This window comes from Amyelois transitella, chromosome 12 (assembly GCF_032362555.1).
Source record: "Amyelois transitella isolate CPQ chromosome 12, ilAmyTran1.1, whole genome shotgun sequence".
NCBI classification, from domain to species: Eukaryota; Metazoa; Arthropoda; class Insecta; order Lepidoptera; family Pyralidae; genus Amyelois; species Amyelois transitella.
The window spans coordinates 6,740,978-6,813,066 of record NC_083515.1 but is presented as its reverse complement, the minus strand read 5'-3'; the positions used below and the strand labels follow the sequence as shown (position 1 = coordinate 6,813,066).

The 72,089-nt window shown below is 33.4% G+C and overlaps 1 protein-coding gene across 1 annotated transcript; it reads right to left on the bottom strand.

Annotated features, from left to right (window-relative positions):
- Positions 1-21,841: 21,841 nt before the first annotated feature.
- LOC106141574 (uncharacterized) lies at positions 21,842-56,063 on the bottom strand. Its single transcript, XM_060947022.1, has 6 exons — positions 55,960-56,063; positions 32,629-32,795; positions 31,421-31,604; positions 30,590-30,729; positions 22,580-22,802; positions 21,842-22,073 (listed from the first exon to the last, which is right to left on the bottom strand). The coding sequence occupies exons 1-6, from the start codon at positions 55,988-55,990 to the stop codon at positions 21,991-21,993; spliced, it is 828 nt and encodes a 275-aa protein (XP_060803005.1). The 5' UTR covers positions 55,991-56,063; the 3' UTR covers positions 21,842-21,990.
- Positions 56,064-72,089: the final 16,026 nt, after the last annotated feature.

Sequence of the window (72,089 nt, the reverse complement as noted above, 5' to 3'; positions counted from 1 at the left end):
TGAAAATATTAATCAACAAATTCCATCGAGCGATGTCCTCGTACGTTACGGCTTTTTTTATTACACAAACGATAACCTCACCCTTGGGCGTACGGAGTTATTCACTAACGTTGATAATTAATGTTTTAATTTTCTTTCTCTCTTTCTATCCCTGAAAGAATAAGGAAGAAGAGAAGTCGAATGCGTTGTAAACGTTTGAGGACTCGCTAGTTTAATAGAAAGAACATAATTAATGCCTTCCTACAATGTATTCTTTGACATTGATTAAAAAAGATCAGATGTAGGAGCGTCACTCACGAAAATGCTCCATTTTGCAAAGAAAAAAAATGTATAAGGAGTCCTCTGTCTCTAAAGACAGGGTTGAAATTCCTGTACTATTTGATTTCAGCATATACTCGTAATGTGGTTATCGCTTTTCAAATAGATACCTAACTCACTTACTACTCACCTGCCTGTTGCCAAATGGATGAAATTTTATAGTGGAGTAGCTATTTATAAAATAGGGGGTTACTATAAAACGGTTTGATGATGTCTTTTTAGATATTGGTTTAACCTCTCCGATGTTGGTTTATGTTTCAACTACTATTACTACAGAAGATTTCTGTAAGTAGTGGTAGTGTGATACCTACTCGTATATGTTTGCACTCTTTCGCGAGTAGGTATCAACAAGAATCCATCTTAATCGATAACTACTCAACATAAGTAAATCACGTATATTTATCTTAAGAAGTAGAGATAACGAATAGTCACTAGATAGCTTAATGATGAAATTGAGATTCATAGAGTGACAACCGATTGGCTTACAGACAATATCTTAGTTTTCAGATAAATTTTAGATACTCGTACATAAATTTATTCTTCGTTTATTCTAACATAGTCATGTTTATATCTCTTGTGAGGTAGACAAAATCAACAGTATTGAAAATACTGAAAAGCCACCTTCAGCTTTATACTTATTTTTAGCTGAATCAAGAAGCAAAGTACATACCTATATTTAAGAAAATTTAATTACAAATAGGTAAGTTTATTCACTCTATTGACACATTTAAGAGGAAAATACAGCAATCTTGTTACAGTACTAATATTTCTTATTGGCAATCAGAAAAACTTGGCATCTGCCTCCGGGAGATTAATGAAAGAACAAAAAAGATTGTTTTATTACTTTTCAAAGTATTGTTTTACCAATTTCAGTGAGTAAAAAAGTTAATTTTTGTTTTTTCCACCGTTCATGGCAATCATTCTTGTGACATTCATTACGTTACACTTGATTAGATTAAACTTCTTAAGGTTTTTTACTACGCTTTTATTAGCTTGGGTTGTATGTATGTATGTATGTATGTATGTATGTATGTATGTATGTAACGGAATCTTTGAGCTTAATTTTCACTGATTTCTAAACGTCTGATCAACTTGAAACTTTGCACACGTATCAAGGACCGATGACAATGCAATATTTTGATAAGAGTTTCTCATTATCCTTATTAACGTAGTAAAAACTGCCAGGATTAATAAATTCATTTTTAGATCCTTCGTATGAGAGTAAGAGAGACAGAGATAGCACCAGTGCCAGTAATCTCCATACAAGAAACCAAGAAGTTCTGACGTATAAGGAGTCCAAAAAGAGATGTAATATATTTCCATATAATGTTACTATTAACCTGAGGTTTTTTTATTTCATCGCATCGCTCCATTTAGAATTACCATTAGAAACAATAGTAGAATTAGTAGAATATTTTAAAACAATAAAAAATATATAAGTAATAAAACAAAAGTAATAAATGAAAATTGAACAACTAAATTTACAACAATACAAGAATAAAGTTACTACCTACAGAACTTTGCGATATTTAATACGTATTTAACATATTAATGCGATTCTTGAATTAACATTATGTAACTTTTGCATATTTATAATAGCAACACTGTAATACTCGCTTGGAAAATGAGTGACAGTTTGTTTATTTATGTAAAATAAGTTTTGCAGTAAGTTTTGAATTCGATTCTAACACCTGTAAACTTTCTTTCTGTTTTTTTACCGGTGCCTGTGTATTTACCTATTTGCACTTTGTTTTGTGCTGATAACTTGTCGTTATTTAGAGTTTGGAATCTTCCGTTGAGTCGAGCTTTGTTCTTCCGGATATTCGTGTGATTTTATCATCTGAGATTGGACTCTGACTGTGTTCACTGTGTTGTGCAGATATTTTGAGATAGGACTCCTGTAAAAAGTACCTGATTATTTGAGATAGGAGTCCCAAGTTTGTGTTTGTTTTTGTGAAAGACAGATTTTACTACAAAAGTGCCACGATGTCTTCAGATAAACATTGTTGCGTTCCTGGTTGTAAAGGCAGTGGAGGTATGTTTGAAATATTTTTGTTCCTGTATCAATCTGCCTCTTAATCTTGTGGTTTGATTCCTGGCAAGGCCACAATCGAAAATTGTTATGTTTGCTGGATAGTCAAAAATATTATTAACAGTGATTTATCACTATAAAATTCTTTTCAACTGGGTTTAACAATCATCATACATACATGCATACATATAATCACGTCTATATCCCTTGCGGGGTAGACAGAGCCAACAGTCTTGTAAAGACTGATAGGCCACCTTCAGCTATTGGGCTTTAAGATAGAATTGAGATTCAAATAGTGACAGGTTGCTAGCCCATCGCCTAAAAAAGAATCATGATGATGAGAATATTATGAGATTTAATCCAATCAGGCCACATATAACTTTAAGAAAGTTAGTTGTGAAAACCTCCGGTGATGGGCGCATGGTTGCGAAAGTCATTTCTAGTAAGATAGTTATACAGCGTAGTAGAAGTAGTAGGAAGTTAACAATTCTACCAAAAAATAATTGTATAAAAAAACTAAAAAACTAGGCGTTTTATTGCTAATCAAACTAAAAAATAGAAAATAAATAATAGTTTAAAAAAAACTAAAAAACTACGCTTTATTGCTAATCAAACTAAAAAATAGAAAATAAAATTTAAAGACAAAGGAATTATAAAACAGTAGTAGCAAGTCGAACAATCGGTTATAGTCAATTACCTCCGATTAAAATTATAACAAAATTAAATTTATAAACAAAACAATTTAAATCAGAGTAAAAAGCGTGGGGTGCATTTTACTTCATTTTCATAACTCTCTTGTCATAAATATATGCTAATAGAATGATTTTAATATTTACTACATCAGGCACCCCACGCTTTTTACTCAGATTTCAATTGTTTTGTTTATAAATTTAATTTTGTTATAATTTTAATCGGAGGTAATTGACTATAACCGATTGTTCGACTTGCTACTACTGTTTTATAATTCCTTTGTCTTTAAATTTTATTTTCTATTTTTTAGTTTGATTAGCAATAAAGCGTAGTTTTTTAGTTTTTACTTGTATTTAATGCGCATAAGTTATTTCAGGTGATGCTGATGTGACCACTATGCGCACCGTTGGATGATTGTTTGACCATTAATATAACACAGTTTTTGAAAACTTTTACGTAAGAATTATGTGTTCTCCTTACCTTAATATAAGTTATTCTTCTGCTAAGCTCTTGCATCACACGGAAAATGTAATTTAGAGTGCTCCTAGCTCTTAAAACCTAGCCTTAATAAAGGATGACGTGGCAGGTATTAAATGTCTAGTGCTAATTAAAAAACTAGATTCCATTGATATAAAACGAAAAATTTAAAACGAATATCTCAAAGATTTTCGTAAATTTTGTCTCGCATACACAAACATTCAATCTAAGTTACTAGATTGGAGCTGATTCTGTTATACTGTCTGTTATTAGTGTAAGTTGTCTGTTAATTAGTATTACTGTCTTAACATACTCACTTTACACAGTTCATAATATGCTTAAGATGCAATGTGCTACGCATGTTTGTTCATTAATATTTAACAATATTAGTCATAAATATTTTATAGCATGATATGGGCGAGGCCTCAAGAATTTGATTTTATGAATAAATAAAAGGTACGTACATAGCAAATTTCTAATCAGTTTAGAAACATTTCTTAGATATATCCACAAGAGAAAAGCCAATAGCTAAAGCTTAAGTATACAACAATTTTCGTATGAAATTGAAAATTATGTACAAAATAAATATTATTGAATATCTTTAGCAATTACTCCTTCAGTAAAACCAACAACGACGGAGCATCGTTCCCAAACACAATCCCAATTTATGATAAACACTGTTCGCAATTAATTAAACTGGAACCCTATTTACTTGCACGTAATTAAGGCAGACTCATAACCACAATATCCATGGAAATAAACAATTATTTATTATAGCTATATAGATAGATATATTAAAAATGTGATATATGTTATGTCTGATATTATTTTTTACAAACCTCTATCGCGAAAATTTCTATTTTTTTTAAACGACAATGATATTAGGACACAACTTTAAATTTAGTAATAAAATTAGGTAAATTGCTTGCTCGTATCTAGTGATAACTTTTAAGATTGGAGTACTCTGCACCAAATGAATAAAATTTAAAAAATATAATTTGCGCATTTCTTCATCCTCCTGATATTAGCTCCGATCACATCCTCGCCTCTCTGTAGAGGAGCCCAGGGTGCGCATGACCATGATCCTGGATCTACACATGTATACTGATGCACATTAATTGCATGATATTTGCTTTGCTCGTTGCCCAAACCGTATTTCAGTATGAGCCATAAGAAAACAGGCATTTACCATTTAAAGCGGATCAATTACATATACTTATATGTAAGCATTGCCAGATATCGTATCAATTTAAAATACAGTTATGAATGCATAATTATAAAATAACTAAAAATTAATTATCCAAATTCCAACAAATAAAAAACAAAAATTACATTTTTTGTTTAATTAAATCAAATACCTGGATTCCAGTTTACGGTTGTCGTATTGATATACGATTTTTGCCCATATAATATGAATCTGATCAAATGAATGAAGCCTGTAAATACAATATTTAACTGTAGAAAATATAATGATTCAAGTCAATATTTAATACAAAAGAGAAGAAAAATAATAAAAAATATTTGTAGATTTTAATTGTGTGGATGTTAAAATATCTAGTACATACTTACTTCTTAAAAACTTGTGGGCTTCGGGAGTACTCCATGAGTATATGGATATAATTCTTCATCTGTCATATCCGTAAATTGATTGATTCCCATTGTCCAACTGGAGTCTTTTGAATTGTGTTCGTTAAATTTTATCAAATTCTTAACAAATTGCAAATAATGAATGTTATTTTCATAGGCATTGTTATAATGCTTATTATATTGTATTTTGTACTGTTCGTAGAGATTTGAGGCATCAGAAATATCGTAAATCGGTCCTTTCAATGTCGAAGCAAAAGAAATGAACATTAGCGCGATAATTACTATTAAATTGAAGATATACATCTTAGAAATAAGCAATTTTTTATAAAAAAAATATTAAAATTACTTCCTATATATATGTAGTTTTGCTGTGTGAATTGTTAGAAAGAAAAGGGTAAGTTAAGGTAAGGTTGACCAATCATTTATGATTTATAAACATTAAAATGTGTGTGTGTCGAAACATAGTTGCTTTTATGTACCCCTTTTTCTTCAAATGCTGTTTTTGAAATTAATATATGAAGAAGTAAGGAACAGTCGTAAAATTTGAGTATCTAATAGACAAACTTTGATCACTCGATAGAAAGAAAAAAACAATATTGCCTCTATTAAAAATGGACTTTGAATGCTATGCATGCATAGTAATGAATTTATTGACGATATGATTTTCAAAAGATATGATTTGTCTAAAGGCTGTTATAAAAATAAGTTTTATGCCAGCCTTTTGATTTTGAAAATCGCTAAGCTTACTAAAGAAAGAAGACTATAAAGCTATAGGAAAGATATATTATCCCAACGGATTATATCGCTAAAATGAGAATTGGCGAGACAGATAACGCAGAACAGATGGTCGATGGAGTTATGACCACCACAGCCTGGTAGGCGTTGCAAGGAAAGCCGCCCATTTGGTGATTCAACTACCTTAGCAAAGTCGCAGGAAGGCAAGTGTGCGTTGACTATACGTGATTCTCACTTCTGAAATTCTGATTTTAAGGAATGATATACAAAGAGTGTGTGAACGGTAAAGTTGGAAGGGAAAGGCCTGGCGCAAAGTCAGGTCAAGGGTATCCTAAGCCGAAGAATTTGCACGAATGGAGGTAGTTCTCTGTAAATTATGGGTGATTTTAGGTTTACCTGTATCTTTTTAAACAAAAAAAATTTATGATCCATAGTTTTCTTGGAAATTCATATGGTGTTCTAACTCTCCCAGTGCTACTCAATTGATATATTGGTTTCAATTGATTTGTCATGCAAACATAATCGATATGGCATGATTTTAATATTCGATTATTCCGTACACGTTTCATTTTTTCTGATACGTGTACTTAATTGATTACGTGAAATTATATTATACTTGTTATGTATCTGAAAATGTAAAAGTAATAATAAATGAATTGATGCCGTATGGTTATCAGCACTTTAGAATAGGACCACTCCATCTCTTTCCAATGGATGTCATAAAAAGCAAGGGAATCACATTCATCTTGTAACGCTTTTACAATTGTTCAAAATGAAATAGGTTTTCCAGCAAAGGTTGCGGCAGCCAGAAGGGAGTCGCTTCGTGTAAAACCGAACTTACCCATTACAAAACGCGTATTCCAGTCTTCTCTCTGGAGAAGTGCCGATGTAAAGGCAGAAAGAAGAAGGAAAATAAACGAAACAATAATAATTATTTATTTATTTTCACATAGGTATAATTGAATACAACGTAGTTACACTTAATTTATTTATTCTATGTTCTATGTCATATTCATTCAGAGTCTGAAGGAGCACATAGGGTACCTTTCATCACGGTCAAAACAATAGTTCCCGTTGTATTTATTGTACCATACATACATACATATGGTCACGTCTATATCCGTTGCGGGGTAGACAGAGCCAACACTCTTGAAAAGACTGAATGGCCACGTTCAGCTATTTGGCTTAATGATAGAATTGAGATTCAAATAGTGACAGGTTGCTAGCCCATCGCCTAAAAAAGAATCCCAAGTTTGTAAGCCTATCCCTTAGTCGCCTTTTACGACATCCATGGGAAAGAGATGGAGTGGTCCTATTCTTTTTTGTATTGGTGCCGGGAACCACACGGCACAAGCTTGTAGATATTACTAGATTATCTAAGCACAATTCCCGGATGCGGTCACAGCTGTTCTCTTTGAAGGCGATAATTGGGAATTAACATACATATATACCTACTTAGATTTTTATAGGTATAGAATTTGATTATCAGGAACTGCTTTTGCCTACATCGCAACCCTCGGTAAACTAGCATTTTCGTTTTTATTGTAACCATAGCAATTGCCAATAAGTAGTCTATGTCACAGTTTAAACCTTTTAATGAAACCCGAAATCGACGAGCTTGCATGTCATGAATGTGGATGAAGTAAAAGAGAAGTATGCAGTCGTGGCAAGTGGAGAGATGTAATCTCGGTTACACGATTTTCCTAACCTAAGTGAGAAATTTCGGGGTTGTTATATTAATAATGGTTTATATGAACGAAATGTGAAATCATTATAATCACGTGTTTATAATTACTCTACAAAACGCAGCTTTGTTAATTTACTCTTTCGTTACAATTTCATAAATGTATTGTAGTAATAATTATATTATTTACAAATACGAGTAAATACAAACCCTTAAATAATAGTCTCAGTTATTTTTGCGAAGATCACGATTGAATCACAAAATATACCGACATTTTATTGCTCTTTTGGGATTATAGTCCCTTTCAGTACCTACTAATATCATAAAGATATAAAGTTTGTTTGTTTGTATATTTCGGAAAGATTGGAAAACACTCAAGGGAATGGATCCTTTTTTCACTGAGTTAGACATTACTATGTTTAAGTTTAAGTGGTTTTCAATTTTTGTATTTACTCTATAAGGCGAAAGCCAAATGTTAGTTGTAATAAAATTGATAAAAAAATATGACTGTATGAATTTTTACACACACATACATACTAGTGACTTCTTTATTCCATTGGGGGTATGGGTTCTATCTACTCTTTAAAATATTAATATATACTAAGGTTATGTTTTTTTTATATTTCGGAGTTCGTGATACACGTGTGCTGGTTGTAAGAAATGGCAGGGAAAATGTTCATTACATGTCATGTAACATACATTATGAACTTGAAGATTTCTCAACAGCCTCCAGCGTCACAACCGCATTTCTCTCAAAACTTCCCAAATATAACAAGACTGTATATGTACATAGGTAAGTATATCTCTCACACGGACGTTTTCACAATATTAACATTTCATACGTTCCCATTGAAATGGCGTCAGTGTGAGTACTAAAGCAATGTTTATTTAATCGTTTAACGCGTTAGGACGTGGTAGTTGTGGTTGGCGAATATAAAAGATATATTTCTTGGTAGGTTATACAAATATTCATATTATGAACGTTATTGTTTCTGATATGTGTATTTGTCTGCCGTTTGTTCTGGTTGTGTCATCACTGAGAGGAGCTTCTCTCCAGAGAAGGAGAATTAAATAAAAGTTCTGGAGTGGGTAAAGCATGTCTTCACGACACGACTCTCGAAGCCTTACCCATTATGGGATCATGGTTTCGAGATTTGTATGATCACAGAGCAACTCTTCTTCCTCCTGGCTTAATTCACTCTGAAGAGGAGCCCGGGATATGCCTTTAACCATAGATCCTGGATAGGGTTAGTCAGGTTTTTACAGGAAGTGACTTCCATCTGACCTACGCAACCGATGCAATCGATCAAGGTTATACATTCAGTTGCCTGAATGTGTAGGTTTGTTTGATTTCCTCACGATGTTTTCCCTCACTGTAAGAGCACCGGTTAGTTTTCAAACTAGCACAGAACAACTGAAACTTATACTAATAAAAATAGTAAAAACTTAATTTACATGCTCTAAAAAATACATTTTGATTTAGTCTAATTATGTCATTTTATCTTTTCAACTCCACTGTTTTAAGCATGTCGCGAGAATATATGTTTTTTCAAGTAAGTATTTTTACTTAGTTAAGTAAGCTATTTAGATTTTACTTAAGGTATGCACGATATGGAAATTACTATAAGATGAAGATACCATGGCTAATCACAATAATAACGCCCTTTTATCGACAATAACACGATGAAGAAATAAGTAAGAAGTTAGAGAGTCGTTCGCTTACTCTCGATAAGCGTTCACACCCCAAGAGCCCTTTGTTTGGAGAAGGAACATCTCCTTAGTGAAATCTAATTTTGCCGTCGAGGCTTCAGACGTGTGATATTTTCATTACATACACCTACCACCTTTGAGTAGTCTACTATCAAATCTTTAACTTTTATCTATTGATGTACTTATGTGTATGTATTAACTAAAGTGCCACCGTTATAAGTGAGAGTGCCTTATTATTATTATTATTCTTGGCAAAAATCATGAAATCATATCTTTAATATCTGCTTGATGTAGTTTTTGGTATTTTGCCATTTTAATAGGTAACTTGCTCCCCAAAGAATATATACTATAATATCTATTTTTTTTTTCATAAACGTCTTACGCTCCCCGCATTAATCGCGGAGAAAAAAAAATCAAGCAAAATTTAATCCAAATTAACGAAGCAATTTCCCAAAAAAATAAGTAAAAGTTAAATTTAAGTTGCCAAATATTTTTTTAATCCTCGATCCTGATTGAGTCATAAACCTGCGCATTTCCAATAAAGCTTAAAAGTGAAAACGTAAACAAAATTTAATCTAATTCCTTTCCAGTTCAGTTCTGCTTCACTTATTTTGATACGGCGCAGATTTACTTTCAACTGATTTTTGATCACCTTTATAAAGCAATGTTTCTGCTCATAACCCATTCTAACGGAGAAATAAGTTTTAGTGATACTACTTAAACTTATGTAATTTGGCCATTTCAAATATACTAAGCAAACACTATGGATCAAAATTAAAAAAAAAAACACAATGATACCCAACCCGATTATAATTAGAGGTCTTGCTTTCAAAATGACTCCTCCAACAAGTATCTTGGTTAAAAACCCTTGCCTGCATTCTCTAAAAACTCCAAACTGTGACACGTATAAAAAGTTTTCTCTATTTTTCTTCATTCTTATGTTCAGTAGAACCTTTTCAAAGTTGTCTAAGTTCGGTATTCGTGGGGACCGTTTCACAAGTTATGAGACTTCACTAGAGTAGGCAAGAGTACCTATTTTACGAGTATGACGTCAAATAAACTTCATGTTCACTAGAGCTGCGAACAATATGGAGGTTATATTGCTTAACTTTATGCATCACCTACTTATGCTTTCAATTAAGCAGCACTTCAGATAGAAGGTAATCAATCAACTAAACTTTTAAAATCTCAACAATGGTCTTCGAAATTTCAATTTTGCCTATACTAAACCATTATAATTGTTGATACATAAAAAAGAAATAGGTTGTCGTAATTTCAAAGTAAAAAAGTTATGTTACATAAGTGGTATTTTTCCTTTTCTTTAGATATTTTAAAGAAATGTCTAATATGTTTTTTTTTGAAATAGAACGATCAGTTTGAATTAATTCAAAGTAAAGAAATATTAATTTTATTAGAATATTTTAAAGGTTTAGGATTGGTTACAACAGGTGAAGACCGGGCATTAGTATGACTTTTATTACCTTTTTCATACGATAGGTATAAGCGTTTACGAAAATTTCAAATAAAAAACATATTGCTCTTAAAAGTTAGGTTTGTCTTGGTTCCGAATATAATCAAAAAAGTCTCAATATATGGAGTTTCATTTGAGAAACAAAAACAATATAAAATTAGCATCGTTGAGTTAGTACTACGAACGAACTTTCGAGGAGGCTTTGGGGTAAGTTCAATTTATATAATTTGCCTCGTATATACGTATTTATATTACGAATAATATTTTAATTAACAATTTGTATCTTAAACAGCAGTGTTTCAATGACCAGGCCTTTAATAAAGGTATAACAAACAAAACTGAACCTCGGCCCGAAATTGTCTGGAACCGGGATACAATGGCGGTATTAAAACATTTACATAGTGTATTCTGTCATTATTCCTGTTAAATTAATAATGCTGATGGCCACAATGAAACTAAAGTTAGAGATGTCTGTCTAGTCTATCGGTCCCTATTATGTATGGATATTATTTAGTTTCACGACAAGTTGTCAGGACAATATGGTATTATTTGGTATCTCAAAGAATACTTAATTAAATATATTATGAGGTATGTACTACAGGAATTTTAATTCGATTTATACATATTTTGTTTAAATAATTTTCTATGAAGATATGTAATTGAAATTTTATTTCTGTTAAAGACATATTAACGTCATTTAATATAGCTAGCTTTAACTATTCCAAACAATTTTTTTGTTATTATTTTTATATATTATACCAGAACCAAACTCATGAACTGACATATCCACGAACAACTCCACTGAATCTAGAGTTTTACCAAGTGTTCTATGTATTAAGAAATTCCTACGGCTCCGCTTGCTTGAAACGGCAAATCTCGTTATATTTTACGTTTTATGCGGGCGGAATTGTGGGTTTACCCTATTAAAATTATAAATTTCATTAGGTAATTCTTCACATTTGCTAGGGAGTTGAATATCAGTCAGTGTGTTCATCGCCAATTCAAGCTCAAAGCAAACTGTCGTACTTTCCATTACTGGAACCAAAAGTAAATGAAAATTGATGAGTGGTTTTTTACCTGAATGTAGGTTTGTGTAATTTCTTTATATTTTCTATTATTTTCAAATTCGACCTACTTTCATTTCAACCCAAATTTGCAATTAAACAGAATCAGATTCCGCCAGATTAAATCCTGTGTGATTGAAACAAAGTTTTGCCACTTCTGAAACTACACGAGCGTTGTATGTTGTGTTCGTCATTGTTAATTAGCAAGAAATATGTAACCGCCTCACTCGTGAGGCGAGACTCTACGAGAAACGTTCCATCTTTGTGGAGTTCCAACGAACTAATGTACAGTCGGCTAGGTAAAGAGATAAATAAATGACGTCACCCGCTTTAGCTTTTTCGATGCAAAGATAACATATTTTAATTGTTAATTCTTGCTTTGCTTGTAAAATTGTTTTGGTTGTAGACGTAAATATTTTGTATCCGATGTAGACAAAAGGTATGTGCCACTTTGCATATTGTGATATGTGGCTGATCGGTAGCAATATATTTTAATAACTTTCTTTCTCGACTTAATGTGATTCATAACTGTGTATCTTTAAATCCCTCCCAACTTGAAACTCATTTAAATAATGGCAGTTGAAAAAGTGTTCAATAAATTAAGAATAATTTGATGAAGTCACGAAGTAGATTATATCCAAATACCGAGAAGAGATGAATATGTTAAAAAAAACAGAAATCAAATGCATGACTTCATGACCCTGTGATAAGAGCATTTATTACTAAACCACATAAGCCCACAGGTAATTAGAATGTTTCATAATCCCACTCCAACTGTACATGTTCGCTTTTAATAGGCAAGAAACTTTCCACTTAAGAGGCCAAAGGAATAATTTAAACTTGTGTAGTTAGATCAGGCATGTTTGCTTTAATACAAAATTGTTAAACGTTCTTGTTTAGACACCATACAAGCTATTGTTAGTAGGAAACTTTTAATTGAGTTTTATCACTAATATCGGGTTTGTTTTGTTTGAGTTTCGGAAGATTATTTGGCATTACATAACCGCGGTACTTCCGCAGCAAGATTGCATTGCACCTTAACTGTTCGACCACCGACACCCATTTTTTAGTTTTTCTCATAATCGCTTGATATAAAAAATACAGTGGTTAATACTCTTCTCTTTTTTGAAGAAGGTTAAAACCGGAAACAAATGCATATTGTGCGAAATACAGCATTTAGATCGGGCAAGTCAACAAATAACTTTCATGTCAGATTTCATTTTGTATGCAAACAAAATTAACAGCTCAAAGGCTCTCATTTACCAGCGGGTCACCGCGAACCCTCAGCTCATTTTTTATGTAGATTGCGTCGAAGAAAAGTTTCACAATATCAGTCTGCGAGAGTCCTGCAACGCTCCTTCGGGACCCTTGCCGTATTAAATTTGGCTATGTCTACGACTGGCACTTCAGAAGACACTATACGAAGTGTTTTATGGAATATGGACGTCTTATTATGCGCACAAATAGAATTCGGGAATGTTTGGAATATTCCATTTGCTTTTTAATAAATGTTGAATGTAAACTATGTAAATAATAAATAGGATCAGTTACTTCATATTTTTTTTCAAGATTTTTCAATATATATATCTGGTTTTAAGTCAAATAAAGACAAAACTTGAGTTTATTCAGGAATTACCAGGAATTTTACTAAACCACATCTTTGTTTGCTGATGATTTGATGCGAATGATGAGTGCAAACAATTATTCGGCCAAAAGTCGCTGTTTTACAGCACAAAAATTTGTATACGTTTTTATTTTATGTTTAATTTATAATTAAGTACCAATTAAGTCCAAAATAAAAAAACTCTCTCTAACTCTTAAAAGTACAAATTGGCATATAAAAACAAATAGTGCTGTAGCTTTGATGTTTTAATTAAAAATAAACAAAACGTAAGAGCTGAAAGTTATATGCAAAGGAACATTTCATACAATGCTCAAGAATATAAACACAATATTACAGGTCGTTTTATTTTACGCAAAGCATTTCGACGCTAACAAATATAATCCTACTGAATGTAAACGTCTCATCATTTGACTAATTTTCCTGCAAAGCTGCGTTCTAGCGAATACGTTTGGCCATTAGCCCGGGCGGGCAGTATGCATTACTCCGCGGTAGGATTTTGCATTTCCATCTTATTGTTGCGTCTCGTTTGGATGCAAATATTTTATAGTTCAAGCCCGAGCAAGCCGTCCCGCATTTTAGTTTCTTTCGCTTCCTGTAATTTGCTTTCGCTGTTTTTTTTTTTATTTCTCGTTTCGCTTATTCTGATTTTAAATGAAACCTGCATGGAATCCGAGAGCATGCCGCATTTCCCCTGCAGTTATTGTTCGTTGCGACGACATTTACCGGGGATTTTTGATGTTTATTGAGGCAATGAGTATAGCTCTCAAGATTTTATTGTGAAACATATTGTTTCAATGTTTCATATTACGCAGTTAGAACAGGTACAAAGTAATATTAGAACGACGATTCATAAATCATAAATCGTACTTTAATTGCTTTGTGTCAATGTGTTTCACATTTTTGTCCAATATGTCTACCTATATTCTTAAATCCAATTTTCAATTAGTAAAATGCATTAAAAAGAGTTCGAAATAACCATGAATTAAATTTAAGAAAAATAAAAAAAAATTATGAATAAGAAACTACATACTGCAAGTTGCGGGCACAGCTAGTAATATATATGGATTTAGAATAAACATTAGTCTAAACTTTTTTACAGAGATAATAACATCTGAAACAAGACTAAATTCCTTCAAACACCTATCTTTATCTTTGTTAAAATTTCCCAAACAATTAAACAAAAAAATATTTTATAACCATTATGTCGAATATTAAATATATTCCAAAGCATTCTTACAATGATAAGGTATCTAGCTTACAGCATTATACCTTTGCATGATTGATATTAGCCGTACATAGTAACTCTTCAATAAAAAGTAAAACTAAACACAAACTACCTTTTTTCAGTCAAAATAAAAAACAATCCACTTCAGTCGCAATTCCATCAAGCAAAAATTATGCCTCGTAAGTATTTCAGATGAAGCAACAAAAAATTCTTGTTCGTAACCTCAGTACATACTTGGAAAGATAAAAGCTCATAACCCCGAGCAGTGCGCCGTGTACGTTTATTACTATGTCAAGCATAACTTTAAATGTTGAATATTGTGTCACTTCCTTCATATTACCATGCCTGGTACATTTGCATGCATAATAGATTTCCGACGCTGCCGATGCGCGGGAAAGGATTTAATGACATTTTGTGCCTGTTTATCTGGTCGTGTTCAAGCATCAGAGAAGGAAAGGCTGTTGTATACACATAACTACTCGTATATAGTTCATGATTTTGTTTGCGAGTAACTATTGTTTCCATAACGTAATATAAATAAAAGATCATGACCAGGCAACGAACGTATTTTTAGCTATATTTTTACCAAATTATGTACATAGAAAACATAAAGGAATTTTAAGTACATAAAAATAGTACAAAGGTTCTGATTTCGTTTTTTATTGGCATTGCATTGGTAGGATACGTAAGTACACCCAACGTCTTGTTAAGGGCTAAGTTACAATAAACTTGCGCTTGTCCCAGCTTTGAACGGTATGTTTAACAGTCTGTGAAATCTTATCTAAGTAATGTTGAAAATCGCATTAAAATTCGTGGCGTGGATTAGGAAGACTTAAAAGACGAGTCCTGAATAAAAAAATGTAATCGTTGTTTATTAACAAAAGAATGTAATTTAAAAAGAAAAAACTAAACTTTAGTTATGATAGGGTTTTTAAAAGGAAATTACGGTCTTTGTGGAATATAAATCTACTCAAAAAATTGTAACTCAATTCTCAGAATTTTAGCATTTTGCGTTTGTATCTAGTAAATGGTTTTTAATTTTCTCGCAGCTGTTTTCTCCCAAGTGGCTGTAGAGAATTCAACTGTCCAATTTGTAGGACTTAACCAAATTATGCCGTTTCATTCCTCGTACAAAATGTAGATTCATATCATTCTTCATATGTTTGAATCACGGGTCGAAATACCTTAAAAACATGCGAAGTTATATCGAATAAAGGAATGAATGTTATTATTATTTTAGATCAACAATTATGGAACATGATTAAATATTTACATTTGATGTATGTATATACTCGTATATAAATACGTATTAGTTTATTTTATGCTATATTTTTTTTATTTTTGCTTTAATTGTTTACTACCTACTTTTCTACCTTTGAATGTCTGTCCAAATTTACGCTGAGATAATTACTCATGCAATTATACATTTAGGCGAAATTATATTGATTGATCATTTATTATCACATTTGGTACTAATCATTTAATTTTAACGATATATTCTGACTTAAAACCTTGTTAAAACTTCATTTTGCCCCAGCCTATCTGGAGACCCGCCAACGGAACGTTGCGGTTTTTTATATACGCAACAAATTCCCGAAGTACTACGTTTTAATTTAGCCATTTTGGCACGTCCCGACGGAACTGCGGATCATTTGTATTAGAAATACGGGTAATATGATCCCGGCGACGGCGGAATTACTCGACTCCCTGCCGAGCACCCGTTTGTGGTATGTGACGTAACACTGAAGGTACAGAAATAATGCCGTAGCTTACAATATTTATTTTATGTTTCCTTTAAGAAAACAAATAAATAAAGAATAATAAGTACTATTTGAATCTCAATTCCATCTTAAAGCCAAACAGCTGAACGTGACCTATTAGTCTTTACAAGACTGTTGGCTCTGTCTACCCCGCAAGGGATATAGATGTGATTATATGTATGTATGTATGTAATAAGTACCTAAGTCAGAAGTTTTATCATCTTTTTTTTCTCTTGCGTAGGTTTATGTTTTTGTTTCGTAAGCATGTAAGTAGGTAGCATGTATCTTTTGAAAATGTACAATCGTATAATTAAGACTTCGGAATTAGAATGATTAGAATATACATAAGTGTAATATTACTTTGTTCCGAATGTCTGTGAGTGTACTTTATTAAATTAAAATAAATAAAGCTTCATTTCCACATATAAAATAACCTATGTGAGTTTTACTTTTGCCTTTACTTTACTTTGTGGTAGCGTTATGAGGTTGTTACGCGTCGTAGTAAACAGGGAACTCAGGTAGAACGAATATTTGCCACAGATTGTATTCAATCGTAGAAGAAAGAAAACGACAAAAACATAGAAATGTGTTTTCTGGGTTTCCTGTTATTGTATTGTATTTCATTGTTAAATACAATACAATATTATACATTTTCGTAGCTTCCTAGATGTCCCAATTTTCGAACAAATCGACTATTGTATATAAATAGGTATGTTTTTCTAGCTTTTGATTTTGCGGCTCGTACCTACACTCATAAATAAATAACAAAACTGATTAAACTTAATGCTATGCATTCTCTACAAGTTCACCTTTGGGACAATGCCAAAGTAGAATTATGCTTAATTGGCCAAAAATTGTCACCGTATAACTCATTTTGTGTTTGGAAATGACAGAAAATATTTTTCAATGTCAGAAAAGCAGTACAAACCGAATTTCCGATATCAAAGCTATTATCCACGAAGGCTTTTATTCTACTAGTGATTATCAAAATAGCTGACGTTTATGGAATATACATAGACAGCTAATGAAAACCTAATGCAAATAAGCTGATTACACTAGCTATTGTAGCTAGCTGCCCGAATTGCAAGCTTAATAAAATTATGATTCGCCTATTCTCATGCAAATGTCTAGTTATTAGAATACCTCCGTTGCAACTTGGCTTAACTCAAATAGAACCCAGGACGAGTACAGAAATTAAGGATTTCTGTAATTTCCTCAGGCTACGTTTCACGGTGAATAAAATCTGCGATGCTCAGACTAAGCTGCATTTCGCTACCAAGAATGAATGAATTGTAATTAAATATAAAACGGCAAGTGGAAAACTTTTTCTTAAATACCAAAAAAATGCCCGAAAAGTTGTAGGCATTTCAAAATAAAAATATTAACAGTATTACAAATTATTTAAATGTCTGTCTTTAATAAAATGATAAAGATAATCTATGTCCGTTCCCGCTGTGGCGATCAGTAATGTCACAAACCGACTGTCAATCATGGCGAAGAAAATGACGCATTCAGCCAATAAAAGCGAAGAGTCTTTAGGTATCACGCAAACAGAGATTTTACAGATTGGATCATATTTACATTCGTCATAACATCATCGGAGACTCAGTTTCCCAGGAATAACACCTAGCCTGGCGGGAAAATCTTCCCTTTGGTGGCAGTCGAGCTATAATCACCGCTCCCGCTACACCGACACTAAAGAAAAGGAACACTCCGTATCTTTCCCATGTAGTAAAAGGTAAGGTCATGCTAATAAACTTGAGATTAATATTGTAAGCGATGGGCTAGCAACTTGTCACTATTTGAATCTCGCTTCCATTATAAATGCGTACAGAACGTCTCTCTCTTCCGCGGATTTCCTTCAAAGGATATGATAATATGTATGTACGTGTATGTATGAAGATAATCATAATTGTTACTCGTAAAAACACATAAACAAGGATAAATTTTACATATATTACCAACTTCCTTTTCAAAATATTCTTATTTGGGTTAAGGCATTTCTAAAATATGTTATGACTAATTGACTACCTATGTCTGTTTTAATAAATCTGAAAATTTCTGTCTTTAGTTATTCCCTTTGCGTTCCTCTTGATTGCATCCTCACCTCTCCTTTGTAGTCGCCTAATGTGTAGGGTACATCGCCGTGGGAGCATCGGTTAGCTAAAAAGTCGACGATACATGGCCACTTGACCACGTCAGGATTTGAACCTAACATATATACTTTACGCCTTTTTATTCGAGCACCTTAACCGTTCAACCACCCGTGTCTTTCTATCATCAGGGATAAAAAGTGACAACATTTTACAAAAAAAAAAAAATATACAATCGAGTGTATAACTGAAAATTTAAAATAAAATCTTTTTTATTCGCATAAATCCGAAATTGCCATTGTAATAACACCTTTCCAATATCGAATTATTTTACAAGTAACCCAATTATCGAACAATTGATTACTGCGTTAATTCCATTACAATCCTCGGTATTATAGCGATATCGCGTTTTGATTCAATTATGCATAAATATATCCTGTTAGTTTATCTCGAATATCAATTAATATGTTTCCCTCAGGACAAAAGACAAACACCGTCACGCTGTGAATTTGTTAGGTGACTATTGATTTATCTAAGTTTAGCACTTAACTTGTTAAATGTTAACCCAGTATATTTTCAGCATGTACTTTATTATTTTACGTGCTTTTTATTGCATTGTATTTGATATAGGTGAGGTGCCTGCATGACGCGAAGTCATTTTGTATTTTTAACAAAATATTTTGTTTTTTATATTTTACACGACATAATAATATGTGCCGTGTGGTTTCTGGCACCAATAAAAAAAAGAATAGGACTACTCCATCTCGTACCCATGGATTGTTTATGTTTTTTTAGGCGACTAAGGGATAGGCTTATAAACTTGGAATTCTTCTTTTAGGCGACGGGCTAGCAACCTGTCACTATGTGAATCTCAATTCTATCATCAAGCCAAAAAGCTCAATGTGACCTATTAGTCTTTTCAAGACTGCTGACTTTGTCTACCCCGCAAGTGACATAGACTTGATTATATGTATGTAAATAATAATAGCGTTGCTTTGTTTTTGAATCGCGTCTTACGACATCAAGTTCAACTATTATCTACTCGGCGATAAACCACACGGCATATAATTGTCTTAGAATGGTAAATCTATTCAAGCGATTATTCAACAGACATCCTCATTAATGTCGAGATTAGCTAATGCACAATTAATTTCCTACGAGTTTACAGTCGAATCTGACATTAGAAATATATGTCCCGTAATAATTCACCATCAGAAATCTAGGCAAATTTTAGACACGAAATTTATGAATCGTCGGTTGATTATACAACATAAATCAATATCAAGATAACGTCAGGATCCGAGTTCGAATTCCAATTTATTATTTATTGATTTGTTATTGTTGTAATTATTAATAAATATTTAACGAAATATTTACATCACATTTTGTGCTGATCTTGGTGTTAAAGATTGTCGATTATTAATAATGATTTTTATATATTCTAGATGTTCTTGTATGTAACATAAATATACAAAGTACACAGGTAGACATTTTTTTTTTTGACAAATTACACAGATTGAGTTAGTCTCGAAGTAAGTTCGAGACATGTGTTACGAGATACTAACTCAACGATACTATATTTTATAATGAATACTTATATAGATAAACATCCAAGACCCAGGCCAATCAGAAAAAGTTCATTTCTCATCATGCCCTGGCCGAGAATCGAACCCGGGACCTCCGGTGACACAGACAAGCGCACAACCGCTGCGCCACAGAGGCCGTTTAATTGATGGTACTGGTTAAAAATAGGAATATGATAGTATCGTTATTATCTTTTTTATGCACTAACTTTGTTTATTGATAGAACGCATTCGAAAAAACGAAATAAGGGACGAATGTTAGAATGACAATAAATTGCTTTAAAAGGGAAGCATGATGAAAGATTTTTTAATTAAGAATTTCATTAATTCTTTATCATTTAGGTTATGTCAATAAAAAAGTAATCACAAAAGAAATAATAAAAATAGATCATGCCAAAATATAAATGTGCTAAATCAACCTTGAATATTTTTATGGGTTGCACGTACAGATATAAATATACATTGTTACGAATTCTGTGCAAATTCATAATGAAAATGAAAAAAAAGAATATTTTTAATAACTTTATTTACGTATTCCATTTAAATCTTACAATAAATACAATAAAATGAAATTAAAATACAACAATTTTCGTGTCACTGTACATTACATAGTTAAAGATAATGTCGTGCAAAGAATTGACATATCTTATGTGAAAACACAGCCATAGATTAACGCTAATAACTTTATCTATATATATACGTTCAGAAATACATTATACTAAAAGTGACGTATTAAAAAAAACATAATAGTGATTTTCCTAATATTATTTTTTTATGTTTCGATGTCAATATGGGTCAGTTAATTTATTTTAGCACCCTGTTGAAATATTAACAGTTTTATTTAATTTACTTTAATTACATAAATATATACATAACTTGTGTCTTTGTCGCAATAATAAGTAGTCATAGATGTTGTCCTTTCATAAAGTTCCGTTTGTTTGCAATCATTTCAAAATCCACCATTATTTTTATATTGAACTTTTACATGAAATAGAGGTATCTCTATTTTCGGTGATAGAACCAAAAGCTATCCAGAAGACGCGACTTCTCAAGAGACATCGACTTGAGAATTACTAGAACGGCGCCAAATAGTACGAGTATGATATATTGCTGAAGGACATGAATGAACTTGAAAGTATCTGAAGTAGTAAAGGCGATATTTCTTTGCTGAATTTATTTTTAGGAATTACAATTTTACATTGTTATTCAAGTTCCTTTTAAACAACACAAAACCCATATTAACATCGGTATTTAAATACAATTCTAGATATTATTATAACTAACAAAATGTTTATTTACATGTTTTGATAAATTTAGAATGTACAAAAAATAACTCCATGATACATTATGAGGTTCTATAGGTATTTTAGTTTATTTACTTAATCAGAGCTACCGACATGATACTAGCACAGCAATGAGAAGGTGCAACTACTTCACTTGGTTGTTAACGATACATGCTGCTAGACAAGAGAAATTAATTGAAAAAAATCCCAAAACATATTGAAAAATATAGTAGATATGGAAAAGGGAGCAGAAATAAATGAACACTTTTTCTGTTTTTCTCGATATTGGTAACAATTATAGATAGCTAACCATTAATATGGTAAAAAGTGCGCGCTCGTCTCCTCGAACGAAAAACCATTATTCTAAGAAAACTACTGGGAATTAAAATAAAGCAACAAACAAATTAGACACATACTTATATAATCATTTGTATCTAAGAGCAACTCATTCAATGAGTTATAAGTACACGTGCCTATTATATAAATGTGTTACTAAATCGCTGAAAGTATCAAGTGCTCTTCTATGTTATTCGTTTGTTCTATAGGTTTGTTTATAACAATATATTTATTTTGTATGGATACATATATTGAACGCAGGCCGACCAATATCTACACTTACACTCTAATATCACCATTTTTGATTCGAATCGATTCTCATAAGCTCATGAATCTTGATATTTCATTAAATGTCCATATTACTGTAGCTAGAAACATTGCGTTCGTGGCTAAGTTTACACCTGCAACAATACAATGTTTAATTAATTTTTTATAAATCGATTGTTATTAAACTTATAGTGAAAATAATGTGTACCTATGTTTGTATTTACTAAAATGAACAAGATCAATGAAGCCAAAAGCATAACATATAGGATAACAAACTAATTTGCATCCAAATTTTACATCGAAACTAAAAAAAGAAACTTATTTTTATTATTTTCTTCTCATCATATTATTTAGTTCGTAGTATCTGCACGTCTGAAGTATTGAAAATCGGCTACTTGTAAACTGGTAACAGGTACCTACGTACAAGTATTGTTTAATTTTACCTCTACTAATTGATCGTCGGAACGCGAACTCATAGTACGCGCCAGGACTTCTCATCAGACTGCTACTATGTCTTTCAATTCACTAACTTCTTATTTTCATACACAACTCTTAGCTCTAGTCTTATAAAAAAACCATATCACAAATTGCCTAGGAATACTGAAAACAATTTTTTTTTTTAATTTTCGATCTAATTTACCTCTACTATTTGACACGTATTTGGAGAGCTGCGTTCTAGAATGTACAGTAATGATGGCGGTCGTGTCCTTCACTACAGGCGGCTCGACCATCACGACAGACTCGCAGCGGACTCGAAGCGCGCCGCTCACAGTCGTCGGAACGCGAACCCGTAGTACGCGCCAGGACTTCTTCAAACCTCCTGGTTGTGTAGGGCTTAATTCTGTACGCTGCCATACGTCAGGCTGAGAACAAATTTAGAAAGTTAATAACATATTTCTAAAGCTAATGGCAATAAATTAATTACTTGTTTATTTTCCCTGTTTTCCACCGTGGGTAACATAATCGTTTTTTACCTAATAAATAAGAAGGTGTAGCTATCTAAAGGGGAAGAGCAATTTGCAGCCATATCTCATGGGCATTCCAATGAGTAGGTATTAGAAATCTAGACAGCTGATGTCTAGATTTCTAATACCTACTCATTGGAATACCTACATTCTACATAATTGCTCGTTCATTTCAGTAATGAAAATTTCAACTTTTTGCCTATATTTGTTCCATTCTTGAATGAGATTACAATTTTCAGAAAGTTCCTCCTTACCTACATTATTAAGACTTTCTACGAATCCATCGTTCAATTCCATTGTCACAAAACAAACATATAATTTGTTTCAATTAATATCTGAAGGGACGTGGGCGGAAAAGTGTATTCAATTTACCTTAATTACGTTTAGAAGTGAGAGGACGGAAAGAAGGTTGATAATTAAATTCACATGATTAAAAATTAAACAAGAGGACTAAAATGAAGGTAAAATCCGTATGACTTCTTCAAATTCTTAAACAAACAAGTGTCGGATTTCGTTTTATCTTTACAGTTCATTTAAATTTTATTTCTTAGATCTCTATTATATACAAAATCTTCATTAAATACCTATACATACTGAAAGTCCCGTATATCCAAAGTTCATATCTTCCCATGGATGTCGTTAAAGGTGACTGAGGGAAAGACTAATAAACTGAATAATAAAACCTGTCAGCAACTGTTACAGCTGCAGCTGTTTATCCATGGACGAGGCGTATCAGCCTTTTCAAGACTGTTGGCTCTGTCTACTCCGTGTATATAGACGTGACCATATTTATGTATATACATATTGAAAGTAACCATACTTCTAAAAAAATAATTATTAGTCATAGTATTTCGTTCAATTTATTTTCAAAATTATACCACTAGACAGATTAATAATAATAGTTTTATGCTACGCTATTTCGTAGAGGTTACTAGCCATTCACTCCAATCATGATTTAATGAATGAATGAATGAATTTAATGAATAATTTATTTGATGAATCTGTTAAAACTTGCCACAATAAATTAGACATGGATGACTTGTTATTGGTAAATAAGTTATGAAACTCTTAAGTACCAAATCCAGTTAAGCTGAGAATTCAGACTAAAGTGCTAACATTGATTGAGACTTAATATTCGGATGGTGGATAAAACTTTTAGTCGATTGTCAGTTAATTTTTAATTAACTCTAATTTATACGGCCCCAAACTTTGTAGACTGTATTTATTACATAAAAAGTTCATAGTTTTTCAATCAGATAAAAAGGATTAAAATTTGATGAAAACAAAATATTACTTAGTAAAAACTTCAAGTCAGTACGATAATTTAAAAATAAGTTTTATTTTAGAAATAAAAAGCGAAGTACATTTCCGAGGTAAAAATTATACTGAAAAGTGAAATAATAATATGGTTTAGTTATGTCCTGATATGAAGATAGCCTATTGATGCAGTTGGAACTTCGTTGCGTTCCTGTGACGGTACCACAGATCCCGGGTTCGATCACTGGTCAGGTCATGATGAAATATACCTGTTTTTTGTTTGCTTTAGCCTTGTCTAGGCTGTATGTTGATTTGTCCAAAACATAATTATAAAACCTAAAAGTTAATTTGTCTATTACGCTTAAATTACCATTAGGTATTATAACATCTTTATTTATTAAAACCAGCCTTATATTAGTAGGTTAGAATTAGGCTTTTTTAGGTAGGTAGGAATTAGCTGACTAGGATCAGATGCCAGGATGGTAGCGTTGTGAAAGGAGAAGAATGTGTACTAAAGATATGGAAGGACTATTTTGAAAGTTTATTTGAAAAAAAGGAAGGAAATAAGAAAGATTTCTGCTATAGCGAAGAAAAAGAGAATGAGATGGAAGGCGAAATTGAAATGTTCGAAATTGTGGAAGCACTTAAGAGTATGAAAGCGGGAAAGGCTGCTGGGTGTGATAGAGTGTCGGTCGAGATGCTTAAAGCAGGAAAAGGCGTAGTAGCTAGTCAGTTGTACTGCCTTTTCAATTTGTGTTGGAGAAGCGGCCGAGTACCAAAAGATTGGTGTAAGGCTGTTATCGTGCCACTTTACAAAGGAAAAGGGTCACAGCTGGACTGCAAAAATTATCGTGGTATAAGCCTGCTTAGCGTCGTCGGCAAATTGTATGCTAAGGTATTGATTAATAGAGTCAGGAATGAAACTGATGACAAAATATGGGATGCTCAAGCGGGATTTCGAAAGGGAATGGGATGTACTGATCAGGTCTTTTCCTTGCGGTGCATAGCCGAAAAGTTTTTGGCCAAGAGTCAAAAAGTCTATTGCACATTCGTAGATCTGGAAAAGGCCTATGACAGAGTTGAGAGGAATGAACTGTGGTCAGCACTTTCTATGCATGGGGTGAGCAGTCTCTTAATACGAGCACTGAAATCCTTATATGAGGATTCGAGTGCTTGTGTCAGGATAAACGGAGCGCACACTGAGTGGTTTAAGATTGAGAAAGGCGTTAGGCAAGGATGTGTTGCGTCACCGTGGCTGTTCAACCTATTTATGGATAGCTGTTTGACAGATTTGAAAGAGTCTAAAAGTGGATTAAGGATGAATGAGTTACTCGTCAAATGTCTGCTCTATGCCGACGATCAGGTTATACTGGCGTCATCAGCGGAGGAGTTACAGGAGATGGTAAACTGTATGCATGAAGCTTTAAAAGAGAAAGGAATGAAAGTGAACGTAAGTAAAACTAAAACACTGGTTTTTGAAATGGAGAAAGAAATGACAGCATGTAATATTTTGATTGGAGGAGGAAAAGTGGAGCAAGTGAAAGAGTTTGTATATCTAGGATCAAAGTTTACATCAGATGGCAAGTATGATAGTGATATTGAAAGGAGAGTGAACGCGGGGAACATGGTGAATGGAGCTTTGCATGCCTTTATGAGCAGTCAGAAACTATCCAAAAAGGCTCGACTGGCTGTGCACAGGGGCGTGTTGGTCCCGACATTAATGTATGGGAGTGAAAGTTGGGTATGGCAAAAGAAGCATGAAAGCAGAATAAATGCAATGGAAATGAGAGCGTTAAGGAGTATGATGGGTGTGAAATTGAGTGACAGGATAAGGAACAGCGTGATAAGGGAATGTTGTGATGTGAAAGAAGATGTAGTTACAGGAATAGAAAAGGGTATGTTAAGATGGTTCGGTCATGTGGAGAGGATGAATGAAAGCAGGTTGACTAAGCAGATATACAAGGAGAGTGTGGAGGGAAAGGTCGGAGTGGGAAGACCTAGACGAACGTATCTTGATCAAATTAAGGACGTCCTGGTAAAGGGTCAGGTCAAAAGTACCCGAAACCGCCGAGCTTGTATGAAGAGAGTTATGAATGTGGACGAAGCGAAAGAAGTATGCAGAGATCGTGGCAAGTGGAAAGAGGTAGTCTCTGCCTACCCCTCCGGGAAAGAGGCGTGATTTTATGTATGTATGTATGTATGTATGTATAGAATTAGGCATATTTGGTTATCAGAAATCACTCAGATCATAGGCATAGTAATATTTTGACTAGGATATGATGAAGGTTATTTACCTAAGTTTTAAATAGGTTAAGGACAAGCTGAGGTATTAGAAATATATCTACAAAATACAAAACTTACACTGATCTATTAATTGAATAATCTTTTAGCCATAAATATCTGTAATCGTTTTTTTAACATTATTGTTCTGTCATTTCTCATGGTTGTATTCCTGGTGAAAGCCACACAAGATAAAATGAATTCACAGGGAGTAAGTACCCTGTGAAAGAGGAGTCATTTTATGCATGCCGTATTATAGGAAGAAGACTTAGGTCGTAATCCAGGGTGAATAAGTCACGTTATTGTAAGGAGCAACTGATCGTGATATATATTAAAATATATCTTAATATTGGCAGCTATTCTTAATATTGGAGATAAAATTTTTTGCTATTCAGATCTTTTCATAGTGCCTAGCAAGTGGGAATATGTGATCTCTGCCCACATTTTGAGAAAGAGAAGTGATTTTTATATATTTTATTTATTTTTTGGATTGATTCATTTCGAAAAAAAATATTTAAGTAGTATTTAATATTAATTCATACGTTTTTAAGTAAACAACGACCAACAAGGATTTCTCACCAGATGATATTAATGTTTCACAACTGCGACTAAGATTCAAGTAGGTAATTTCTAATTACGGAAAAATATTTTAAGGAATGCTACGAAGTATAAAGATTTGAATGAGAAGGAACATTTTGGCAAAATATACAGGGTGTTTTAAAAGGCCATTAGCGAAGATTTAAAGAGTACCTCAACTGCTTTGAGTCGCCTTACAATGAGCTTCGTAATGGCAAACAAAGTAAACGTACTCATACAAAAGCTTCTAAAGATTTTCAGCCGGGAATATTAAACTATTCGTATTACAAAGTGTTCGGTGAGATTAATATCCTGAAAAATTGAAGAGGCTATGTGGTAATAAAAGGTTAAAATAACATTTTGAAATGAAAAAGATCTTCTTTGTACCCATTTCTTCCTGCATTGCATGCTTTTTGCATTTCATTAAAAGCGTTGAAATACCGGTATTACTGGATGTCGTATACTTATACCAGAACTTTTAACATATATTCAAATTTACTTTTAAATGAATCGCTTACAATGACAACATCACCAAAATAGAGGCTGGATTTACACAGTGGGCCATATAGAAACATAAACCACTTTCGTATCATAGACCCATTAAAGTTTGTCTTGTTTTCTATATGGCTCATTGAACCTTTATTAGTACTGCCATTCTATAACCATACACGTCTCGTTATTGCCTACTTCCGATTCTGTACGTTTGATACGTAACGAGTACCAATATATGACCGTAGAGGAGTAGCCCTAATGATTCTAACCCACTATAATAACTTCTACAATATATCACAACTAAACTGAATAGCCGGTTCTGTAGTGGACGTGTTGTGATAGTCTGCTCATAGAATCCGATCACTATAATGAATAGTAAGCCTTGCAAATTGGATTCTGTATTCAATTACTAGGACATGAGCTGAGTTAGTCTCCAGTGCATTGTGTGGCTTCTATACTATACGTTTCCGTCTGAACAATGGAAATGTTTTCGCTGTCACTTTGTATTTGGTTAGTTATCACCCTAACTGTCTGCAAGAAAATACAAACTATCTTCAACGATATAGGGCTTATTGCGGTATTTACACGCTTATTCATACGTTGCAACATGAAACCTTCATTTAAAAAAGACGCTCAGTTTAAAGTATATTTTAAATGAAATATATTTTTTAATAAATTTACAGATATTAATGATGAAGTTATAAATTTCTGGTGAAAGTTCAGGAAAACTGACGAGTTTCAATAAAAAGATATTTTTTCTTCCTACCCTTCAGGGCAAGAGGCATCATAAGTATGTTTGTATGTCGATAAGATATTAGGAAAAAAAATTGTTTGGAAGTTAGAAATATATATTTAAGAAGATATTAGATCGGGGATTACATTTACTTACAGAAAAATATTAAGCGGCCTTGGTCCTATAGAATAGAATAGAATAGAATAGAATAGATTTATTTTCAAAATTGGATACAAGGTATCACTTATTGACGTCACATAACTTAAATCTAATTATAACTACTACCGCTTCCAAAGCGCATGTGTAGAAGAAGCGGCGGAACAAACTACACTGCAGCATTTTCATAGGATCTATTCTCAATTAACAGAAATCACACGACTTTTCAAGTTAATTTTAAGGTAATGGAAAGTACAAAATTAAAATCAACCTATACTCACGTGAAGAAGTGATTTTGAAAAGTTGATGCAAAGTTAATTTGTCGGATTAACTAGACAAAGTCTCATCAAATTATTTAATAAAACTTGGCTTGTATTTTCATAGTTCTTGGCATGAAACTTAAAGCAAACATGTTGCGAAGGCTAAAGTTACTAACTAAATACAGCAAAGATTTCATAATTAGAACAGGGTTTTACAAAGTTTCCTTTACAATATAAAGATAATAATTATCTTTATTAAAAAGCCCATAAAAATCGCAAGAGAAAGAGTTGGTCTCAGGGTTGTTAACTGACTCATTCCAGGGCTTGTGATGGATTTATTTATTTATTTTTACTTTATGCACGTAAAATGTACAATAGGTGGGCATAATGACACAAGGTATTCTCTGCCAGTCGAACCTTTGGACCAAATTGAGATGTATGTACGTGTGGTGCGATAACTGTAAAATAAATAGTAATATAAAGAATAGGTTACTTAATAAACTTAAATATAATAGTTTACATATAGTATGACTAAAGATACATACTCCAAATAAAAAACATAGATATACTACATAAGTTGGCTGATTGTGTAGACTTATAGAAAATCATCTGCAAGAAGATATACACTTGCTCCCTGAATGCAAATATGATTTGAGAGTATATTAATAAAACTCGTAAAAGATATGTACATATAGTTTTCAAAAATGGCCAAATTATGATAAAATATTTCATCTACTTAGTCTAGTGTACTTCGCTGAAGTAGCAGTGGTAGGGTATATAGCGCGTAGCATGTTTTGTCGATGGGACAAAAGGATTCTAGACAATATAATGGCTAACTAGCATTGGATAGCCTCTCACACGATTATCGTAGGTTGAAGAAAGACGATTTAGGGAATAGGAGCACAGTCATCTTGCGTAAGCTATAATGCTGGTCTGTAACGAAGAAAAATCAAAGTGTGTATCTGCTGCAGATTGTAAAATATAAAAAGGAGAAAGGCTTATAAACTTGGAATTCTTCTTTTAGGTAATAAGCTAGCAACCTATCACTTTTTGAATCTCAATCTCATCATAAAGACATGCAGCTGATCGATCGTGCCCAAGATCATGAGTGGGTGTTTTTTAAGGCTTAGCTTCATTTTGGCTCTGCATACCCAGCGAAGGTGATAAATACATTATATGTATGTAGGTATGAAGAAAACGCTGGATGCAGGTTGCTTATAAGCGGTACTGTTGGAATCTTTAGATAACCCTTTGTCTATTCTTTAGAAATGAATTTCATGCAGCAGATCTTGGTTATTAAATTATGTGATGCAAACATTTGTTACCCAATGTTAATATAAAATATTTTTTGTAGGAATACCATGTGTATGCAAGTTGACAATCGCTTAAAACCAACTACAACGCGTTGTCGACTTTACGTACAATTCCCTGTCTCATTTATCTTGAATCGAATAAACCTTTTCTCTACAGACGGACCAAATTCGATTTAGATGCGAACCACAGCATCTCTATATAGAACATTTATACTCACTGCACCAATGCTGTATAGGGTCTTTTCATATTCACAGTGCTTAGGTATGTGATAACATTTCAGAAGATAGAATTGAAGCAATTTGAAGAATAGAGATGAATTGCGTTACCAAATCTGATAATATACGCATTAGGAATATTTACTGTTTTTTTTTTAATATAAAGATAAAAAATCTTTAGTAAAACCTTTCTAAGACAATTTTACAGAAATTAAATATATAACAAACATATTACTTAAAATATATAACGGATAACAAAACAGATCACAACAAAGCGGCAGTATATTATATCATTTTTTATTGTATCCGAAGAGCTAAAATTTCTGCGAGTTCCTGATTGACGACTACGACCACTTTGTCAAGAATGAAACAACTTTGAAGAAGAAGGTAAATTTGACATACCTTTTGCAGCTCATCATCGATGTACCAATTTATATCCGAAGGTGGTAACGAATAATCCGAGGAACAATTGAGGAATATCTGCTCTCCTGGCTTGAGCACCTTTGGGGCCCCTGTTATAACAGGGTCCGCCTGCGGCATGGCTGAAGCAAAACAAATTTGAATACATCAACTGAAGTTACAGCAGTCGAGTTAAGTAATTGTACGACGGAACGTTTCCTAGGAAATTTCCATTCCTAGGAAACGTTCCGTTTTAAATCAACAGATAGTTTTAATCTAATACTTTTATTGGGTCAGTAATTTCATTTGGTGGTTAATTAAAGCCGTTAAGGTGGTTTTAAGAAATCAATATACCTAATAGCCACAAACTAATTGAATATATGATGTCAAGAAATGAATACTCCTTTGATCAAAATAATACTAGATATCACAGTTTGCTAAGTTAGGAACAGAACATGTAAGGTGAGATCTCACTAGTATTATCCGCCGGCGGTGCAAGTGTGCTCCTACTAGTATGGATAACAGAACTATCTTCATAAAGTAAAAAATACTTTTGAGTTTATGTTTATATGTAGTATTAGTAAATTTTCCTTATAGTTTTAATATACCTACTTAAGCGCTAGTAGTGTAAATGGGATAAACTATAGAAGTAACTAGAGAGCAGCCGTAGCTCCGCCCGCGTAAAAAGAAAAATCTCGTTATGTACCGTTCCCGCGGAAATTTTCAAAAATCCTTTCTGAACCAATGCCCAGATAGAGATAATTTGTTCTGTGCGTTGAAAGATCATTCAATCAATCAGATAGCTTTGCGTTAAATATAAATATGGATACTTACCAACAACATTCATATGCTTCGTCTGCCTAGCTATTTGGAACTTTGGTCCTTCGGTGGAGACCTCGCAAGTGTACACCGCTCTCGTGGCGATGGGAGGAGGCATCACCTTCACCATACACGAGTCTGCAGTACACTCCCCGTCCTGCACCATGATGTCTGTCAGGTTGAACAGACGTATGGGAGGCTAGAATAAAAATTTGTTTTAAAATCAAATATATATTTTTATGATTAGATTTGATAACTTTGCTTACATGGGTATTATTTATAGTTTTATAGTTAATCAGTATCACATGACACTAGCCTATACTTATTTTGGGGCTTGCTCAATGTGTTAAAAGCTTTTCCCGTATAGCATACTAATTGTCTTTTAAATTTCAATATACCTAAACGCTCGCATGTTAGTACAAATACTCAAGCTTAAGACCGCTAGAATAAAATATAATTTCACAGAGTAGACAGGGACCACATTATCATGAAACAAAATGACTTAAAGAAAAATTTCAAGTACATATAATAAAAGCTCTGAAATCAAAAACGTTGGCTTAAAAATATTAAACGCTAAAATTAAAGTATATAAAACGGCTATAAAGAGAAAGATGAAATTTATACCGAATCATTGTTGTGATGTACATCATATTATATGTGTCAATTCGCAAATAAGTGATTCGTCGCGTACAAAATATTGAATGCGAGTAATTCCGGAAGCGGTGCTGTATAAATAAGATGTGAAAGGAATTCTCAATTTAATTAGGTAACCGTATGCGACTTGAGCTTTTCGGCAGACATTTTTTACCTCTTTTGTGCTACCAAGGAAAATATTTGCAGGGAATGGATGGCATTAAATTCATTGCATTAGTAAAATTGGTTTTTAAATTTGATGCGTCATCATTTAAAATTATATTATATATTAGGAAGTATAAATGCGAAAATTGTGTTAAGTAAAGATAAAAATCATAGCAACCTGCCACCATCAGTATCACAACTTCCTTAAGAAGCCTAAGCCTACAGAGTTTCGAGGTTTTCAGAAGTGTTGGTTCTGTCAACCACGTAAAGGATTAAGACTTGATATATCTTTCTGAATATCATGTGGCGTTTTTTATGTACATAATTAATTTCCGTCCGTAGATCTATTCTTATAAATTTGAAGGGTAGTAGTCCCTTTGAATCAAGAACTACTTACTAATCGTACTAGAAAATTTCAGTCTAACCTTTTGTGAAGGGTTGTATCTAAATATCTCATTCATGTCCCTGTAAAACTTGACGGAGTGGAGTTTCTGGTCGTCCATCTGGAAGTGGCAGCTGAGAAGAGCTGGTCTCCGTGGGTCAGCGTACAGAGGAACCTGGAGCTGAGTTATCTCGTGCGCTGATGTGATTGCTGAAACAAGATAGAGAAATGAGTTACAGAGCGATATTAAAGTAAAACTTTTAGGAAATTATGGTCGAAAATCCTATGGTTCTAACAGTCCTTTAGTTATCAATTTTCTATTTTTAGAAAGACGTCCTTAGCATTATTTACGTCTATCTATCACTTATGATAAAGATTATTTGACGATAAATGGAAATATAATCATGCTAAATCTGAAAGTGAAAGTACGTATGTTGGTACGAGTGTAAATGTTTGTTAATCTTCCACGAAAACACTAGGCCTTAAAATGATTTTATATACATGTGAGCGTAACCAGGGGTAAAATGTTAGGAATTAAAAGAATAAACAAAAAACTTTTGTGTTAACAGTGCTTAACAATTCTTCAAGAATAAACAAAACTTCCCAGTCATATTCCAACAATTTATCGACCACTAAAGTGGGTACCTCTGGCCACTCCAAGTAGCCAAAGTAACTCATGCCCGTAGAATACCGGTCTCTGTAGACATGCTAGTTAGAACTTCTTGAATAGTTTAACTTGCTTGATATTGTATTAGACCAGTCCAACTTAGCTGTTCAATTTGATTTCAGTTTCTGAATCCAGGACGGGGTCAGGAACTTTCGGAACTGCTATATTTTAACGTTCAACATTTGGTTTTAGTGTTTTAAATCTCAACTCTACATCTTCATTGTATAATCTCTACCTAAGCCTTCAGTTAATTATAAAACTAAAGATCGGATATTGATATTTTCATAGAAAAAAAACGATAAATAAGTAAATTTGCAAAATAAAAAGTGCAATTATGTAAACTCACAACTTCCACTAGGAAGTTGCTGCAAAACATACATTTAAATTGTCCGTGCGTTTATATCGCGCAATGCATTTTAACTTTTAAACGTGACTGAAATATCATTTTTCTACTGTGAATGTTAAGCTACGTTACTAAAATAGACGAAAATAATACAAAAACAAACAGGAAATGGCGCGTTCTCACCAAATATGGAACAAAATTTGTTTTTATTTCATGGTATTTTAGGATGATTCAAACATTGGTCTGACAACACAAGATTGGATACATGCTATTTTGGATTATCATTGCACATGTTTTATTTTAACAATCAGATTTACCTCATAAAACTTTAAACATAAATGTAAAAACTAAATATTTTGAGCAGATGTTTAAAATAATTTACGGTGAAAACAAATTTAATTACAATTTTACGCCGTTACGTCTAAAGCACTCAACCGATATTAATGAGATAGGTTGTAACTTTATACAAGCTATTTATATCCTTATATAGAATATGAACGTTTGTAATAGCTATTAATAAAAACATACACAAGTCGTTCATGCATACTATGAAAAAATTCTCTTGGTGTATTTTTTACTCAAGCATTTTAAAGTCATTCCCTTTAGAGTCTCGTTTTCCACTAGAGCGACTCCTGAAGTGTTAAATATTCTATTTTAAAAGCATTCTTCGGGTCGTACAATCTGCATTATGAAGTAAATTTGTTCAAGGTAAATATGATAAGGTCAGTAAATATTTACTAAGGAAGAGGCATAATATCTTGAATGGTTTTTAGTGTATTTGTTCACCTCAGACCTTTTAATGCATATATAAGTAGGTATTTCATCAAAATGTAGTAGCATAATTATGGGAAAATAACAAAATTATATCTTCAGTGATATTAATTGTTGGTCTTTTTCTAACATTCTTATGAAACAAGCTTTCACCCGCAGCTCTGCCCGGGTTAGGCTGAAATTTCCGCTTTTTTATTACCTTATCTAGGAATTACCAAAAGTGTACCCCTTTGTCCTTTTACGTGTAAACAATATTTGTACAAAGTTTTATCAAAATCGGTCAAGGTAACAAACACCTTCTTTCACATTTATAATAAGTATTAGTTGGGATTGGGACTTATTGGTTCGTATATTATATTGCCAAATCAATTAGTACGTTTCGTATAGGTATCATGATATATGGCGGTAAGCCAAATGATAAATACCCACGAATTGCATTGTAATCTACTGTCACGCTGAAAGGGTTAAATGAATTAATATTTAATTAACATCAAAATTCAATGAGGATTTAATTAATAACCCCTGAGCAGTGAATGGAAGTTAAGCAAAGCCGTAAGCATTAAGTAAATAAGTATAAAACAGGAAACTTTTGAATGGACTGTCCCCGAAGTTTGGAACTTGAGTGACAAGTTTACTTGGTCAAATAACAGTGATTATACCTTAATTAATACAACAATCTTGGTGTTCAATTTAATGCAAATGTAAGTACTTCTGTCTATACGATGACTTTGCTGCCAGGAAAAATAGTGTGGCACTTTTCTTTCACGCTGAAAATCACATCGTTTATAAAGTATGTACAAGATTTAGATTAAAAAATACCTACCCCCATTTAAGTTCGCGCCATTTAATAGTCTAGGTGTTGCAGTAATTTTGCATTTGCAGTTTGTAAATTCCAGCGAATTTATAAATCTGTGTCAAGGATTATGAAACTTTTCACTTTATCCACTGCAATCACTCCTGGGCGTCTTTAAAGAGTTATTTACTGTAATATTCTTATGTAATTTATTCGTGAAACGGAAATTCCAGTCCATTTACTCTACTTTAGCACTTTGGTTCGGTGGAGGGAAAGAAATGCTTTTAATAAAAGTAATTTTGGAACAAATTTACTCGATTTGCCCCGGATAAAGGTTGAATAATAATTATGGAGGGTTCCACTGAGTAATTTGCTTAAGTTGCTTTGCCATGAACGCAAGACTCAGCACCCAAGCTCCAGCTATTTAAAACATCAAACTTCGATACGAGGATGAACTTCGTCTGTTGAATATTCATTATTTTAATACTGTTGCCCCAGTTGGATAACGTTTTTATTTACCATTTTCACTGGATTGTGCTTCTACTCTATTAACTGCTAGTTAATGTATTCAGAGCCTTCTTATGAAATAGGTCATTGGTTACTTCAATCTGTTATTATTAACGAGATATACATTCAGTCAGAAAAGTATCGGGAATGGATTATTTATTTATGGTTCCAAATTCAAATTTTTGTTTTTTTTTGTTGTTGTTAGATTGGCACAACTGTTTTCCATTTTGGCGCGGAGTTTGAGTTGCATCTGTTGTTTACATTAAATACAGTGCTATTTTTAGTTATATCATATCTAGTGTGTATTGCTAATTTCATAATGGATAAAAACATCGAACAAAGAGTTTGTCTTAAATTTTGCATTGCCAATGGAATATCGTGTTCGGAGTCACTGAAAATGTTACAGAAGGCTTACGGTGAATCGACTTTATCAAAAACTCGTGCTTATGAGTGGTACAAAGCGTTCAAAAGCGGTCGAGATGTGATGGAAGATTTGCCTCGCTCTGGTAGGCCATCAACGTCTGCAACTGAAGTTAACATCGCAAAAGTGAAGGAAATAGTGACTGAAAATCCTCATTCAACTTTGAGAGAGATAGCCACCGAACTTTCTGTATCTCACGAGTCGATCCGTACCATTTTAACTAATAATTTGGGTATGAAACATGTTGCCGCTCGGCTAGTCCCAAAAGACCTGAATTTTTTTCAAAAACTCAATCGCATGAGAGTCGCTGAGGACATGCTAGAACGAGTCAATTCCGACCCAACATTCATGAAACGCATTGTTACTGGTGACGAGACGTGGGTTTACGAGTTTGACATGCAAACTAGTCAACAAGCTTCGGAGTGGCGCCTTCCAACTGAACCGAAACCGAAAAAACCACGCCAAAGTCGTTCAAAAGTCAAAGTCATGTTGACTGTTTTCTTTGACTATCGCGGTGTTGTGCACTCGGAATTCTTGCCGGAAGGTCAAACGGTAAATAAGGAATATTATTTGAGTGTTATGCGGCGTTTAAGAGAGCAAATCCGACGAAAACGGCCAGATTTGTGGAAAGAAAATTCTTGGATTTTGCACCATGATAATGCACCTTCGCACAAGGCCATCATTGTGAACGAATTTTTAACCAAACACTCAACAAATACCATCGAGCAACCACCATATTCACCAGATATGGCTCCAGCCGACTTTTTTCTTTTTCCTAAACTCAAATTACCACTTCGTGGCACCCGTTTTCAATCGGTAGAAGACATAAAAGAGAATTCGCGGCGAGAACTGACCTCAATTCCGGAAACAGCGTTTAAAAAATGTTTTGATGATTGGATTATTCGTTGGCGTAAGTGTATCGTTTCTAAAGGAGCATATTTTGAAGGTGATAAAATAAATTTGGATGAATAACAAACAGTTTGTGTATTATTGATCTTTTCCTGCTACTTTCTTGACAGAGTAGTATATTTAACACCTTAAGTACTTGTATTAGAACAAAATTTGTCATGAGCATGTTCGCGTGTTTAACTAATTTTGATACACATATTGTGGCGGATATTTGCGAACTTTGATAAGAAAATGTTTCATCAATAATCTTTATCGGAACCATATCGGAAACGAAGAGGGATACAAAGAAGATATATCAGGTATGCTATGTGCGTAATAATACTCAAGATCTTTAACACCAAACGGTACTTAATTCAAACTAATCACATTTATTTTTGTTAATTTTTGGTTAAGTATCTACGTGTAGGTAGTTGTCATGTTTGAAATAGCACCCAACGAACTAATAAACACTAAATAATATATTAATTACTAATAATACCACTGACCTCATCTGTCCTAAATGACGTCATTTAGGTTTTAGGTGGGCACGACTAATTCCCATGCAAACATTAGCGTGTATGCCACCTCTGATCTTTTCCCGTGGGAATGTTGGCTATAACTAGAATTAGTTCAAACCTATTTTTTAATATCGCTGTAGTTTGCAAAAGGTTCAACATATCACAACTTTATTTACCTACAGGGCAGACAGAGGCAATGGTCACAATATTTTAAGGTTATTTTTTTTGTGGGTGAGTTACTGATGGAATCAAAATTCACATAAGTAACACATCGCTAGCCCAGTGCCTTAGAGAGGTTAGTCGTTGAACCACCGACGCTCTGAAATCACCTCTTTCTTTTCTGTAGATATGAGACAGAAACGACCCAAAAACGGTCTCCTACTATGACATATTTGGGATAGCCGTATAATTATTATTTTACTTTGTTTGTAAGAATTTCCATTGTTTTGTTCTATTATATCAAAAAGGATCACAGGAAAATGGTAAGAGCGCCCGGGGCTGTAGGGATAGGCCTTGGGGTTAAAATATTACAAAAAAACATTGGACATACAAAATCATATTTCTTCAGCCGACCACAGGACACAAAGAAGAATAATGTACATACACTTGATTTTTTTATATCCAGCCGAGTTTACCCAACTTATTTACACTCTATAATATGGCTGTCGTTACCTTTATCCATTTAAGATACTATGAGAAGGAATTTTGAAATGAAAACCATCAGACACTTATTCACATCCACTCTAAAGGAAGGAAGTAGGTAAGACATTATTACAGCGTTAAGATAATTCGTCTCAAGGTATGTTTTTATAAACTTGATTTCCTTGCAAGGGCAAAATTTTGGCCCATTACTATTTAAATTAAAATCAGCACCAATAAAAAAAAAATATTGAGAAAAAAGAAACAAAGCAAGAATTGATAAGAAAATACGGTTATTGGATAAAGATTGTCAAGGGATAAAATTTAAAGTTAATACGGAATCGTCTCAGATTTGGGTTCCAGCCAACTATGATGCGCCGCAAATCTACATATTTTTATACTGCAAGACAGGTTTAAAAGAGATTTTAGATTTGATTATTTATGCTTATGGTCGGCTACTACCATACTTGTCTAGTAGCGAAGGAAATAATACACTGTATGCAAATATTGTAATAATCGATATACGGAAACACTAATTAACTTAGGATTCTTCTTTTAGGCGATAGGGGCGATAGGGTAGCAACCTCTCGCTATAAGTATGTTAATCTCAATTCACAGCGAGAGAAAAATGTGTATACAGGCAACTGGTGATAAGTTCATATAGGCTGAGTTCCCTTGAAAAGGGCGTTAAGCAAACTGAAGTCACTTCGTGTAAAAATCTGACTTTCCAAATTCAGGTTGATCATAGACACACCCTGGACTCCCCTGCAGAGAGGGACGAAGATGCAATTTGGACTCTGGTGCGATGATAGACTAGATAGTTTAGATATCTGATCTATAGTTTAGGATAGGCTATAGCCTATCCTAAACTATAGATCAGATATCCTATTAATGGATAGATGTTTGACAGATTTGAAAGAGTCTGAAAGTGGATTAAGGATGAATGAGTTACTCGTCAAATGTCTGCTCTATGCCAACGATCAGGTTATACTGGCGTCATCAGCGGAAGAGTTACAGGGGATGGTAAACTGTATGCATGAAGCTTTAAAAGAGAAAGGAATAAAAGTGAACGTAACTAAAACTAAAACATTGGTTTTTGAAACGGAGAAAGAAATGACAACATGTAATATTTTGATTGGAGGAGAAAAAGTTGAGCAAGTGAAAGAGTTTGTATATCTAGGATCAAGTTAACATCAGATGGCAAGTGTGATAGTGATATTGAAAGAAGAGTGAACGCGGGGAACATGGTGAATGGAGCTTTGCATGCCTTTATGAGCAGTCAGAAACTATTCAAAAAGGCTCGACTGGCTGTGCATGGGGGCGTGTTGGTCCCGACATTAATGTATGGGAGTGAAGGTTGGGTATGGCAAAAGAAGCACGAAAGCAGAATAAATGCAGTGGAAATGAGAGCGTTAAGGAGTATGATGGATGTGAAATTGAGTGACCGGATAAGGAACAGCGTGATAAGGGAATGTTGTAATGTGAAAGAAGATGTAGTTACAGGAATAGAAAAAGGTATGTTTAGATGGTTTGGTCATGTGGAGAGGATGAATAAAAGCAGGTTGACTAAACAGATATACAAGGGGAGTGTGGAGGAAAAGGTCGGAGTGGGAAGACCTAGACGAACGTATCTTGATCAAATTAAGGATGTCCTGGTAAAGGGTCAGGTCAAAAGTACCCGAAACCGCCGAGCTAATTCTCATAATTCTCTTCATGCAGAATTATGAATGTGGATGAAAGTATGCATAGATTGTGGCAAGTGGAAAGAGGTAGTCTCTGCCTACCCCTCCGGGAAAGAGGCGTGATTTAATGTATTTTATGTAAAGATCAGAGAAATATTTGTGGTACAAGAACCCTTGCGTTTATGCGTTCATTTTTACCTATTTTTATGTTTTCGTGAAATCAAAATAAAATAAAATAATGAAGCTAAACTTATCTTATTACTTTCAAAGCAGATATGAATCGTTTCGCCACAAAATGTCTCAAGGACATAAGCAAACAAATTGCCCTGGAATGATTGCGATATTTCTGTTGCCAGACTATTTTAATTAAGACGTTAGTATGACAAATAGCTGTATTGTAGTCTAAATTCACTTCAAAAAGGTATATTACACAAAAATAATAGATGGGTAGGTACTTTGTTTATGAAAAAGTAATAAACAAATTTAAAAGTAGTTACATATAATCACGTCTAGGTATATCCCTTGCGAGATAGACAGTTCCAATGGTTTTGTAAGACCACGATCCGCTGATTGATGATAGCACTGTGATTCAAAAATTGGCTGCCTTTAATACGAGTAGTATAAGTATAATAAAAGTATGTGTTTAAAAACTTACTTACTCAAGAAAGCAGAAAATTAAATATTCCTCTTTTGAAGATCTAAGTTTACCTTAGTAACAAATTTTATCGAAATTGTTTCAAATATTTTAATAATGTATTTGAGTATGTAATAAAATACAAATAATAAATAAAAAAATGCTCTTAAGTTCCTACAAAAGGTTAACGCACAACTGAGTTAGATGATGCTATTAGCATTTCCATCATTATAAGTCGGCCTATTGTTCATTATATTGTACGAAGCAGTACCAAAATTACAAGCTATCAATTTATAATTCCCGATATCCGTTTATAACATATGCTGAATATAATTGCTTTCCTACGTGTCCAATTACTTTTAATTAAATGGTCCAATTTAAATGGTTTTAATCCGGCATTAATATCTATAATACCAGTTACATAATTATGATATACATTTTATTAATAGAGAATATTTCTTATATAAAAGCTGTTAGGATATATAAAACAAAAAAGTCGACTTACCTATCAACCAAAGCCCGTGAATAGATTTTTGATTTTAACTTGCATTATTATTCTTTATGTTCGTCGGTGGTCGAATTCCACCTCGATCATGTACTAATGGCTATATTCGAAGTTATACGTAAAATCGTTTGAATACTAACCGATGCTCTTACGGTGACGGAATACATCGTAAGAAAACTTACATATTATTCTGCAACTAGATGTGTAACCATGTCTGACCGAATACAGGTTAGGTTCTCTTGCAATAGTTGCAGGGATCAGACGAGAGTCGCTTTGTGTAATAACCTGACTCACTTACTCCAGGATCCATGGTTACCTTACCCCGGGCGCCTCTCCGGAGTGGTGAGGATGCAACAGAGACTATAGCCAGGAAGAAGAAGATTCTTGCAAGAATACAGGCCGTATAGCAATTTGTTTTTCACTTCAACGTCACGATATATATGTCGTCGAATATTTTATCAAAAATTTGTTGGCAAAAGCCGAATTTTATAAAGCGCAAATCGGCCTCTTATAAATTTGAACTCGGATTAATCACAAAATCCGAGCATTTGATGTCCTTTCATAACGTCCAGGATTCACCAATCCCCTAAACCAATGCAGGTTTCTCATTAGCGTAATAAAGCCGCTCAAACTAATAGTTTGGCCAGTTCCCAGATCATAGAGTGTTCGTGTTACAAAATCTATGCGAAATGGAGTGAAATTAGATGATGGTTTATAACAGATATTAAACATACATACATACATATGGTCACGTCTATATCCCTTGCGAGGTAGACAGAGCCAATAGTCTTGAAAATACTTAATTGCCACGTTCAGCTATTTGGCTTATTGATAGAATTGAGATTCAAATAGTGACAGGTTGCTAGCCCATCGCCTAAAAAAGAATTTGTAAGCCTATCACTGTGTGGTTCCCGGCACCAATACAAAGGCAAGAATAGGACCACTCCACTCTTTTCCATGGATGTCGTATTAAACATTCACGTGGCATTTAAAAATAATACAGGTATAAAACGCGCACGTAACGTACCTTGGACGTTTAGAATCATGTTGTAACACGATTGGAACTTTAATAACTGTAATATTTAGGTACACTTGAATTTTTTATAACATAGGAATCGGAATAATAATAGCCCTAAGTATGAGTATATAGTTCAATTTAAAATCTATATAAATTACTGTGCTGTGTTTAACTTTGACGTTCTGTGTTAATTGTTATGCGTGGTACGTAATAGAAAATTTGTATAGGTACCTAATTAAGGTTAAACTATACGGAATGGTCTTTGTGTATAGTATTTTAAAGGCCATTGAGTGATTGATTGATATATAAACTCACAACCCGAACCGCTGGGTATATAGATTTGGCATGTAATTATGATCCATTTATAGGTCTAAGGTCTAACTAGGGTCTAATTTCCGCGGAAAGGAAATTATCGCGATTTGTCGTTTTACATAGGCAAAGCCGCGGGCGCAGACTGATTAATCATAAAAAAATAACATTTTTATCACAACACCAACTCAAATTTCACTTCACACAAATAAAGTAAATTTTCACTTTTACAATAAATTTGCCTTAGTTTAATCTTTTGTACTTTGGCTTCGCTCCAAATTAGAAACTAAAACTTAGCTACCTTCTGATTAAGGTGTAAAAGGCACTCGCATATAGTTAAGATCTTTAGAGTTTATTTCTATTTAATCAAGTAATTTATTGCAATGTTACGATATAACGCTGTCACCCTCGTTACCTAAGAATTGGATATTTGTTTTCATCGCCTCGATTTTTTATGAAAGGGTTAATGAAATAGATAAATAAATTTCTGTGACAATTTTATTATGTAAATTAGTTTATATAAATTACAAACGTGTGGTTCCCGGCACTATTACAAAAAAGAATAGGACCACTCCATCTCTTTCCCATGGATGTCGTAAAAGGCGACTAAGGGATAGGCTTATAACCTTAGGATTCCTCTTTTAGGCGATGGGCTAGCAACCTGTCACTATTTGAATCTCGGTTCTATCATTAAGCCAAATAGCTGAACGTGGCCATTCAGTCTTTTCAAGACTGTTGGCTCTGTCTACCCCGCAAGGGATATAGACGTGATCATATGTATGTATGTATGTATAAATTACAAAATGTATTTTCGTGCAGTCTTGAGTTTCGAAGGCTAATAATATACTCGGGATTATTCTTTTAAGCGATTGGCTTTTAAGAAACCTGTCACTATCTGAAATTCAATCCCATCACTAAGCCACAGAGTTGAACTTGGCATTTCAGTATCTCCAAGACTGTTAGTTCTGTCTACACCGTGAGGAATAATGACTTAACATGTTGACAGAATTTATTATTACAGTTAAATATGTAGGTAGATATCCATCCCAGTTTTACTTAGTTAAATGAGATTCTCCGAGTAGTTATCCTGACTAATTGAAGTTCAAATACTCATTCGAGCACTAATAGTAAAACTATTCAGGTTTATCCACGTGAGATTTTAGTTCCCAACTGGAGCGAATGGTCATTCATCTTGCTTCAATCCGTCGGAAAAGTTCTCGAACTTATTCAGTCACGTATTCTCGTCTCAATATTACTATGGAATGATGTAGGGAACTACTAAGTCTTTACTCCCATCTATTCATAATAATACATCGTTTGCTCTAGTTGGGTCCGCTGCGCGCGTAGATATAGGGCGGATTAAAAATTAACGATAAACATTGCTATTCAACGTGGCAATACCAGTCTTAGTCAATACTTTACAATTTGTAAATTCATTTTAGGGATATTTGTTAATATTATTGTGCCGTGCCCTGTGGTACCATTGGAAAAAAGAATAGAACCACTAAATACTAACCTTAGCTCAGCTCTTTCCCATGGATGTCGAAAAAGGTGACTAAGGGAAAGGCTTATCAACTTGAGAAACTTCTTTAAGGCAATGGGTAAGCAACCTGTCAGTATTTTAATTTCAATTCTATCACTAAGCCAAACAGCTGAATGTGGCCTATCAGTATTTTGACAGACTAGTGTCTCTGTCTACCCTACTAGGGATATAGATGTGATTATATGTATTAATTTATTTTTAGCTATTTATATAAGTTATAATGTTAATATTAAAAATTTAAAAGAATGATTAAAGGCGTAAGTTACTCGTAATATGGGTTTAAGAACAAATATATTTTTTTCTTGAAAATAAAATAAAATGTAGAAGTATAAAACACGAAGGCAAAGCTGTTAGTAACAATAACAAGTGTAAAAAGTAAGTATTTAGGTTTGCTTAATTAACTTAAAAGAATTAATGCTTACTTCACATAATAATGTTCTAAGTTCTCATGTGTCTCCTTTTTTTATTTCAAATTTCAATCTGTGTAATTTGTCCCGTATAAAAAAAAAAATTTAACCCTGTGTACAAGATTGTCCACCTAGGTTAGGTTAGGAGAAGAAGGTTGACTGCTCTTCATATTATGCACAAATTACGTCAAAATTTTCTCATTCGATAAAACTTTAGGATTGCGATCATTTGTACCATTACAGCGGAATTCCCAAATCGCCGATTTAGGGGATTTAAACATCCCTATTAATTCTGCTTCAAGTATTTAATGGTTTAAGGTTTGAGTTGATGAGATGGCGAGATGTTTCTCTCATTAAGACAAAATGTACCTGAATCATACCTTAACATCCTCCTTCTGTTTGCTCCGTTCATTTTCTCACTCCTCAATTCAGTAGATCGGTATTTTTCAAGATTTAATATATAATTCAATGGGTTATTTATATATTCTATCACTTTTAGGTAATAAATTTTATCTAAATTGGAAATTCACTAGATGAAAAAAGTCTTCAGAAGCTTTAATTTTGTTCATTTCAGTTGTAGTACGTACTCACAAAGTTTGAAACAAAGATGAAGTAATAGAAGCTGTAACCAAAAGGACGGGAATTAGAGTCGGTTGTTTTTATTCTAACTTACAAAAAGATATAAGTCATCGTAGACTAGGTCGATTTCTGAAATTTTCGAAAGCTAATAAAATTAAACGTCGGTCACAAACACATCTTTATTCCTATGAGAGAGAGACATAGCCAAAACTCTCAAATTTCGATTGCCACATTTATTTGGATGGCTTCACACAGTACAAAACTACAATTTTTAAACTTTGCACCAATAGTTCTTTCCGCAAAACCATTTTAAAATTCAAATTTTATTGCATAACGCTCAAATATTGTATAAAATGCATAAAATATTGTATTGCCACCATCTGGAGTCGGACAATGGCATGCAAAACTATGTTTATGTTAAAAACTTACTCCTTACTAGTTTTCAAGAGTTATTACAAAGTTTATACGATGTTGGACTTCGACTTTTTCTTGAAAATACAACGAATGGATATCTAAACTTGTAAAGAAGTGCATATTGCAGGCTGGAAAATATTAAAATAGGTCAATATGTGTATGTGTTGTAAAATATGTTTAGTATACGAAGCAACCTAAATAAAATATTATACACGATACAAATTTAACAGATTATGCTAGTAACGCAAAAAGTTAGGTATTTTTTGGGGTTTAGTAGAATAATTTTTAAGTAGATATATAAATATTGTTAAATTCATAATTACAAAATATCTATGTAATATTTATTTGACTGGTGCAAATATTTTATACATCAATAAAAGTTTATGTTAATTTAATTAACTTAGAATGTAAACAACGAAAGCAATAAAAACAAGCACCAGGTAAAGCGTTCTTAAGTAGAAATTTCATTTCTACCTTCTTCCGTGCCGTAGCGAGGTAAAAATTACGGCGACTAGAACGTGAGAGATTGTTAATCATCCTGTACACTTGTATGCCGACATTATTGAATTACCGCGCCAATCCATCAACCCGAGGTTCGCCACACAAAGAATTTAACACATTTTGCTCCCACAGAGCACTGAAGACTTGCCGCCAATACGATCTTGTTCTGTGCTCGGAACAATAAACCACTTCAGGTGCGATAAACGATTTATTTCTATCATGAAACATGTCAGAAGCCGAGGAAGATGGACACGGGTCAGTTTGTATCAGGGTATTATGATAATGAAAAAAATATGGTGACATGGATATTTCATTGGTTTGCGTAGGCGTATTCAAAGCTTAACTTAAACAGTTATTTTAATATTAAAAAGATATGTTAGATTTAAACATATCTTATTAAAAGTCACATTTTTCGATAATTATATCGGCTTAAAGTTTTACTTAATGGCAAGTGTTGTTACTCCTTTAACAAACAAACTTAGAGTAAGCTTAGACTGCGTAAGATGTTCCAAAAAGACATAAAAATAGATCACTATGAGATTCAGTATTTATCATATTTTCAATTTAATTTTCAGAATCAATCTCAACAAATTATCGACTTTGCCGCAGTTTTAGAGCTCGTTTAAGTATAATCCTTCAAAATATACTTTTCGAACCAATGGTTCTTATAAATTAAACATTATTCAAATCTATAAATGGATTTATCAATTTGAAAGGCAAATGGCCATGAAGTAATCGTTTTACCACCATTTTAAGCAATATCGTCTGATCTCTGCCTGGGACTTTGCCGTTGCTTTTCCCTATAAAACTTTCCGACGGTGAAATCGTCATTCGTCGTAAAAGGTGACTACTTCTGCTAGGCAGGTGAAACAGCAAAGAAAAAACAGAGTGTGTGCGAGCTTTTTTTTCTCTTCCCGTGCAGTTTGTAAAAGTCAATCCAGGGAGAGGCTAATAAACTTGGAATTTTTTTTATGAATCCGAATAAAGTCATGCAGCTGAACGTAGCCTTTCAGTCTTTTCAATACTGTTAGCTCTGTCTTCCCCGTTAAGAATAAAGACGTTATTCTTAGTACGTGTGTAGAGTTGATGGTGGTAAAAACTCCGAATGACTTCGTACTTTCAAAATAAAAGGCGAAATGTAAAATAAAATTTACCCTTACTTGCATCTAGCTTTTTAAAAACACTCATTATTTATTTGACTATAAAGTGCATACAAGATGGCGATGATATTCCTCCGCACGTAACATATCTCAGTGAGCCTTGGTGAAATAACTCTTTTATATTTTTATACAAAGCGAATAATGACAGTTCATAAAAATCCGTATAACGTACAATTTCTTCTTTTTATTTTAGTAGATCAGATTAAGGCAGATATATACTATATTTACAGACTTCCATTCGATTATGGCATAATTATGTGCTGATCCAGGGCTTCCCAATGGATAGAGATGTCCTTAAAAACTACACTATGATAAACTGGTAGACAATGCATTAGCATTTACGAGCAGATTAACCTTTTGTCAAGACTAGTAAGATTGTGTGCAATGAACTCAAAGAAATAAAGATACTTACGACGTTTAATGATCACCATTTAAAAAGTTGACTATCAAAATTCTGGCCTAGGAATGTCTAAAAATCTAAAATGTCTGGAAATCTAAAATGTTTGTACGTACTTGATTTGCACCTTTTCAACACAAACAAAATCACACCTTCAGATCTCAATTCCTGTCAAGTTCCCCATTAGACCAATTTGCATTTCTGCAAGATCTTCCGAGCTTAGACTGCGTGCAGCTCGAAATGCATTATTCACCGAGACAGCTGCATATTCTTAACTTTAATGGCTAGCGTCTAACGCTCACCTAGCACGGCTCGGGTAAAGATCATTGAAAAGTGGGAAGATTTTCTTTTTTCTGACAAAAGCCTTATGTACTGTGTGCGGAGTATGTCAAAACGTAACCGGGACTAAGGACAGGACGAAGAAAAAGAAAAGCAGTGTGTGCAAGTATTCCAGATTATTTAAGCGGTAGAATTGCTGGCGTTGTTATAAAGAAAAGAGAGAATCGCTGTGATTTTAACCCCGGTTAATTCCAAACAAAATCATAGAGACAGTCAGTCTATGCAGGTGACTAAGTATTTGAGTACGGTGTTCGTAGCAAAGCTGATAAACAGGTTGATGAAAAGGTGAAAAATAAAATTATTGTTCCCCAAAGCGTAACTAAAAAGTATATACAGGGAACACGTAATAATGTGAGGAAATCCTTTAATCTCCACATCCAGATTTCATTTTCTGAATCAAAGTCAAGTATGCGCCGAAAATTCACCGATCCGACGGGCCGAAAACTGTTTTCCCCAGTCAGAGTGTAACGTTCGCGTCTCTTTGAAAAACAAATGGACGTCATTAATGTCGGTCGCTGAACACGAATATTCTTTCAAGTCTGTTCGACCGTAGATTCCAAGTGGAAAATTGCAGCGAAAATAGAATATGGTCTTTCCTATTTTCTATGTTTACTGCGTTTTCGCTTGAGGTGCATTGCTTTCAAAGGAACAAATGGACAGATAAGATACTAACAAACGGAATGAGCTAAAAAATATATGTGTCTTTTCAGGGTGTAAGGTAAGTAAGTACCTACGCATGGTTTTCAACAGAGTAACAAACAGCAGCAGCTATGTTTTAGAATAAAGTTTTGAAATTGAATTTGAATTTGAAAATTTGCGGACTGTATTGGTAACATTAATGGTTCGAATCCTGCTCGAGAACGAGAGAGAGAGAGAGAGAGAGAGAGACATCATTGTGTATGTTTCCGATTCAACTCTATAAATACGTTCTCAGCCATAACAAAATAACGGCGTAAAACTCGTTCATTGCAAACGAAAATTCTTTCATGTCTATTCAGCCGTCAGATGCGAAGTCGAATGGTGCAGTGGAAATAATCGCCATAGTAAAACACAATCGTGGCTGGACGGACGCCAAGTCGCGCCCGAGGAATCCTATATGGTCCAACTGTAACTTCCCATGAGAACGACAGACTTGTCAATTATTTGCAACTTGGAAAGTTGCTTTTCGATCATTCTTAGATTACTGAACAGTTAGAATTTTGTTCTAATTTAAACTGCATTTAACAAGATAATGGTTCGAAGGAAAGGAAGTGAGAAACCGATCACCAAAATTTAATTATACACCTATCACAGTTTTATACCTCACGGAGTAGACAGAGACAGAAAACTCGATCACCACGTGGGATCACCACGGATATTCCGGAAAATCGGTGTGTGTAGTCATATCAGATAGAATGGTTGCTACTCCATCACCTAAAATCTACACTTTTTTTATTTAAAATGCTATATTTATTCATCAAATATAATTTTTAATCAAATAATGCCTACATTAGAGGAGCGCGGAAGGTAATACAATGGATAAACAATCGCCCGTTCTATAAATTCTTAATTAGTTTCATTCTCAAGCTAAAGTGTATTTAAATTTTAATTACTTCGGAATTTATTTCATTATTCCCGTGGGACGTTAAGTCGTAGATATTATTGACGGGAATACAAATTGCTTGTTATTTACCTAAGGTTTCGCAAACTCAGGTAAATTTTAGTTTAAAGGTTAACTTAGTCGAAAACCTGAATGGGTAAAGTTGAAAACAAAAGTTAGATTTACTTTAAAAAAATAATTTATTTTTAGTAATCTTTATAACATCTAGATGATTGGACTTCCCAGTGAGTAATACCAAAAACTAAACCCATAACCTAAACCCATCGCCTAAAAAAGGAATCCCAAGTTTGAAAGCCTATCCCTTAGTCGCCTTTTACGATTTCCATGGGAAAAAGATGGAGGATGGAGGGCACTTGGATAAGTAAATGCGTGCGTGCAAGTGTACGTGGTTGTTTGTGTGTGAGTATACATGGGTGAGTAAGATTATGAGTGGCTGGTGAGAAAAACATTACGGAACAGCCTGAGTTTTGCTTCATAGTTCTTTTAAGGTTGTTACTGTTACATACCAACTAACACAAGACACGCCTTGATGATAAAATTATACGTATAAATTCAGAGATACAACATGAAGTGTATAGTTTTATTTTGTGCCTGGCACTTGTAGGTATTGATTCATTTTCTTTTCTATAATTTTCATCAAGTTTTATAGGCAGATCTTAATTATTATTTGACAAAAACTTAAATTCTTCCTTGCAGGAAATCCTCCTCAATTTTATCACCAAGCCCAGTTAAACGGTGTATTTGTCTATTGGCACTGTCTGCCCAGGGTCTGCACATGACAGATGTGTGTTAAATTACAGAACTCGTAATGTATAAATACCAGTTAAAATAAAAATCATATTGAATCCAAAGTACGTATGTTTTCTTTGACAGTTATAAGATATACCTCGCAAGAAATGCATTCATCCACAAAAATTTTTACTACTACTGGCTGCAGGCCAACTCAACGTCATCAAGAAACGACAAACTTTGTTTAATTACACTGACAATTGACAAAATTTCAAAGGAAAATTAATTTTAAGACGTTAACGAACCCGACGACGGATGTTGTTTCGAGTTTCAGGCTTTGATGGTATTAAAATACCGCTCCTGTAATTGCGTGTACAAAAACCCTTGTGAAATCCTATACCGTTCGTCAAATTGTTTTGGTGGTGCTGTGGTCTAGTAGGCATAGTGCTTTTTTATTTTCAAGTTAGTATAATTTTGAATAAATTGAAATTTAAGAGGCCACACTTATACTATGTCACACCGAAGCTTGAAGGAAGACACGTGAAAAGTTTCACCCGATCATTTGGTTATGGAGTAGAACTAACTTCTTAATAATGAAATAAAAACCCTAAGATTACTCAAACCAATGCTCCAAATACAACGAAGAATGTTTTTGTCAACGAGTAGTCTATCTCTGTACCATATTTCATCAAAACTAATTTCATGTTTAGGCGTAACACCATGACATCGCATCGCATCTATTTACAGTATAAGTTAGTATAAAATGCATAATATATAATCCGTTTAGTTGATTTCCGATGCAAATTATGGACTTAGAATGCGCTCCCACTTTAGTTTATAGAAGGAAGCTAACTAATCCAAAATCAATCATCGAAATGGATTTACTCTGCCGGCCCTGACTCGGAAATATTGAATCTGATAATTGCATTTCATCTATAACTATGAATTGGTTTGAGGAAATATCTTGGAATTTATGTAATAAGTTTATTCTTGTCTACAGTGTGATTGAGTATTAAATAGTATTTTTGTTGCAAAGTTAGTGCCATATCCATATCATTAGAAAGATTTGCTTCTATCTCTTCCTGCAGATCTCGTAAGAGCCGACTGAAAGAGTCATAACGGCATAGTTGGCAAGAAGGTCGCGTATCTTACAAATATACCAATTTTGCGTTATTATTCAGTTGTACCCACCGCCTGCTAAGGGATCCCAGAGTTCTTCACCACTTTCAAAATTTTCATGTCTTCGGAATCCTTAATATTGGGTCCATTGACGCGCGTAGCATCTATAGCGCCGTCAAGCCAGGTTCTATTCTTAGCGTAGACAAATACTTCTCTTTGTTGCAGAAAATATTTATCTTTTATTTTAGGTGTTCAATTTTTTCATTAATTTATATTTGTGCCATAATAATCTATGTATATTCCGTTTAAGTGAAGCCATTTTTTAATTTAAAAATATTCAAAGTTATATAAAGTAAAAAGGGACATATTCATAAACAAAAAAAAAATCTTGTCCAAGCGTTTTAGCACCCCGGAAATGCTTCATTAAAATATTCTGTCCTAACATCACACATAATTCAAAATGTTTGTAATGTTTTCAGTGAGCGTGTTACAGTGGGGTGCAAACATTTTTCCATTGCTGTTTTTTAAACCGTTAAGGGTACATTAGCCACACATAAATTAAAATGACACTCCGTTCATAATGTTTTCTTCGTGTTTTTATTATTTAACATTGAAAATGTATGGTCTTGTTTCCATTTGAAGCATATTGGAGCTGTTGTATAAATTTTCAACTCGCTTTTTGTTTTTCAGATCCTTTTAGAATTAAATCGTTTCAGTCAATAAATGCTTACTTTCTTGTGATTTTCTGCCTCTTATTTGCCTATAAGGTAACCACTGTAATTTCGTGACAATCGTGCTTCTTAACTTATAGAGTACTCAATCTAAAAACAATTATTTATCCCTTCTATTTGCGTAATTTTAGTCACTTAACATTCTTCACTTTGTATGAAATTGAGAAGTTTAAGCATTGCATTAGAACATTCTATAACAAGAGTACGCTCGTTCTAATCGAATCCTGAATCAATCATTCAGTGTCTCCTAACAATCATTGTTTATGTTTAACAATCATTTAGAAAGCATTACCTTTTAGTAATTCATGGCATCATATAAAATTAGAAGTAGGTCATACCTTTTCTAATCACAAAATCCTAGAAATGACACAATAATGACACGGGTCCGCAAAAGGGCATCTTCATTAAGTCACAGAACACAGACGACCGCACTGGGGCGGCGGTCTTTTGTGCTTTGTGCTTAAGCTCTTTCATTTCTAATAAACGTGTACCACACATATGTATAAACATCAAAACAGACAGCTTACGAGTCATTCTATTTCCATTCTTTTCCTTTACTGACATTGAGCAAATGAATATTGTATTATAATCAAATATAATGTTGCTCGTGCTTATCGTTTTTCTATACTCTGGGTATTTCCTATTTCAGAGGCGAACTTGTTTGTTTGTAATATCTTTATTGCACAGAAATTTACACAGTTACAAGAAATTGTACATTGTTATTGTTATAAAAGAAATAAATCACTTGAAATGGCGGACTTATCCCATGAAAGGATCTCTTCCAGTCAACCGGCAAACAATAAAGGAACAAGATAATTAAGTAAAAAAAGCGGTAACTCACTGTATTATTAGCAATAATATACTAACAGAAATACAAATAAAAGACATTATATAAACCTACTAAATATATATGTATAAAGTTATTAATAAACATACATAAACTAAGATTATTTGCCTGACGTTCAATCCAGGTGCTTTTAACTTTTTATTAGCAGGCGTATTCTGACTAATTTTTAGCTTATTTTTGATATTTTCGAAGATAAAATTGTAATTTTATAAAATACTTATTTTTTTTTTAGGTATACCTACAAAACAAGTAACGTAATACATAATAGTAACATAATAGGTTTGAGCCAGATTGTTCCCTAAAAACGTGTACACATAGCAAGCAAATAAAAATAACCATAGATCCGCCCCAAAAGTAATAATTCATAGAATACTGGAGTTCTCAAACCCACAGTTTTAACTGCGTTAAAATAAATATCGGGAAAATTCATTGTGCATCCCAAGACCGTGTGCTAAATCTTTAGACTCATCGGTTTGGTCTGTGCGTCGATATGTCAGTCAATCAGATTGTCAGCGTCTAATAATTGAAGGCATGGAAACCAAAACCCTTTGATTTTTTTTCTAGTCTTCCTGTTATCCCTAACAGGAAGACTAGAAAAATAAAACATTGACAACAAATCAATCTATATAACCAATGCTTGGTTAAAAATTCGTCTGGATTATCGAAATAAATTTCTCAGTACGGAAACCCATAACATCGAACCGCCCATCATAGTGATTAATGACTTACATCTAGAAGGCTTATGTCCTACAAAGTACAGCGATAAACGATCATTTTATGAAATTATGTTTAAATTCCACATTTCTTGCACATAAACTGATCTTCGTTTGCTCAATTATGACCCAAAAACGTCACTGGACGACCATCAGGTAACAGCCGGTCAACTTGCCCTCGTCTGTCTAAACTTTGGCTCATTCATTTTGCTCATAAACATAAATCTGATGGGAAATTGCTGGAAAAAAGAGGCTCGTTCACATTAGCTTAGATCGACGCTGAAAAAGGGCTGGTTCACATTAGTTCAAATAGACGATTATGTTGATGTTATGTTGATCTTTCAACTTCAATCTCCAACATAAAGATTAAGCAGCTTAATGTTGAAATGGGATTATTTTTTATAAGCAGATTAAACTAATGATTGGATTATCTTCAGATTAATATTTGTTTTGTTTTTCGACGAGCAATTTTGCATGAAAACGTGGAATAAACCAGTTTCTAGGTGCAAATAAAACCATGAACTTATAGAAAGGATAAGTTATTATATTATTGTAACCATATGTTAGTAGCAGTCGTCAAATAATCAGTGGTATATAAAACAAGATAACCCTTATTCGACAATTTGCTATTCTGAGCGAAACTTCGTCGTCGGTCCGATGTTATGTGATTCAGCACAGATCTTACAAATCCAAATAATAAGTGATTTGTCGGGTCAGATAAGGAAAATGCCGAAGTGTCATGGGCTATTGATTTGTCCAACGAAAATACTTGGGGAAATAACTTAGTAACATAATATTACATTATATAGGCCGTTTCCAACCGCTCAAGGTGGAAATCTTTAGAGGAAAACTAAGAAAAATGTATGAAAAATTCCCTACAACTTAGGTAATATAGTTATAAGTATACCCAATCTATCAAGACAAATAAAATAACTACGCGAAGTAACCCTCGTATTTCCACGTCTTTTGGGGAGCCCGAAACCGAACCCATTTTCCCAATGCCTTTGAATGTACAGATTTCCTCACGATGTTTTCTTTCACCGTAAGAGTATTGGTTTGCATTCCGCTAATGCGTTACTTAGGTATGTATCATTGTGACCTTGGGACGGTACACTTTCGTGTCGTATACAAACATATTATCATGTAGGTATTTATCCCTTACGGAGAAAACAGTGTCAACAGTCTTGCAAAGACTGAAAAGCCGCGTTCAGCTGTACGGCTTAATGATTAAATCGAGATTCAAATAGCGATTGGTTATCGTCTAAAAGAAGAATCCTATTTTAAGGAGCCAGGAATCACACGGCACTTTTGTATAAGTATTAAATAATATTCAAAAGATAGGGTTGCGGTCATATAACTACTATTAACCATCTCCCATTTCTGAACTTTGACATTTAGAGCAGCACTCAAATGATTTAGCATTTGACCTCTTAACATTTTGTACGAAAATATTTCACAGTTATCTGTATGAGACAGAATAGGTTAGTTCGTTCTTGACCTGACCTAAAAGAGTCTAGCTCGTCTCTGTGAGCCTGATAGTTTAATTATGTATTTAAACCGCTAGTTTGTTGAGACTTGTTATTTTCCGGTTTAAGGTTTTAACTTATGAGGCACTATACCTACGGTTATAACTTGAGCTTAATTACAATTACATTATTTTATCTGTATATTTACATTAGCGTGATTATCAGCAGAGTAAGTTGAATTAAATTTGTAAATATCGTTCATAGCATCCTTGGCCGTTTTTAAGAGGTACTTACAATTAAATAGTTTATCAATTCTCGTGCCATCGATTTGGCAAGCTTTTGATTTGTAGCAATGCCGAAGTACATCGTCGCTTCTTCCTCTAAATGATACTGGTTTTATGTAAAGCCCATCTTTATCATGCCCTTATATTAAACTAGCTGTCCCGGCAAACGACGTTTTGCATTTTCTGGGTATGAAAAAAAGATGATGGCCTATTTTCAAACCTATTCAATACGCTTACAAAATTTCAAGAGAATCAGTCAAGCCGTTTCGGAGGAGTACGGGAACGAACATTGTGACACGAGAATTTTATATATAAAATGTAAACTAGACCCGTTTTGAGTTGCAATAGACAAACAAAACCTTAAAAGATTACTTCCTATAGTTTGATTTTTATTGGAATCAGTAAAGGGTTGTGGGAGATTCAAATTTCAATTGGTTTGGACTGGTGAAAAAACAATTCACTTGTGTGGTAAGTTTTCTTTACATTTAAACCCTTTACGAAATTGTATTACTATTTCTAAGAAAAACCTCATAAATCCTTGATTACTAAAGAGAAAAAAGAAACATATTTCACAAGAATAACTCAAAATCTCTAGACAGTTTTTGATGAGATTTGGCACATAGGTAGACTGGAGCTCTCAGAAGTGACGCAAACTCCTTATATACTTAAAAATTCCCACTGGAGCAAAGCCATGGGCAAAAGTCAAGTCAGTGCTCAAATACACCAAATAACATTTCAGACTAGGATTCCCGAGTTATTTGAAAACTAGGGAAACCTTTAGATTTTGATAAGACTGCGACAAAAATGTCTAATACCTAGTACCTACTTAATTTATATTATTTATACTCACCACACAAAGTTATTAGCGATAAAATCTTCATATTGATGTTTTCAACAATCTTGTTAACTTATATCGTCCGATGTCACATGCACCGTAATTACAACTAGATGATTAATCACATTATAATATTTTAAATCCACACTGCAATTTACGTCCATCGCGTACTAATTAGTATTAAGCACTGTCATGTTTTACACAATAAAAAAAATGAATAAAAGAAATAAAATTAATGTTAATTTCAAAATTCGTTGACAAAATGTTTACAAAGTCACCGGCCGCTTTCGTATTCCATATTTGAATGGTTCGCGGGCGGAGCGTGCTACCCGCGTGGAAGCCGTCCAACGAATGTCCTTGGTTTTTCCCGCTAGGGTAACGTCATGCGCAGTGTGAACTCACCCTTAAGGGTCCTTAAGTGGATTAAGTTTTTAAACTTTGACAATTGATAAAATGAGATCGAGTTTGTTAAAGATGGAATCGTTAAGTGAAAAGTTAGGAATGAAAACTTAAAGCCCTGTTTGTTTTCAACATTTAGTTTCAACTTATTCGGCAAAGATTGAAATAATGGTCGAAAATTACGATTTTATAGGTTAATTTCATTTCTATTCACAAAAACGCAAATTCCTAATCTGTAGTATCTACAGTACTTTAATAGGGTTCTATTCAAATAAGAATCTGGAATGATGGGCAATAGAGATAGCAATCAGAAGATGACACTTTTTTCATTTCGCATTGCAGATTCGAATGTCAAACCCATGTCATTTTTCCATTTTGATTATTGAATTCTTTATTTAAGAAAGATATACGTTAGCTATTTAAATATGGGGACATCAGAGTATCTATGTAACATTTAGTTTTATAAATTAAAAATGTAATCTTATAGTGGTTACCGATAACATGATAGCCTCGCTTTAACTGGCTAATCGGTTTTTTTTTTAACATTTGTTTATTTTTCTATCCGAAAGTCAAACATTATATATAGTTATTTCAACTTACCTCTTTTAAAGATTAATAAAGATATCCATTCTTTAAAAAATCTTACGACTTGTTTTTAAACTGTGACGTCATCACACGTCACACTCTACTATGCTGTATCTTCACTTAGGTTGACTTCAAATTTCTTAAGTTACTTAAATCAGGAGTAGTTGTGCCGAATTAAATCCCATTTATCAAGTAAATATGTAATAACGTGGTCGTCGCCATGAATTACATAATTATTTATGAGATCACTTTAATATAAGATTTTTGGAAATAAGAGACTTACATAGGTAAGAAATGGGTTCAACCAATTGCCTAATCCAAAATGACAAAATCTTTTCTTGTTTTGATCGTTCTGTCATTTGATATACTTTACATAGATACTAATCGTATACGTTCTTTTAGGCTTCTTTTCCCCATTTTTGGTTTATCAATGTTTATCATGTAATGCAAGTTTGTCGGGTAATACGCTATGAATATGCACTTGAAACTCTTTCTAGATAATCGGCTCTATCTACCCCGTTAAGAATAAAGACGCGATATATGTATACGCATTAAGTTTTGAACTGTGACATTGTGCACTTCGTGTACTACTCAGAAAGTTAGTATTCCTACTCAGGTTGGACTTCTATAATCTCCTCTCTGTTTTACGACGCAAGTTTATCATGAAATGCAAGTTGGTCGGGTAATGCGCTATGAATATGCAATAGAGGTCACACAACAGCAAGTTCGCGGCAACGTTTGTGTACTTCAGTTTTGAACTACGTGGAAGAGTAGATGAGACTATTGCTTTGTCGATATCGCAAATCTATGTCTATACTATTATAAATGTGATAGTCTGTCTGTGTTTTTTGTGTTAACGTGTTATAGTTGCTTTATTATATTTATAGCGTACATCGTCTGCAGAAATGTCAAAGCTATATTATTTTCTGAATTTAAAATTACCAAAAATTGCCATACATTTTGGTTATGCAACCAAATATCCAAATTATACTTAAGACATTCTTATTTTTAAGCGATTTGAAAATAGAAACACGTTTGGCTTAGTATTCGTTCGTGAAATAAAACCTTCTCGGTACTTATTTCCTAACTGTAGCTTTATATCCTCCACCAACATTAGTTTAAAAGTGTTGGTAGCTTTTATTTCTATTTTCGACTTACATCGTCTGCTGCAAGAGAGAAACAGTGCTGGCACACGTCGCCCCGGATTTTCTTTCTGTTGTATATGATCACGCGCCGTGAAAACGGACGACACGTCGCAAAATACGCTTCTGGACCAAAATTTTAGATTAATACTGCTGGTAACGCGTTGGTGGAGACTTGTAAGCGAGGATTTCGTTTTCTCTCTCTCGAACTCCCATGTACCAAAGTCAGTCCTCTATGCTAACCATCAAATAAAATTGAGGTTACAGAAGCACTTCAATTTTTAATAACTAATCGTTCGCCACGATTTAGACCTCGCGTGCTCGTTAAATTTTTAGAAAATTGTGAATTTTCAATACGACTTGACCGATTTTGTTACCCTGACAGATCCTACACACATTTTAACTATACGAAACAGCGTTACAAATATACGCAAAATGTATTTTTTAAAGAGGTAGTTTCTGTCTACCCCTCCGGGAAAGAGGCATGATTTTATGTATGTATGTATTTTTATTGGAGAGATAGAGACATAAAGAAACATGACCGTGATGGAGGATGTAGCCAGGCATACATTTGTGTCAGTATATGTTAATCGGAGTATTTGTTTTTTTAGTATATCTCGTCACATTGTATGCAGCTAACACAAGCTTCTCGGATATCCTGGCCCCAACGTGATCCTCCCAAAACTCTCTTGGGGAGTCTATAGATAGATACACAGATTTAAATATAAATAGATCTTAAATCCTAAAACCCACCTTGTCATTTATTCAATTTTATTTTTATTTTTCCATTTTAATTAAATATGCTATAACAATAGCTGAATGAATGAACGAAGTAATACCTACAATTTTAAATTGATTATCACCAAAAATGCTCCAACATTTCAAATAAAAAAGGAATCTACAATATAAGTTTAACTTTTTGTATTGATGGTTTTCATTAAGTATATCAAAGAGTTATATTTTCTCTCTACGTAATTATTCTCAATTCTATCATTAAGCCAAGCGGCTGAGTGTGGTCTTTCAGTACTTTGATGACTGTTGGCTTTGTCTACCCCGCAATGGTGTAAATAACATATTTTTTTGTGTGTTAACTTTCCAAATCTATTTATTTGTTGGTCTATAAATGGATAGCTATATCGACGAACAAATGTCGTTATGTTTATCCTTCTTTGGCTATTGTGTTCTGAGCTGAGTAGCTAAGAGCTACTTTATAAATCTCGGTTCTCCAACTTTGTCTCAAGCCTTTGGGAGAATTCTTAGATTACGTTCAGAATCTTTGAGTTAATTTGACATTGTTTAAATCATATTGCTATCATTATTTTTGTTAACTTGTTTACTTACGCCGTCGGTATTTCTTTCTTTCTTTTTTCTTTTCTTTAAGTGCCGTATTTCGAGTTCTAGTTTCTAGAGCCTGCTGTTTCGGGTTCTGCATTGTCTGTCTATCAGTCAGTCACTCAGCCATATATTATAGATATAGATTCCGATAACAGAGACGTTAGTTTGATTGTAAATTCTACAATAATAATCATACCCTCTTTATCATACTTTCTCAAAAGTAAAGTTTATGCATTCTTGCTTATTTCAATTGACACTCCTTAATTATAATTTCAATTACAACAAGTAAAGGACTGTTGTTGTTACTTAAACAATATTTAAAACAAAACATAATAAAATAAAAATATGTCATTTAAAATTTATCGACAAACACTCAATCAATAAACAACTTCGACCGGCAAAACGCGCGGTATAGCGTCATATTGAATCAATACGTGTGACTCTTTGTGTGACTAAAGCCTTTTCAATTATTTGACTGGTATCTATAGTCAGTAAAGGCCAATAAAAAATAACCAGCGGTGTTGATTTTCACCGTTTCAGCGCCAGCCTGTTTTCCCTGAATATTTTTAACGCTGTTTTCATTGATTTGGAAACGCTGCCTCTATTAGTTCAGGCATAAAGTGGGAAATTAAAATAGTAATAAAATAAAGGTAAAATTTTTCTCAATGTATTTTTATCGTGTTCCGCCGACGAAACAAAGCAATGAAATTATACTAAGAAATCAAAAACAAATTATTACGTGGTTAACTGTCACGGAAAAGAAAGTTTTACAAAAGAAAAGGCTATTCACCTACGCATTTTTTTATTATTTTTCTTATAATATCGAACTGCTCTATTGGTAAACTTTACTTTAAAATTAAGAAATATTTAGCACATTTGTTGATGAATGAAACAAAAGAAGATATAGCAGGAATCGTGACCAGTGGTGAGATCTACCTATAATCATCTTCTGCTACAAGAGAATATTGAACTAATTCACTTGCAAAATTGTAAACGTATTGTACGAGTATATTTACAACGCAGTTGTCAAATCCTTCTTGTCTGCTTATGATTTCGTTTGCTTGAACATCGTATCCGACGGAACTTGCCGTCGACTTCAGGATATTAAAGTATGTCAGACAAGGACAGGTTTCAGTATGTAGTTGATCTATAATAAATAATGATATATAATATATAGGTATTCCGATAATCGCATGATTTTACCTAATTCTACTCGTAACTCGATAATCCGATTGGTACAAACACATTCATTAGTTCCAATTATGACTATTATTTGCATCAAATAATATTATAAATCTACTTACTTAGTTATGTTTTCATTTCTAATTATGTTTTCGTTTGTAATGCAAAACATAGCCAATTAAGAGCGTCGATGGTCGAATTGGTAAAGTGCCCGATTGAAATCCCATTAAAACTGTCGATCCCATTTTAAAATTATAGTAACATTAAAACATTTTATATACTTACTCTCAAACAAAGCAGACGTAGCGACAAAAACGCGTACAAGATCGCACTGCCAATTTCCTGCTCCCGACACCTTTTTGTGGGAAGACTCTGGTTGTGTCTAGGAAATCGCTATAAGCGATAGTATCGCCCATTGTACTTTTTTCTTTTGATTTTATCACTGTTTAAATGGGGATGTTATATTGTCACCTACGAGTTTTGAAGAAATAACTGAATAATTCTTTAAAGTCTACTTTAACTAATTGTTGGACTAACGAAAACTGGAGAATTTTTTTTTACGGAAAACAGTGCAGGCATAAAATTTGTAAGTATACATTTTTAGTTTCTTTTGTTTTAATTAATTTATTTTAAAAATTTTAAAAGTATTAACTTAATACAAAATATTTTAACTTATTTAGAACGTTTAAACGAAAGACATTTTTTTTTAAGAATTCACAGAACAGAATAACACATAGTGTGATTCATTTAATGTCAAAAAACCATGTAAGAATATTGGACATATCCAGCTCAATAAAAAAATTCATGTGGATACTGTACGACATCAGCTTTGTCATCCAAATATGCTTCCCCGTCTCCATTGATATGATTCCTGTTTACATTCACCATAGACTTGACAAACCTCAAAAAATGTATTTGTTGTTTATATTGGCTTCTAGGAGTAGTCTTATGGTACTGATGTAAGTAAGATTCATATAATTCTGCAGCACGGGTTAAATCATATAACTTAGTATTCTCTAGTATCTTCTCAGTTTTGTTCCTTTTTATTTCTTCCGCGATATCCGCTTCGAAATTTCCTAAAGGTTCTTTATCAACTGAAATAGTTATGTAGAAAGCATGAATAATAATGATAACGATAAAATTACAACGTAATGTATGGTGTTTCATGTAACTTTGCCGAACACGTAAGGTAAAATAATGGAAATGTACAAATTTGTAATTGTTTCATCTTTGGTAATTAGTACTTTTATAGTATTGTATTGTAAAATATTTACTTACTTGGATTTACTGTAACTGCATAACGTTCCTCCATATCAGCTGTATCTACATCTCCATATCTATCTAGTACATAATATGTAGAATTAATTGTATGATCATTCAAATTTGTTACTTTCTTCAGATTATTAACGAAGTTACTGAACGCTATCTGTTCTTCAGCTTCGGATTCATATTTTTTGTCATACTTCGCTTTATAAAATTCAAATAACCTAAAGTTCGTTTCATTAAACGTCTCTGACACAATTATATTTACAAAGTTAAAGCTCAAATTCAACATTAAAACGCCACGAGTTTTCATATTTACAAACTGGTTAATTCTGAAATCTTCTCATTCAGCGGAATACGGTGCGATAAGCCTATTAAATTTCATTGGTATCAGAAAAATACCATTTCCCCCGGTCACAATAGACCGTGATCCTAAGAAAATATTCGGCGTGTAATCAGCTAATCTTCCGTGAAATAACCGAATCGGAACTCGACGCGGTATAAGTGGCATGGAATTTACAGGCCTCTATATTAAATCTCCTGTTATCCGACATTGGATCGGGACAAAAGGAGAGATTTCGACAAAGTTCTTGGCCGAACGAGGAAAATTTACATTACAAACAAAAAGAGAAAAGGAACTTCCCAGACGTGAAATTACAAGGATTGGGAATGGGGCGTAGTGGGATACACAATATTGTGTCGGGCGGACATCTTGACTTTTATATATTACTTCTTAGCTTCAGGTCAACCTTTTTAAATGACGTTTTGTTTTTTATTTCATTTCAGTCGGATCTCTGTTGATAAAGAAATCTTTATGTCATATAAACTTTTGTTTCTTGTGTAAAAATTTTATTGTATGTAAAATGAAAAAAAAATACTTAAACCTAGTCAGAATATAACAAAGCTAAAAATATAAACAATGGAATCTTAACGTAAAGTAACATTTATTATTATTCTTCGTTACGTTACAAAAGTATATGTATATGCTTATCTAAGCAAGTGAATGAGTATAACGTACAAAGTTTTCCATTCACGAAAGTAAGTTGTAAGTATATTGGAATCAAAATTGCTACAAAGTTTTTACGATTATGTAAATGAATTCCAAGTATGGATAATTAATTTTAATATTCATACGTAAACTAGATCCCTGGTACGCCCGAGATTCGATAAATGGGAAAGAATGGATATGCCACTTAAATGTACTACAGTAAATTAAAAAATAAGTTATTTATCAATTACTTTTTTCTATATATATTATTTTGAAAAATAGGATCATAGGCATTATCAAAGAGAAAAAGACAGAAACCTTATAAACTTTGGAATCTTATATATCATAGCAACCTGTCACTATCTCTGAAAGTCGAATCCTAATGTGATCTTCATGTTTTATAAATATCGTCTCTAAGTACACAGAGTAAAGGATAAGGCATAATATATGTATATGGATGTATAATATACTTTTGCATTTCTATGTGACTACTTCTTTTACTTTCTTGTTAGGCTTTTCCTCAAAACGCTTAGAGATGTAAACAAGTATTTTTAATATAGGCATACAATTGTATGCAGTTGCCTTTATATTAATATATTTGTAAACTGCCACATCCATATTTTACATAGTCACAGTAGCAAAGTTCGTGATATCACCGCACGAATTTAATTTTGACCCTTTGATCTAATATAATATTCCGGGGTTGATCTAGCTAGGCGAACTCTAAATGTGTTAGGACCACAGAGCTAGATGGAACGACTTTTGTTTCAATGAGAGCGCGCATCACAAGAGAAAACTGAAAATTCACAGCTCTTATTCTTATTTTAGCCAAAATAAGAGTATTTCAGTTATCTTCAACCTCTATATGCGCACGCAATTCGCTCTATACTTTAACTATAACCTCAATGTAACAAGTAAGCAGAATAGATAGGTCATTGTCCTATTCGGCTAAAGAACTACGTAAAATCGTTTAACTTTCAGGTTTTTCCTTTTAATTTAAATATTGATGTTATACATTAAAATGCCCTTTAGCATTTTTATTTCGTAAATTTTTTGACTTTGTATTTTGAAGGAAAGTGGTGGACGGTGCAACCAAGAACTCGCAAAAATTCAAAATATTAACAAGTAGACTCTCAACTTATTGAGCACTCTGTCTAGCAACAATTCTATGGCAGAAACCTTCAGCTGGGCGGTAATCTCTCGCAAAGCCGCGTGATTAAAATTCCCCTCATTAGAGGTAGTACCCGGAATGCGGGCATTAATGATACTCAATTTGTCGGTTACAAATAGATTCGTTGGGTTAATGTGCAAGATCTATCAAGTTGCCTCTTTTACTCCTAATTTTATCGGAATGGCATTGATGTAGCCATAGAACTGAATCAATTTATGGCATCGCTTACTTGGTGATCGGTTAAGGTAAAAAGTTAAGAAATTGTTCATTAAAATTGATTATGATGTATCTATATTAATCACAACATCTAATCTTTAGGATACTTGTGTAAATATATTTAAAAATATTATGGCGACACTATTTAAAATTATATATGTACATGAATAAACATAACAACTCTATGTTTTTTTTTTCATACACAAGAGTGCTCATTATCAAGATTTTTTAAAATCTCTATTTGTAAGTAGGATTAGCCGTAATATTCATCGACGCGTGCTGACTTTTATTTGAAAATATCAGGTATATTTCACATATTCATGGTACTCGTCCCTTTTCAAATATCATCAAACCGTTATGATTTATTGCAGGAATACGGGCTGGGGTTGGCACCCATGTGAATATTAAGCACGAAATGTTTATGGTGGTAGAAAAAAATCGTTTCTTTTTCTTAATAAATATGACCTTCAAATATATTTGTGAAGCAAGTTTGCATGGGTCTTCGTTTTTTTTTGGGAGAACGTTGTTCCTATAAGGAGAGTATAGTAAGTAACATGTTTCAGAAACATTTTTTTTAAATGCAAAAGAGATAATGTTCTGAAGCTCATTTTAATATCAATACTTACCTTATATTGCTTCCAAGTATGAGTATTTATTCTTGTCTGTAAGCAAACCGTACTGACAGTTACGACATGGTAGCCTTAAACACCTTGTCGCTTAATTGAAGAATTATTTCGTTCACATATTGTCGAAGTCAATTTCCGCTCCCCGATTACATTTACAGAATATGAGAAACAACAATTCATCGCATTTTCAATACGGGCCCAATTTGTGATGATTGGAGTGTCAAAACTCTTCCACGCGTTCCGTCACTTCTAACGCGAGCGTAATCACCTATCTTATATCGTCATTATTCTTTTTAGAACCTCCCTACCTTTGCGTTACGTGACTTTTTTCACGTATAAGCGCAAGGCTAACACTCTATCGGCGTAAATTGATTTTGAACGGGAAATATTGTAAATTTTCCAGCGAACGCTGTGTCAGGAAAGTGTCAGTAAACCTTGGAGCATGGTAAGAGCACTTCGTTGATCTACGGAGGATAGTAAGATAACTGGGCCAATAGGCACTTACTGTGTCAGATCTGATGCACTCGAAATTGATGACAGATTATGCTGAGGTTTGTTTCTAAAGAAGGGTTTAGCAATTTTAAAATTGGTTTTGTAGAATGATGTAGTTGTGACTGGCGTACATATAAGTACCGTTCTAGGTAATTTGAATCTTTGTTTAATATCTCTACAAGTTTTAATGTTTCCTCCTTGTTTGGTGATCCCATTATGACTTAGTAAATTAACAACTTGGTACACACGGGAGATTTTATTAAAATTGTGTTTTCCCTTATCGAGGCAACAAAGAATTAGAAAGGTACTTGGCAAAATGGTTATAAAGAAAAATCAAATGGAGAAAATCTTAACAATAGCTTGAAACGAGGGTGTGAGCTACTAAATAAAGTTGCCAGTATTAAATTAAGCGTTGATGTATAGTCGGCGTGATTAACCGTGGAAATTCACTAGGGAATTAAGATATGTGCCTTTTGGTCCTATTTATGACCAAACATTATTTTGATAGAATGGTCAAGTTCAGAACAAATTCAAAGTAATAAATTTTATTTTTACCCCATACTCAATAAGCGAACATAAAAATTTAATTAAATATAATTAACAAAGCACAGAAAAGGTAAATATTATTTTAACGAATACTGGCTTTTGCTTGCCGCTTTGTTCACGTATACCTCACGCATATCTATGTAAAACAATTTACCGGAGAGAAGTGAAGCCACAACAAGTTGGTTAATAAGTTTCATACAAATCTCTTTAAAACAATTTGCATAAAATATCACATACAAACTTTATTAATGTTTTTATCATATTCAGATATTTTAGTAATAACAACTGCCGTTTATTTATTTATTTATTCTTTATTGTAACAATTACAATTTGTAAAGTACAATAGGCGGACTAAATGCTAATAGCATTATCTAACAGTCTACCATTGGGTTAACAGATAATCTGAGTTTTAGTTTTCCTTAATATTTAAGGAATATATACCTAAATTAAGTTCAAAAAAGCTTCAGAACGTGAGTGTATTATATTACACCATACAGGTTTCTTAACAAAGAGGCACAATACCCATTGACCCCGCTCCTAAGTCCTAATCAGTGGGTGTAACGGGAACTTAGCGGAATTACAGCCGTTCAGACGTCGCCAGAACTTTTCTTTAGGTGATAAACGTTCTCGCAAATTGCCCACATTTATTCGACGCTGCAGGAAACCGCCGCTAATGCGAAACGCCAGAAATTTCTCTCGCAGAGTACTTTATACACTCATATAGAACCATTCATACAATGCTGAACTTTAGATATACTTTGAGAAATGAATTGGGATGATTATATGCGCTTTATCGAATTGTATAATCGTGTTGTTTTTGCTCAATTGAACGTTAAATAATAAGATATACTACTTCATCCCATAAATTTATTAATTAAATTAAACTTTATGCACTTTATATGTAAATTAATTTATTTATTTTAGTATTTAAACTTTAAATTGTTCCCGTGGGATTTAAGATATACAAAGAGATACGCGAGCTAGTCAATACGAGGACAAAAGCAAGTATTATGTTATATGAATGTAAGTACAAATGCTATGATCCAATATCGTTTAATAGGAAATCTCGATCGGTTATCAAATTCGCAGCGTCACAGGGCTCACGACACACCAGCCGAGCAGCGGAATTTTTCATCACGAAACGTTACGAACGATACGTGATAAAATCGCTATACTATTTTAAGGTTTTAACCGCAGCTGTACCCATAAATATAAGTCTGTTTATTACAAATTCTAAAGAAAAAGCTACTTTTTATCGTGATGGAAGGTCTTTTTTGTTCTTTTCTTTCTTTTTTAATTTTTGACTTAGAAAGTTTTTCATGTTCCTAGTCGATACATTCAGCGGTAGCCGAATCCCGCTTTCCTAATACTGGGCTTTATTCCTAACCAGGATATCATCCTTGTCGATAGGCTGCATTCTTGAGTTTCTGCAGGAGGTCAAAACTTGCATGACCACGATAATGGTGTTGGTAAGATTAGTTTTTACACGAAACGACACCCATACGATCGCCGCTGCCGTACAAGGAAACGTAACAGCTCACCTTAAATCATAGTAACATACCCAGTGGACTCAAAATGCAGATCTCCTCGTAATGTTTCCCACACAGTAAATAAAACATTGCCAGTCAATAAAAAACAGTTTACCAAAGATACCATATATTTTGAAATTTCAATTATACAGCTTGAGTAGATGTAGCGCGAAATAAAAAGGTTAAAAACAAATATAAATTTAAAAACTCACGTTCATATTGGGAAAAAATACCTCTCATATTTCAATTTGGAATTAATGGTCATTTAGTATAACGGACAGGCTTATAAACTTGGGATTCTTCTTATAGTCGATTGACTTGCAACCTGACACTATTTGAATCTCAATTCTTTCATTAAGCCTAACAGCTGAACGTGGCCTGTCACTCTTTTCTGGCTCTGTCTATGTCGCAAGGGTGAAGACGTGATTTTATGAATGAATGATATTGTAATTATCAATTACAATATTTAAATATATAATAGAATATTTTTAAATATTCAGTATAAAACACAACCCGTTATATAAAGTCAAAGTTTGGACAGGCCGAAAGATATCGTAATCCCTAGAATCCGCCTTTAGTCTCAAGACGCATTCCCTTTAGACAGATACCTTATGATAACGTGGTTTATTCACATTTATTTCACACAGTTTTCTTTTCGCTGTTTGAAGAGAGCTCGAACGCAATAAATTAAAATAAATATGACCTTATCTTGCTCCAGAAAACTTGGTACGTAACTATGCACTCCATCCATAACCATTCGATGTCCATACTACGTGACTTTCTAGTAGACACAGGCGCGAAGCATTTTTCAAACGAATAGATTTTGCGCGAGGAAAAATTGCAAATTTCTGCAACGAGCAGCTAAGTTGTCACGCTTCGGTTAGGACGGAGGATTCGATAACCGTTTGCGATACGAGGTCATCGTGGTCGGTAGTTTTATTAGATAGAGTACTGGGACCATCTGCTATTTAATACAGCCAACCAAGGATTGAGTGACGTAATGAATTACTCAACCGTTTTTGTTCGCGCTACCAAGACCGCTGGTTGGGTTTTCCTGAAATTTTCCAGAGCTTATTTTATGTAGTAATATACTAGAAAGAGTACAGTAGGAAGTCGAGCTTACAACAAGAGCGAGATAAAAAATATGGATGAAACAAAAAAGTATGCAGGAATTTAGGTATTTGGTATCATTAGAGCGCAATTTAACATTCTCAATCAATATTGACGAACTTGCACACAAAAACATAATTTTGAAAACTAGCAAGTGAAATTTATGAATACTATGTTTTACGTACGTGGTACAAGGAAGGCCGTATCTTCACGGTTCGTTAATCTAGTATCTCCGCGCGATGGTCATAAACCACGTCAGCATTTGTAGAATTCTATATTCGTTTATCTGAGAGAAAGTAATTTTTTTTCACTTTGATTTTGACTTTATTTGCATGACCACTATTATGGTTATGTTTTTAAACTGACATATCAATGTACAACCCAAACCACAAGGTTTAGAGATTTAAAATTCGACATAATAGGTTCCTGATATGGTCTAGATGGAGTAAGAAAGGATTTTATCCAAATTTTACGCAAAATAGAAAATTTATTGGATTCTTGATTTTACGCAGGTGGGCTGTAGGCGTACTCTAGTGTTTTTATTATAAAAAAAGTATTCCATGATATTTGTTACAATTTCGCTAGCATGTAATTCTTTTCAAAAGGGTTATATTTAATGGAAGCAAAACACCTGAGAAAAATAACTCTACCTGCAAATATTTTCTATTATATGTTTAATTTATTAATAATTTAAATGTTACCTGGTAGAGATAGCTTGTAGTGATAAGGTCGCCTATTGTTGCCTTATTATTACACACATGCGAATTTGCTATCATTTATTATGTTACAATGAAGAGTTATTGTATTGTATAAAATCTAGCAATGCTTAAATTTCATAATGCAACCGGGAATATGCTATGTCGTGAACAAAAATGTTTTTTTTTATATATTTCAGCTCCAAACAATGTACTGATTACATTAATTCAGACATATACGAGTAATACCAATTCCCGGGAAATATATTACATGTCAAACAATCTCTCGTACTTCGGTAATTAAATAACGTAATTTCGTTTGTTGTCTCAACGTCAACATACTAAAATTGCTTACGTACAAGCAAGGCTTTACTCAGAACAATTAAAAAAATAGATAATATATATAGAAATGTTGATAAATAACGTTATATTTAGTAGGTACCTCACTTCTATTTTTCTCATGGCATTTATTCTGGTTTTGTCTGTACAATCTATAAGTAAGGTAAGTTACGTGATAACACAGAAAGTCTTCTTTTTTCCTCCATTAGAATATATGCTGCCATCTGTGATAAAAATCGTAAATATTCTGAAGAAAACCAAAGAACACGTACAACGTATCGAGGAATCTTCTCCTTTTTGAAATCGATAAAAATTAGGCACCTTTATAAATAAGAATAGGACCACTCTATCTTCGTACGGATCAGCGACTAAGGTATAACTTGAGATTCTACATTTAGGTGATGTACTAACAACCTGTTACTATTTTTATCTTAATTTTATTAAGCCTATTAGCTGAACGTGGCCTGTTAGTCGTTCAAGCCATTAGTTTCACTACTGGCTCTGTCTATACTATAGACGTGACCATATGAATGCATGAAAAATAGGAAAACAATTGCTAGGTCTGGACATTTAAAATTGGGTGTAAAATGCAGATTCTCTATGTTGTCTTTTAATTCCTTAAATTCCGCACTTGAACAGACATACATTTTACCACAGGCATAGTTATATCTAATAATTGCCAAAACATCTATAAATACTTTGTCTATGCCACATAACGTCGCAAACATTTATTTGAGAGTTTATAATCGTTCGCTCCCGCACAGGATATTGAGCTTCCAACTTCGGCGTCAACAAAGCAGTTTGATGTAGTTCATTCGAGTTAGACAAGCCGACGGCACTCCCGATATTTATGACAACTTCCTCTGAATGCAAACGTAAAGTTCTGAACTAGCTTAACCCTTTGGGAACTCTTCACCGCCCGGATATACCAGCAGAAACTGAGCGGCGAATCTTTAGTTCTAGGTGCTATTTATTTATTAAGCTTGGAACAGCAACAAAAGTACCCTGCAAAGAACTCTATTAGGTGGTGATAAATGCGAATTTGCAGTGAATTCGGATAGATTGATGTGCTGCCGATTTTACATTACTACATTTTAAAATCCTTTGCTTTCTTTCATACATTTATTCTTTATATAGTTTAAATAGCCAATATTCAATAGAAGCCACCTTTTCTAGATGGATTTGAGATTGAATTACAAGTTGCTTGTCCCTCATCTAAAAGAAGAATCTCAAGTTTGTAAGCTTCTTCCTTGGCTGTCTTTTACAATCGACGCGAGTTATGAAGCAGCTTTTAAGAATGAATATATCCACTTACATGGAAAAAATTATAATCGTTATATTTTACCTTTCCTTTGATGTGTCAATGTTTAAAATGTCTGTGAAGAATACTTATTAATATTATTGATGTAAAAGTCTATCTATAACGCCTACACGCCTAAACCGCTGGAACCATTTTATTGTAATATCTTTTTAATTAATCGACCATCTTTTTTTCAATCTTACTTTATTGTACTTCAATTACCCTTCGTAAAATTTAAAAACAATCGATTTATATTTATAACTTGTATTTTTAAATCACATAGTAACCATTATATCTCTTATATCTGGTTCATTACCAATAAACAGCTTCTTCAACTGCTCGTCTACCTTTTTGGGCACATTTTCGTGTGAAACGTCGGCATTTTTGTTAAGCATTACTTTAGCATGTCCAGGCCGAGAATTTATTTCATTGATTGCTTCCAAAGTATTCACAAAATATTGATATCTTTTATAATATTCCGCTTTATTTTTAAATGTCTTGTCGAACTTTTTTATATACTCTTCATACAAGCGAGGTGCTTCCTGTAAGTTATATCTAAGCTGCGGAGTTAGGGACAATACCATTACTATATATAGAGAAAAAAAAGTTAAAAGATTTATAACCGTCTGTCTTAATGCCATAACTGATAAATTCTGTTTTTATTCTTTATCACACTGTGTGATGCGGTTATGATTATTGATTTATCCGTTAAATTAAACCAATTTTCTTTACAGCTCATTGACTTGAGTATAGAAATCCTCCGAATAGAAGAGTTTATAATCAACTTTCGTCATTTTCGTCAATATCTCTCATGGCTAGAAATAATTATAAAATTGTCTTAAAGCTTTTTTGGTACACAAAAACATGTTGGTTCCGTCTTACGTATTAAAGTGATATAACAGTCGGGTTGAACACAACAGATGTATGAAAGCATATATAACATTGAAGTATACAGAAATCCTAGCAAGTGGGAAAATATAAACACTAGCTTCAACCCATAATAAATCTTTATTCACATAAAATAATGGTTACAGCGGGTGTTACAAAATAATAAAAGTTCACACATTTTGCCATATCATTTAGTGCATACACTTAATAATATGGCATATGTACAAAATTAGATTATATTAAGGAATGTCCTGTTTATAATAGCAATTATGGATTTTACTAGATAGGTACCATAGATATTTAGGTACAAAAACCACATCCCCTTTTGAAACCCCTGTA

What these genes read in the sequence shown, in the direction of transcription:
- LOC106141574 (XM_060947022.1), bottom strand. Translation starts at nt 55,990, where the DNA reads ATGAAGATTTTATCGCTAATAACTTTGTGTG. An exon ending in GATACAACCCTTCACAAAAG is followed by an intron (nt 31,605 to 32,628) that starts GTTAGACTGAAA and finishes TTTTTATTCTAG; the next exon opens with CCTCCCATACGTCTGTTCAA. An exon ending in ATACGTGTCAAATAGTAGAG is followed by an intron (nt 22,074 to 22,579) that starts GTAAATTAGATC and finishes GTATTGTTGCAG; the next exon opens with GTGTAAACTTAGCCACGAAC.